The sequence below is a fragment of the Oncorhynchus nerka genome, linkage group LG9a (genome assembly GCF_034236695.1).
Source record: "Oncorhynchus nerka isolate Pitt River linkage group LG9a, Oner_Uvic_2.0, whole genome shotgun sequence".
Taxonomy (NCBI): Eukaryota; Metazoa; Chordata; class Actinopteri; order Salmoniformes; family Salmonidae; genus Oncorhynchus; species Oncorhynchus nerka.
In genome coordinates this window covers 56,346,941-56,408,680 of record NC_088404.1, presented here as the reverse complement: position 1 = coordinate 56,408,680, position 61,740 = coordinate 56,346,941, and the positions used below count along the sequence as shown (strand labels likewise).

Genomic DNA, 61,740 nt, shown 5'->3' with positions numbered 1-61,740 from the left:
CAGATAGCCAGGGGCACACTCCAACACTCAGACATAATTTACAAACTAAGCATTTGTGTTTTTTGAGTACACCAGATCAGAGGCAGTACGGATGACCAGGTGTTCTCCTGATAAGTGCGTGAATTTTCTGTCATGGCTAAGCATTCAAAATGTAATGAGTACTTTTCCTTGTCAGGGAAAATGTATGGAGTAAAAAGTACATTATTTTCGTAAAAGTAAATATTTTAAAGCAATGCTACCATTGCTTTTAAGTAAAAATAGTAAAAAATCTAAATACTAAAGTACACATACCCCCCAAAAATACTTAAGTCGTACTTTAAAGTATTTTTCCATAAGAAGTTTATACCACTGCTCCCAAGTGGGTAGGCCTGTGCCCTCCCAGGTCCACCTGCCCAGTCATGTGACATCCATAGATAAGGGCCTGAATTTATTTGACTGATTTCCTTATATGAACTGTAACTCAGTAAAAACGTTTGAAATTGTTGCATTTATATTTTTGTTCAGTATAAATATTACCTAGATATTAGGCCATTCATTAGCTAAATATTAGGGTCATAGGCTAAATATTTACCTGTCAAAGTGCAAGAAAAATAGGTAACCAGATTATGAAATGGCAGATCTGTAGTGTGTTTTTCCAGGCTTTGCTCAGTGGTGCACGGGCACACAAAGCTCCACTGTGAATGAAATCAAATCACATTTTTATTGTCACATGCTTTATAAACAACAGGTGTAGACTAACAGTGAAATGCTTACTTTAGAGCCCTTCTCAACAATGCTGCATACAGTAAGAAATAAAAAATTATAATAGAAAAAAATAAGTAACATGAAGAATAAATACACAATGAGCAATGATAGCTGGGCTATATACATGGGGTACCAGTACCGACTCCGTGGGCAGGGGTTCAAGGAAATTGAGGTAGATATGTACACATAGGTATTAGGTAGGGGTAAAGTGACGAGACTACCGGATAGGCTTAGGACTACGTTTTTAGACAATAAAAGTATTATACCTGGGCTACAACAACACAGTGTAATGAGGAATGTATTATTGATATCAAGTGAATACACATTTGTCTCTAGGGTGTAAACTGCAGTGATGTAGGCTAATTTGAATATCCACTCACATTTCCTGTTTTGTTTCATGCTGAATTCACTACATAGGCCAACAGCCTGATTATGCAACCATTTGGATCAGTTTGGGTCTATTCTCAACAGTTTAGAAGGTCCAGAAAGCTACGTTAGCAGGCCACTCATATGGTGTAGGCCTATTTTGTCAGGATGTAGCCCGGTGTTAAGATAGGCCTACTGTAGGAAAATATCAGCTTTTCCTTTCCATCTCCCAGCTTGTTACACCTCGATCACACGTACAGTTTCATTGTGCAAAGTGTTACGCAACATCATCTGGATGTGTGTGCAACAAAAGTTAAACATTCACCTTTTCTGTCAAGGCGTCTACGGATACAATTTCATGCATAAATTTGATAAATCCAACATATGTACCACCAGTGGAGACTGCTGAGGGGAGGACAGCTCATAATAATGGTCGTAATGGAGTAAATGGAATGGAATGTGTTTGAAGTATTTGATACAACTCCACCTATTCCGCTCCAGCCATTACTACGAGCCCCTCCTCCCCAATTAAGGTACCACCAACCTCCTGTGTACATCACACGGAACGCACCGCAAGGCAAACGCAGCATTCCATTGGAAATGAATGTACTTCTGATGTACCAAAACGCAAGAACACTGTCGGTGTGAAGGCTTAATGTTAGGCTTAATACTGCAGTGAATATATCCAGTCAATTTACACAGTGAAATATACAGTGAAATATATATATATTTAAATTAGATAATAAAATCATAGATAGCTTACACTATGAGCGCTCCCACCCAGTCCCCGGGTATGCAGCTCGAAAATCTACCATATTGTTTCAGTTTTTTAGGGTCAATAATTGTATTATACTGTAATGACCTGACTAGATCATAAATGAACAATTGCCCAGACAGAGGCTTGAGTTTGCGAATTGACGGTTTATTGAACCAACTTTACACAGGCTACTGTTTGGGCCGTAGCACACGCCAAATAGATGACAGATAACCCACAAGCCAATCGTGACCTTCTCTTGTGAAGCCCAGACGTAAGAGAGAGAGAACAAAGGCTGAACCTGGTCTTAACTTCCAATGCCCAACCCCCCTCCACGCCACTCCGCCAACCACCAGGATGCCCGGCATCAGAACATTCCAGGCATTCCCGTGATTGGCAGATAGCAGGTTGATTGACATGTCGGACCCCGCGAACACCGGGTACTGGTCAGTACAACACAACCACCTCCTAGCCTAGCACATAACACACAGCTGTCTGTGCGGGTCGCTACACAGCCCCCCACCACAAAGTCCCTCGTCCCGAGGGAACAAACAAAGTCTCTGAAGCGACCCGGAGGTCTCCTTTGCCTGCGTGGCCGTGATGGTCGCAGAGTGCCCCTCTGGGAACCAGGGGATGAAGGCAGGGATATGGGGGACAAGGAAGCGGGAACGGGTAATACAGTCCGTGGTTCTGGGGAACCACGCGGTGACACAGGGGGAGACAGGGGGAGTGGGCTGTCTGGAGCCTTGTCTGCGGCACCTGAGGGTGGGTGCCTGGAGAATGTCATTGCCAGAGAGGGGAATTGTGGGGGTTCCTGGGGTTTGGGGAGAAGAGGCCCCTCTGTATGGGGCTAACCTGTCCCGGTGCAGTGCCACCTTTCTCCCCCTGGGAGGAAGCTGCACCCGGTACACAACCTCCCCTACCCTCTCCAGGACACTGCAGGGTCCCACCCAGTGACTGTCCAACTTGGGGCATCTGCCTTTTTTCCTTAGGGGCTGTAGACCCAGACCAGCTCCCCAGCCACAAAGTGCCTTCCCGGGTGTGCACGTCATAGTTCCTTTTCTGCCTCACACCTGCATTCACCAGCTGCTCTCTGGCGAAGGTGTGGGCTGTCTCCAGGCGGTCCTGGAGTCTCCGGGCATACTCCGGCCCCGGAGGAACATGAGGGCTATCCAGGGGCCGACCAACGCCATCTCCGCAGGGGTGCGGATCTCTCCCCCAGCATGAGGAGGGCAGGCGTGCAGGAGGTGGAGTCTTGGACAGCGGAGCGGCATGCCATGAGGACCATAGGCAGGTGCTTGTCCCAGTCACGCTGGTGTTTGGAAGAGACGATGGCCAGCTGCTGTCCAAGCGTTTTGTTGAAGCGCTCCACAAGGCCATCACTTTGAGGATGGAGAGGAGTAGTGCGGGTCTTGTGCATACCCAGCCTCTCACACATGGTGGCGAACACACGGGACTCAAAGTTTCTGCCTTGGTCGCTGTGGATGGACTCTGCAGCTCCAAACCTGCTGAACATCCCCGCTGTCAGGGCGTCGACGATGGTCTCTGCCTCCTGGTCAGGCAGAGCATAGGCCTCGGGCCATTTTGTGAAATAGTCCATGGCCGTGAGCACCCAGCGGTTTCCACTGTCTGTGGTGGGGAACGGCCCAACTACATCCACTCCCACCCTCTCCATGGGAGCCCCACTGGGAACTGTTGGAGCTGAGCATGAGAGCGGCCTGGGGGCCCTTTCTCGCTGTGCAGTTGTCACAGCGGCGACAAAAGTCCTCCACATCCCTCTTGTGCTGCCCCCAGTAGAAGCCCTGACGGAGACGGCGCAGTGTTTTTGTGACCCCAAAGTGTCCAGTCCCCACCCCCATGAGTACTCTGGAGCACAGCCTCCCGCAATGCTTTTGGGACCACCACCTGCCACCTCTCCTCTCCCGTAGCTGACTCCTTCCATGCCCGCTGTAGCACGCCATCAGCCAGCCGCAGTCTCTCAAACTTTGACCACAACCCTTTGGTCGCGAGTGAGAGCGCTGTCACCTCTTCCCATGGTGGCCTCACCTGCGCCTCTACCCACTGTAGCACTGGCTGTAGGTCTGTGTCCCGTCCCTGCTGCTGCCGCCATTCAGCCACGTCGACAGTCTGCAGCTCACAGCAGACAGGCCCGCTCGCCCGACACACTGTGGCACAGACACCCTCCTCTGCCCGCAGCTCTCTCTCCCGTCCCTCTCTCCATTCACAGTGGCGGCAGCCGTCTGCAGTACAGGGCCGACGGGACATGGCGTCGGCGTTGGAGTGGCGTGCCCCTGCCCTGTGCACCACCGTGAAGTCATACGGCTGAAGCTCCTCCAACCAGCGTGCCACCTGCCCCTCTGGCTCTCTGAAAGACATGAGCCACTGGAGAGCAGAGTGGTCAGTCCTTACAGTAAAGGGCAGACCACCCAGGTAGTACTTGAAGTGTTTGACGGAAGCCACAACAGCCAAGAGCTCCCGCCGGGTGACACAGTAGCGGCGCTCATGTTTGTCAAATGTTTTGCTGAAGTACGCCACCACTCTCTCCCCCTCTGGCCCCACCTGGGCCAGCACCCCACCCATGCCCACATTGCTCGCGTCTGTGTCCAGGATAAAGGGCAAGGTGAGGTCAGGGGGGCGAGCACGGGGCCTCGATCAGTGCACGTTTGAGGGTGTTGAACGCCTCCTCACACTCCACTGTCCAAGTGAAAGCCTTGTCCTTCGGCAGCAGGCGGTTCAGTGGAGCAGCAACGCTTGAGAAGCCCCGTACAAACCTCCTGTAGTACGAGGCCAGGCCCAGGAAGCTCTTCAGCTGACGCTGGTCGGTGGGGGTGGGCCAGTCTCTGACAGCCCCTACCTTGTCCTCCATGGTGCTGATCCCCTCCTTCCCCACTCGGTGGCCCAAGAAGGACACCTCTCTCCTCATGAAGTGGCACTTCTCGGGGTGGAGCTTCAGACCTGCGGCAGCCACCCTCTCCAGCACACGCCGTAGCGCCCCAGGGCTGACTGGAAGGAGCTGCCATGGGCCAGGATGTCATCGAGGTATACCAGACACTGCTGTCGGGGGATGCCATCCAGCACCCTGTCCATCAAACGCTCAAAAGTAGCTGGAGCGTTGCACAGGCCAAAGCACAGGACCTTGAACTGCCAGTGTCCTCTGTTAGTGGAGAACGCAGTTTTGGCTCTGGCCTCTGGGGAGAGGGGCACCTGCCAGTAGCCACTGCGGAGGTCTAGTGAGGAGAACCAGGAGGACCCCTAACCAGGTCCAGCGACTCATCGATACGTGGTATGGGGTATGAGTCCTTCCTGGTTACCTCATTCAGCCGCCTGTAGTCCGCACAGAACCTCAGCTTGCCCCCTTCTTCGGAACCATGACGACTGGCGCCGCCCAGGGGCTGTCTGAGGGCTCAATGAAGTCTGCCCGCTGCATCGCCAACACAGCCTTGTCTGCCGCCTCCTGGCGTGCCAGCGGGATACGGCGGGGACGCATCTTGATGGGTCGAGCATCACCTGTGTCGATCTCATGCTGCACCAGAAGAGTCTGACCCACCTCTTCCTCACTCAACGCAAAGCTGTCTCTGAATTCAAACAGCAACTGCCACAACCGTTCCTGCTGCTCAGGGTCAAGACCAACACAGTTCCTCCCCATATCTCCCTCACTGCAGACAGTGTCCTCTCCTCTCCCATCTGGGGTAGCTGGGCTGGGGGTGCGGCCCGGGCTCACAGAGGGCTGTGTCATGGAGGTAGCTGGGGGAATGTAACACACCGCCGTAGGTGACAGGGGGACTGGGGAAAAGTCACACACAGCTGTGGGGGAGGGGGCGCAGCCATGAGTCTCTGCTGCTTTAACTGTTGGAGTAAAGGGTTTGTTGGGTTGAGTGAATGTGACATTAGGGGGGGCCATGGTGACTTCCGTCCCTCCCTGGAAGCTCAGTGTGCCCCTATTTAGGTCTAACTGGCAGCCTGTGCTCCTAAGAAAGTCCAACCCCAGGATACAAGGGTCCTGCACAGCCGCCACCCACACAGGATGACGCACAGTCCTGCCCCCTACTGTCAGAGTCATTATTCCCTATCCCACTTCTGACACCAATGTAATGACCTGACTAGATCATAAATGAACAATTGTCCAGACAGAGGCTTGAGTTTGCGAATTGACGGTTTATTGAACCAACTTTACACAGGCTACTGTTTGGGCCGTAGCACACGCCAAATAGATGACAGATAACCCACAAGCCAATCGTGACCTTCTCTTGTGAAGCCCAGACGTAAGAGAGAGAGAACAAAGGCTGAACCTGGTCTTAACTTCCAATGCCCAACCCCCCTCCACGCCACTCCGCCAACCACCAGGATGCCCGGCATCAGAACATTCCAGGCATTCCCGTGATTGGCAGATAGCAGGTTGATTGACATGTCGGACCCCGCGAACACCGGGTACTGGTCAGTACAACACAACCACCTCCTAGCCTAGCACATAACACACAGCTGTCTGTGCGGGTCGCTACAATACCTAGGCTACAACAACACAACGCAATGAAGAATTGTATTATTGTTTTCGAGTACAAAACTAGTATGGGCTGTAAACTGCAGTGAATAGCCTATGTAATTTGAATAACCGCTCAAAAGCCTGTCGTTTAGAATGCATATTCATAATTTCAAAATAACTGCATCTAGCCTGCCTGACTGGGCAACCATTTGGATCAGTTACGTTTTTTATTTTCTTAGCCTACAAGGGACAAACACATTAGCAGGGCAGTCATACGGTGTATTTTGTCATGATGTATGGGCTAACAGAAACATGCTTATGCAGGGATTTCTAGTGGCGCTCATATGAATTATAATAATGCGTGAACACAAAATAAGTTGTATCCATATTTTCCGCGTTTGGCTTCTGTGTTTTTAAAAACGTTCTAAAATGAAGGGGATACTGAGAAGGAACTGCCAGATGCATCATAATAGCCCGGAAGTAAAGCTGCACTAGGAGCCACATTTTAAATGGAATAGATTGAATACATGGAGCAGGGTATAAACACTCGCATAAAACACTATTTAAATGTATTTTCAGAAGGAAATGGTCATCATTCAATTATTACATCAAATATATACATCTCATGGTAGTGGGTAGTTATTATTATTTTTTTTTCACAGGTCCATTATTTTTTGCAAAAGTCTTAATAGCTACCTTATATTTTTGGCAGCCCTGGTGTGAAGGTTGAGGAATGGAAGAGCAGACTGTCATATCGCAGATAGAACAATGAGACGGATATTTCACTGGATGTAGGGCCCATACATGTGAAGCATCCAGTTGGAGTTTCCACTCACTACCAAATCTGGTGATGAGAGGAAGTCCCCATGGTTGGCAGTGGGAGAAGATGGAGGGAGATGGATTTTGGCCAACATTCTGCAGGTTTTCTCATAAATAAAACATTTGATCTCCATACAGTTTTCTGTTTCCATAACTAGAATCTGTTACAAACAGAGTGGACTGTGTTGTGTAGAGCAATGACAAATTGAGCACACATGCACTTCAAAGAGTAGGCGAATAAATGCTTGAACACACCAATAGGATCTCACTAGCTGGTGCTTGGCTCTGCACACCTTGCTTGTTCTGCCCACTAAGATGAATTTACTCCCATTGGAAATGACACAACAGGATCTGGTCTATCTTGGGTTAGTTATACAAATCTTTGGTCATATAACCATAAATATTATTGATGTGCAATTTGGAATTACAATTTAAGAGGACTAAGTAGCAAAACAAATCTCAGATCTGTCCTGTTTGGGTGCAATGTAAGCCTGCATATCATTCTTAACTCTTCAGAGCGCACTGATACACAAGTGATAGGCCTACATTGTATATCATGCTGACTACACTGTCTGCGTGTGTGAGCGTTGCAAAATAAATGTACACATGCATGTTATTCAATCATTTCATCCAAAGCTTGCATGTCAATGAGCGTCTGCGTAAGCAGGTGCTAAAATAGAATTTGGTTCTATTTTTGACGCTTGACATGCTGCAAGTCCAGCCTCTCTGATTTCTTCATTGGTTTTTAGGAGCATATACCCATGTGGGTGATTTGAAAGATGACTGAGGTCCACACTCCAGTCAAAAGGCCATAGAAGAAGACTAAAGGAGGAGAGATTACTAGAAACTAACTAGGTTTCACCTTTTATTTGTGGATTAATTCTTGGAGTAGCCAACACATTATTTTTTTGTGACTCAAAATTGGTAAAAATTCTACAAAGATCCAGAAAAAAAGGACCTTGTGCATTTCAGGTTAAATAACAACCCAATGTTTATGTCCCAGGACAAAGAAGCTAGCAATAGCCAGCTAGATAGGTAAATAAATCAAATCAAAATCAAATCAAATTTTATTTGTCACATACACATGGTTAGCAGATGTTAATGCGAGTGTAGCGAAATGCTTGTGCTTCTAGTTCCGACAATGCAGTGATAACCAACAAGTAATCTAACTAACAATTCCAAAACTACTGTCTTATACACAGTGTAAGGGGATAAGGAATATGTACATAAGGATATATGAATGAGTGATGGTACAGAGCAGCATACAGTAGATGGTATCGAGTACAGTATATACATATGAGATGAGTATGTAGACAAAGTAAACAAAGTGGCATAGTTAAAGTGGCTAGTGACATAAGAATGCAGTCGATGATCTAGAGTACAGTATATACATATGCATATGAGATGAATAATGTAGGGTAAGTAACATTATATAAGGTAGCATTGTTTAAAGTGGCTAGTGATATATTTACATCATTTCCCATCAATTCCCATTATTAAAGTGGCTGGAGTTGGGTCAGTGTCAATGACAGTGTGTTGGCAGCAGCCACTCAATGTTAGTGGTGGCTGTTTAACAGTCTGATGGCCTTGAGATAGAAGCTGTTTTTCAGTCTCTCGGTCCCAGCGTTGATGCACCTGTACTGACCTCGCCTTCTGGATGATAGCGGGGTGAACAGGCAGTGGTTCGGGTGGTTGATGTCCTTGATGATCTTTATGGCCTTCCTGTAACATCGGGTGGTGTAGGTGTCCTGGAGGGCAGGTAGTTTGCCCCGGTGATGCGTTGTGCAGACCTCACTACCCTCTGGAGAGCCTTACGGTTGAGGGCGGAGCAGTTGCCGTACCAGGCGGTGATACAGCCCGCCAGGATGCTCTCGATTGTGCATCTGTAGAAGTTTGTGAGTGCTTTTGGTGACAAGCCGAATTTCTTCAGCCTCCTGAGGTTGAAGAGGCGCTGCTGCGCCTTCTTCACGACGCTGTCAGTGTGAGTGGACCAATTCAGTTTGTCTGTGATGTGTATGCCGAGGAACTTAAAACTTGCTACCCTCTCCACTACTGATCCATCGATGTGGATAGGGGGGTGTTCCCTCTGCTGTTTCTTGAAGTCCACAATCATCTCCTTAGTTTTGTTGACGTTGAGTGTGAGGTTATTTTCCTGACACCACACTCCGAGGGCCCTCACCTCCTCCCTGTAGGCCGTCTCGTCGTTGTTGGTAATCAAGCCTACCACTGTTGTGTCGTCCGCAAACTTGATGATTGAGTTGGAGGCGTGCATGGCCACGCAGTCGTGGGTGAACAGGGAGTACAGGAGAGGGCTCAGAACGCACCCTTGTGGGGCCCCCGTGTTGAGGATCAGCGGGGAGGAGATGTTGTTGCCTACCCTCACCACCTGTGGGCGGCCCGTCAGGAAGTCCAGTACCCAGTTGCACAGGGCGGGGTCGAGACCCAGGGTCTCGAGCTTGATGACGAGCTTGGAGGGTACTATGGTATTGAATGCCGAGCTGTAGTCGATGAACAGCATTCTCACATAGGTATTCCTCTTGTCCAGGTGGGTTAGGGCAGTGTGCAGTGTGGTTGAGATTGCATCGTCTGTGGACCTATTTGGGCGGTAAGCAAATTGGAGTGGGTCTAGGGTGTCAGGTAGTTAACATTAATATCCATTAATGTTTCATGTGTTTTGACCTGTCCCCAAATTAATATAGTTGGTTCAGAGTTTGTTTGGATATTTCAACCTACGGGTCTTGATCGCATCTGGTGTGGATGGACAAAATCAAAATGCATGGTCTAGCCAGCACAACTCAGTGAAACATAAGATATTACCGATTTTAATGTCCTTGTTGGTAGGATATTCGTGATCATAGCTCGTCTATTTTGTTATCCAATGATTGTACGTTGGCTAATAGGACCAATGGTAAAGGCAGATTACACACTCGCCATCAGATCCTTACAAGGCACCCCGACCTACGTCCCTGAAAACTCTCTCTTTCTCCTGAGAATGACAGGGAAGTTGGCCTTGTCGGGTGTAGTAAATCCTTTGCGTCCGACTCGTTAAATTAAAACATATTTGTCCAGTTCGAGATTAGTAATCGCTGTCCTGAAATCTAGAAGCTATTTTCGATCATAAGAGACAGTGGCAGAAACATTATGTACAAAATAAGTTACAAATAATGTGAAAAAACACACACAATAGCACAATTGGTTAAGAGCCCGTAAAACGGCAGCCATCTCCTCCGGCACCTATTATGGCCATTGCACTACTGACGTCACAAACTGCAGTAAGAAATCCATCGCCATCTGCGCCCATTCAACATAGCCTATGTTTAAGTTTTTATTACTTCTAAATAAAATAACTTTTTGGGGTTCTCATACACTTTCAATTATGTTTTGATTCTTGCTTGAACACTCGCTAAGATTATATTTGGTTGTTATCTTTGCAAAATAACTATTTGGGATGCAGCAGTTGTTAGCTAGAATGCTAACTTGCATAACCTAGGACGTAGGTGCATTACTATCAGAGGTCATAGAGGGGGCGGAGGATACGAACTGTATCTCTCAAAGGACCAAAATAACAAGGGTTACATAAGCATAACTCAGGAAGTGTAGTGGAAATGTTGTTTCCTCAGATTGAGGCACCATAGCTGTAAGTGTATATTTTCTATTTGAAGGATTCTTTCTCGCTGATGAAAGATAAGGGCCATATGTTTCAAAGCCGTGTCGCATGTGATGATTATTGATGTTTCTTTACGTTAAAACACAGCATTGGGATTTTAGTTCACATGAGTCAAACGTGAACGTAGCCAGTGGTGTAAAGTACTTAAGTAAAAATACTTGAAGTACTACTTAAGTAGTGTTTTGGTGGTATCTGTAGTGTACTTTACTATTTATATTTTTGACAACTTTTACTTCACTACATTCCTAAAGAAAAGTATGTACTTTTTTACTCCATACATTTTCCCTGACAACCAAAAGTACTCCTACATTTGAATGCTTAGCAGGACAGGAAAATGATGCCTTAGTGTTGGAGCATGTCCCTGGCTATCTGTAAAAACAATAATAATTATGTAATCTAGTTTTCTCAATATAAAGAATTTTAAATGATTTATACTTTTGATACTTAAGAATATTTCAAATCAAATACATTTAGACTTACTCAAGTAGTATTTTATTGGATGACTTTTACTTGAGTACTCTTCTATGAAGGTATCTTTACTTTTACTCAAGTATGACAATTGGCTAATGGCTGAAAACTGTAGGTAGAAGGCAGAATGCCCCTGAGTTTGAGAGCTATGTTCAAAGCATTGATCTTGAAAATGTAATCTATTTCAATTTCTTTCTAAAGCTATCTATCCGGATATTGGATGGGATTAAATGCATAGAAATAGAACGAGAGTCCCCATTAAACTCAATTATTTGTATTTCTATGCATGTAATCCTATCCAATAGGTGAAATTAGAAATCCGGATAGATCATTTTTGAAAAACTGGGCACTGGAGTGCAAAACACTTGCCAAGTCCTCCACAACACTAGGTGGCATAGCCGAGGCAGTTGTTTTATTTTTTATTTTTTTATTTCACCTTTATTTAACCAGTTAGGCCAGTTGAGAACAAGTTCTCATTTACAACTCTGACCTGGACAAGATAAAGCAAAACATTGTGACACAAACAACACAGTTACACATGGAATAAACAAACGTACAGTCAATAACACAATAGAAAAGTCTATATACAGTGTGTGCAAATCAAGTAAGATAAGAGAGGTAAGGCAATAAATAGGCCATGGTGGCAAAGTAATTACAATAAAGCAATTAAACACTGGAATGGTAGGATGTGCACAAGATGAATGTGCAAGTAGAGATACTGGGGTGTAAAAGAAGCAATAAAATAAAACAATATGGGGATGTTGGGTGGGCTATTTACAGATGGGCTGTAATGATCAGTAAGCTGCTCTGACAGCTGATGCTTAAAGTTAGTGAGGGAGATATAAGTCTCCAGCTTCAGTGATTAAAAAATATATATATATATATTATTTTTATTTTTTGCAATTCGTTCCAATCATTGGCAGCAGAGAACTGGAAGGAAAGGCGGCCAAAGGAGGAGTTGGCTTTGGGGATGACCAGTGAAATATACCTGCTAGAGCACGTGATATGGGTGGGTGCTGCTATGGTGACCAGTGAGCTGAGATAAGGTGGGACTTTACCTAGCAAAGACTTATAGATGACCTGGAGCCACTGGGTTTGGCGACGAATATGAAGCGAGGGCCAGCCAACGAAAGCATACAGGTCGCAGTGGTGGGTGGTATATGGGACTTTGGTGACAAAACGGATGGCACTGTGATAGACTAGATCCAGTTTGCTGACTATTGTGTTGGAGGTCAAGGATCGGTAAGGATAGTCAGTTTTACGAGGGTATGTTTGGCAGCATGAGTGAAGGATGCTTTAATTTTGGATTGGAGATGCTTAATGTGAGTCTGGAAGGAGAGTTTACAGTCTAACCAGACACCTAGGTATTTGTAGTTGTCCACATATTCTAAGTCAGAACCATCCAGAGTAGTGATGCTAGACGGGCGGGCGGGATCTGTCTAAAGTCATAGTGGCCGGTCTTTAAGATTGTTGAGATAATGGGCGAAAGGCTTCATACTCCAGTACAGTAGGTGGCGGTGTATGCACCTTAAATTGGATGTGGTCCTCCAACCTAATCCCGAAGAAGAAGTCGAAGGGGAAAAAAAGTACAACAAGGAAATATCTTTGACAGAGTCTTTTTTCACGCCGGCTACGTTAGGTTACAACTCAAGAGAAGGTGTATGACAATTTGCGTTGTATATTTCAGCTTTTAGTTATCCCTTAAAAAAAATGAGAACACGCGTATTGCTTTGCACAGTAATGATATTGTAATTCATGTCATTTAGCTGGCTAGCCATTTCCTTTAACATCTGTAATGGTGGATGGAGTGGGGAACTAGTGAGCTAAAAGTTGCTGCTTCATGGTAGCTCGAGAGCTAGCACCTAGCTAGCAAGCATACTAATTGATAGAGCTTGCGCTATTACAAAAGTTGTAACTATGGCATAAACAGAAGTTAACGTTAACTTGCAATGAATCAATCCATATTGGTGTGTACATATGTTGTCCTTATAGCGAATTATTTCAAAATCCTCAGGTACTACTGCACTTTCAGTTTCACTCTGCTGGCCTCCGTACTAGCGCAGGAAAACTAGCTAACGTTAGCCATAGCTATGACAAGCAAGCGCTGAAAAACTAGAATACCGGCATGGATAAATATCAATCTGGCAGAATGAGTTGACTAAGCCTTTAGCAACTTGCATATCACATAGTGGAGTTGATTAATTTGTTATCTAAACATTATTTGTTTAACCTCCACAGCATTTTAAAGGAAACTACTAAGATGGTGAGTATCAAAGCAACCTGAGATCCTAAGTTTTTGTAATGGAAGCCAAAAACTGATTGAATCGCAACAGCAATTTATGACAGTTTGTAGTCTGCCCTATGTAGTGTGATATTGTTGACCTTTTACAGTCTCGTCGATATGATTCAAGAACAACCATCTTCTCGCCTGAAGGTAAGATTGAGCCTCTCAATTTATAGGCAGTAAAGTTATTGACAACTGATGGACATTCATGTTGGAATACTTTTGAATGCATCCTTCACTTGCTCCTTGAAATAAGATGGATCAAATACAATTGGAAATAGGTGAAAGCTTATATCCTACTGCGAAGTTTTACAAATCTAATCATGTCCGATCAGTTATTTCTTCATCTTGGGCCAGCCCTTAGGCAGGACTAGGCTGCCGCCAGTTGGCAGATTGACAAGGACGGTATTTTCTGAGCTGAACTGATCCAGACGAACCTCCAACAACACAAAATCTCACAATTCTACCCAAAAACAAAGACAATTTGTCAGCCTGTGTCATATGGGCTTTTTATGTGAGTGTTGATGCCACCCTGTGATAGGCAGTGCCAACTTTGTCAAAGGCAGGGACGCAAATTATTTATATTGTCCATTCAAAGCACTCCCCTCAAGGCTGCTGTTGGAGCGAGTCACCTCCACCAACATTCTGTCAACAAAAATTATCGAACATAAACCATGTAGCAAATATAGCATATGGTAGAGAGTATGTGGTCTTTTCTGTAGCCTACAGGCTGGAGATAAATGTATGACAATGTAATGAGACAGAAACCTTTTACATCATGCAGGTTTCTCTGATCAAATAGCCTAACCTAAATGGCGCCCAATCAAAAAATAAATAAAAAATGTGCTGACCTGTTGAACAACATATCCTAAAAACTGGACAGGCCAAAGTAAAATGTAGAATATGGAATGGACAATCAGGCTACTCCATGAGTTTCATGGATAGCAGTTGTCATGATCAGTGATTTCAAGTTTTTAACTCAAATCTTTTATGGGCTGATCATATCGGGGGAAAAAATACTTCTGCATTTCCTGCTGTGTTATTGCAAATCGGTTTATGGGAACTCCTGATAAAGTTGGGTATCTGATATTCAGAGCTTAAATAGCCACGTTGATTAGTGACAGGAAAGAGGACTAATAAAGCCAATGCAACGGCCTGTTTTAGAAACGATGGGCCTACCACATAGATAGCCGTTCCTAAAATGACATTTCAGGCGACACTGTAGGCTATACCTCAGTAAGCGCGGACCGCCGCTGACGCCTTTTGGACCTATTTTCTTGGTCCACCGTTTCCATATCCACGGACTTTGCATTTTGGTCTGGACCAAATCCGAACCAATCATAGATGTCTAATGTTTGGTTCAGATTTTGTCCGGTCTGTACAGGCCTTGATTTGGCCCAAACATAGATGTCTTTAAATTATGTATTTTCACCATATCATAACTTCAATGTCTGGTAAATAGTTATTTTCAACGTCATTTTGCTTACTGTTCTAGTCCTCTGGGGGAAGGCTGTCTAAAAGGAAGGGTGCATTTATAAACATTTACATTTAAGTCATTTAGCAGACGCTCTTATCCTCTTAACTCAGTAAAAACAAACATCCTCACAGTCAACTGCGCTTATTTTCAGCAAACTTAACATGTGTAAATATTTGTATGAACATAACAAGATTTAACAACTGAGACATAAACTGAACAAGTTCCACAGACAGACTAACAGAAATGGAATAATGTCTCCCTGAAAAAAGGGTGAGGTCAAAATAAAAAGTAAGTCCGTATCTGGTGTGGCCACCAGCTGCATTAAGTACTGCAGTGCATCTCCTCCTAATGGACTTTAGATTTAGATTATAGATTTGCCAGTTCTTGCTGTGAGATGTTACCCCATTCTTCCACCAAGGCACCTGCAAGTTCCAAGACAAATGGCCCTAGCACTCACCCTCCGATCCAACAGGTCCCAGACGTGCTCAATGGGATTGAGATCCGGGCTCTTTGCTGGCCATGGCAGAACACTGACATTCCTTGCAGGAAATACCGCACAGAACAAGCGGTATGGCTGGTGGTATTGTCATGCTGGAGGGTCATGTCAGGATGAGCCTGTAGGAAGGATACCACATGAGGGTGGAGGATGTCTTCCCTGTAACGCACAGCGTTGAGATTGCCTGCGATGACAACAAGCTCAGTCCGATGATGCTGTGACACACTGCCCCAGACCATGATGGACCCTCCACCTCCAAATCAACCCCGCTCCAGAGTACAGGCCTCAGTGTAGCGCTCATTCCTTCGACAATAAATGCGAATCCGACCATCACCCCTGGTGAGACTAAACCGCGACTCGTAATTGAAGAGCACTTTTTGCCAGTCCTGTCTGGTCCAGAAACGTTGGGTTTGTGCCCATAGGCGACGTTGTTGCCGGTGATGTTACAACCGGCCTACAAGCCCTCAGTCCAGTCTCTCTCAGCCTATTGCGGACAGTCTGAGCACTGATGGCGGGATTATGCATTCCTGGTATAACTCGGGCAGGTGTAACGATCAGCTGTCCGTCCTGTCTCCCTGTAGCGCTGTCTTAGTCGTCTCACAGTACAGACATTGCAATTTATTGCCCTGGCCACATCTGCAGTCCTCATGCCTCCTTGCAGCATGCCTAAGACACGTTCACGCAGATGAGCAGGGACAATGGGCATCTTTCTTTTGGTGTTTTTCAGAGTCAGTAGAAAGGACTCTTTAGTGTCCTAAGTTTTCATAACTGTGACCTTCATTTCCTACAGTCTGTAAGCTGTTAGTGTCTTAATGACTGTTCCACAGGTGCATGTTAATTTATTGTTTATGGTTAATTGAACAAGCATGGGAAACAGTGTTTAAACACTTCTCAATGAAGATCTGTGAAGTTTTGGGATTTTTACGAATTGTCTTTGAAAGACAGGGTCCTGAAAAGGGGACGTTTCTTTTGTTTCGTTGTGCTGAGACACACAGGCAATTCCATGGTAACGGAGTTGCGCAGCGACTAAGATTTTGTCACAGTAATGTATACCAAACAAAAACAATGATTTCGCAATTTAACAAACCATAGAGCTCTATGCACAAGGACTACTTTTAACATTTTCCACTGACAATTTTACAAAAACACATTTACAGGAACTGTGGAGATGCAGTATTTGGTCAAAATAAAACTGAAGGAGGTTTGTTTCCAAACTTTGCATCTGCACAGTTATTCCAGGAAAGTCTTTTTTAATTTGTATTATTTCTCACTGTGTAAATTGTAGTAGTCATTGTGCATGGAGTTATATGGTTTGTTAAAATTTGACATTCCGTTACCATGGAATTGCCCACACTTATCATTTGCCATCTGTCATTGGCAGGCCGCCTATACCAGGTAGAGTATGCCATGGAGGCCATTGGTCACGCTGGCACTTGTCTGGGGATTTTGGCCAATGACGGTGTGCTGCTGGCGGCTGAGAGGAGGAACATCCACAAGCTATTGGACGAGGTGTTTTTCTCAGAAAAGATCTACAAGCTGAATGAGTAAGTTGCTGTCAAGCAGAAGTGCCCTTCCATTGCCTCTACTGGCTTGTGTGACATTTCCTCTTGTCTTGTGTTGCAGGGATATGGCGTGTAGCGTGGCTGGAATCACATCCGATGCCAACGTACTGACCAATGAGCTGAGACTAATAGCACAGAGGTGAGCAGGGGACCACCTAAGAGATGAATAGAGCACTGATGTATATAGGATTGATGCGCTTCATAGCTATGATTAAGCATAATAATAAATTAGGAAAACATTTCGGAGAACCGAAAAGACAATTGTTTTCCTTACCAATGACCAATGACACTGTTCCATTTTACAGGAATGCACTATATATACAGTGCCTTGCGAAAGTATTCGGCCCCCTTGAACTTTGCGACCTTTTGCCACATTTCAGGCTTCAAACATAAAGATATAAAACTGTATTCTTTTGTGAAGAATCAACAACAAGTGGGACACAATCATGAAGTGGAACGACATTTATTGGATATTTCAAACTTTTTTAACAAATCAAAAACTAAAAAATTGGGCGTGCAAAATTATTCAGCCCCTTTACTTTCAGTGCAGCAAACTCTCTCCAGAAGTTCAGTGAGGATCTCTGAATGATCCAATGTTGACCTAAATGACTAATGATGATAAATACAATCCACCTGTGTGTAATCAAGTCTCCATATAAATGCACCTGCACTGTGATAGTCTCAGAGGTCCGTTAAAAGCGCAGAGAGCATCATGAAGAACAAGGAACACACCAGGCAGGTCCGAGATACTGTTGTGAAGAAGTTTAAAGCCGGATTTGGATACAAAAAGATTTCCCAAGCTTTAAACATCCCAAGGAGCACTGTGCAAGCGATAATATTGAAATGGAAGGAGTATCAGACCACTGCAAATCTACCAAGACCTGGCCGTCCCTCTAAACTTTCAGCTCATACAAGGAGAAGACTGATCAGAGATGCAGCCAAGAGGCCCATGATCGCTCTGGATGAACTGCAGAGATCTACAGCTGAGGTGGGAGGCTCTGTCCATAGGACAACAATCAGTCGTATATTGCACAAATCTGGCCTTTATGGAAGAGTGGCAAGAAGAAAGTCATTTCTTAAAGATATCCTTAAAAAGTGTTGTTTAAAGTTTGCCACAAGCCACCTGGGAGACACACCAAACATGTGGAAGAAGGTGCTCTGGTCAGATGAAACCAAAATTGTACTTTTTGGCAACAATGCAAAACGTTATGTTTGGCGTAAAAGCAACACAGCTCATCACCCTGAACACAACATCCCCACTGTCAAACATGGTGGTGGCAGCATCATGGTTTGGGCCTGCTTTTCTTCAGCAGGGACAGGGAAGATGGTTAAAATTGATGGGAAGATGGATGGAGCCAAATACAGGACCATTTTGGAAGAAAACCTGATGGAGTCTGCAAAAGACCTGAGACTGGGACGGAGATTTGTCTTCCAACAAGACAATGATCCAAAACATAAAGCAAAATCTACAATGGAATGGTTCAAAAATAAACATATCCAGGTGTTAGAATGGCCAAGTCAAAGTCCAGACCTGAATCCAATCGAGAATCTGTGGAAAGAACTGAAAAATGCTGTTCACAAATGCTCTCCATCCAACCTCACTGAGCTCGAGCTGTTTTGCAAGGAGGAATGGGGAAAAATTTCAGTCTCTCGATGTGCAAAACTGATAGAGACATACCCCAAGCGACTTACAGCTGTAATCGCAGCAAAAGGTGGCGCTACAAAGTATTAACTTAAGGGGGATGAATAATTTTGCGCGCCCAATTTTTCAGTTTTTGATTTGTTAAAAAAGTTTGAAATATCCAATAAATGTCGATCCACTTCATGAATATATCCCACTTGTTGTTGATTCTTCACAAAAAAATACAGTTTTATATCTTTATGTTTGAAGCCTGAAATGTGGCAAAAGGTCGCAAAGTTCAAGGGGGCCGAATACTTTCGCAAGGCACTGTACAAAAGTATGTGTACATCCATTCAAATGAGTCGATTCAGCTATTTCAGCCACACCTGTTGCTGACAAGTGTATAAAATTACGGCCACAGCCATGCAATCTCCATACGACACATTGGCAGTACAATGGATTTACTGAAGAGCTTGGTTACTTTCAACATGGCACCGTCCTAGGATGCCACCTTTCCAACAAGTCAGTTCATCCAATTTCTGCCCTGCTGAGCTGCCCCGGTCAACTGTAAGTGCTGTTCTTGTGAAGTGGGAACTTCTCGGAGCAACAACGGCTCAGCCGCGAAGTGGTAGGTCACACAAGCTCACTGAACGGCACCGCCGAGTGCTGAAGTGCGAAAGAAATGTGTCTGTCCTCGTTTGCAACACTCACTACAGAGTTCCAAACGGACTCTGGAAGCAAAGTCAGCACAATAACTGTTCGTCAGGAGCTTCATGAAATGGGTTTCTGTGGCCGAGCAGCCGCACACAAGCGTAAGAATACCATGCACAATGCCAAGCATCAGCTGAAGTTGGTGTAAAGCTTGCCACCATTGGACTCTGGAGCAGTGGAAACGCGTTCTCTTGCGTGATAAATCACGCTTCACCATCCAACTTACAAATCTGGGTTTGGCAGATGCCAGGAAAACGATACCTGCCCGACTGCATAATGCCAAATGTAAAGTTTGGTGGAGGAGGAATAATGGTCTGGGGCTGTTTTTCATGGCTTTGGCTAGGCCCCTTAGTTCCAGTGAAGGGATATCTTAACGCTACAGCATACAATGACATTCTAGACGATTCTGTGCTTCCTACTTTTGGGGAAGGCCCCTTCCTGTTTTCAGATGTTTGCGCAGGTGTCCACATACTTTTGCTCAGGTAGTGTATCTAATTTACATAAGTATTCACACCCCTGAGGCAATACATGTTAGAATCACATTTTTGTAGGGCCTCCCGATTGGCTCAGCGGTCTAAGACACTGCATCGCAGTGCTTGATGCGTCCCTACAGACCCGGGTTTGATCCCGGCCTGTCACAACCAGCCGTGACCGGAAGACCCATGAGGCGGCGCACAATTGACCCAGCGTCGTCTGGGTTTCGCGAGGTTCTGGCCGGCTGGGATGTCCTTGCCCCATCACGCTCTAGCGACTCCTTGTGGCGGGCCAAGTGCATGCACGCTGACACGGTCGCCAGTTGTATGGTGTTTCCTCCGACACATTTGTGCGACTGGCAACTGGGTTAAGCGCGCAGTGTGTCAAGAAGCAGTGCGGCTTGGCAGGGTCGTGTTTCCGAGTACGCATGGCTCTTGACCTTTGCCTCTCCTGAGTCCGTACGGGAGTTGCAGCGATGGGACAAGACTGTAACTACCAATTGGCTATCATGAGAATTTGGGAGAAAAAAGGGTTTAAAAAGTACAAAATAAGAATAACCTTTAGCAGTGACTACAGCAGTGAGTCTCTCTAGACAAGTCTCTAACACCTGGATTGTACAATTATTTGCACATTTTATTATTTTCAAAATTCTTCAAATTGGTTGTTGACCATTGCTAGTCTTGCCCTAGATTTAAAAGCAGATTTAAGTCAAAAATGTAAGTCGGCCACTCTGGAACTTTCACTTTCTTCTTGGTAAGCAACTCAGTGTAGATTTGGCCTTTTTTTATTTTAGGTTATTGTCTGGTGGAAAGCAGACTGAACCAGGTTTTCCTTTTAGGATTTTGCCTGTCCATTTATTTTGAATCCTGTCCAACTCCCCAGTCCTTAATGATTTAAAAGCATACCCATAACATGAATCAGCCACCACTATGGTTGAAAATATGGATAGTGGTATTTGGTAATGTATTGGATCTGACCCAAACACAGCCCTTTGTATTCAGGAAAAAATGTGAATTGCTTTTCCATTTTTTGCAGTATTACTTAAGTGCGTTTTGTTTTGCAATATTTTTATTCTGTACAGTCTTCCTTTTCGCTCTGTCAATTAGGTTAGTATTGTGCAGTAACTATACTGAACAAAAATATAAATGCAACAGGCAACAATTTCAATGATTTTATTGAGTTACATTTCATGGAAGGAAATCAGTCAATTGGAGAAAAAAAATATTAGGCCTTATCTATGGATTTCACATGATTGGGGTGCAGCCATCTGTGGCCCTGGGAGTGCATGGGCCCATCCACTTGGGAGCCAGGCCCTGTCAATCAGAATGAGTTTTTCAGAAATACTCAGTTTCACCAACTGTCTGGGTGGCTGGTCACATATAATCCACAGGTGGAGGTCCTGGGCTGGTGAGGTTACATGTTGTGAGGCCGGTTGGACGTAGTACCAAATTCTCTAAAATGACGGAGGCGGCTTATGGTAGAAAAATGTACATTAAATTCTCTGGCAACAGCTCTGGTGGACATTCCTGCAATCAGCATGTCAATTGCATACTCCCTCAATTTGAGACATGTGTGGCATTATGTTGTATGACACAACTGCAGATTTTAGTAGCCTTTTGTTGTCGCCACCACAAGGGGCACCTGTGGAATGATCATGTTTAATCAGCTACTTGATATGCCACACCGGTGGATGGATTACCTTGACAAAGGCTAAAATGCTCACAAATAGGGATGTGCTCAAAATTGGAGAAATAAGCTTTTTAATGCGATTGAAACATTTCTGGGATATTTTATTTCAGCTCATGAAACATGGACCCAACAGTTAACATGTTGCACTTTATAATTTTGTTCAGCGTGTTTGCCTGTTCTAAGTAAGATAGCTAGCTAGCTAACGTCATGTAGAATGTGTGTCTTGGTAATCGCATTCTGAAAAGTTTTCTGTAGAACTCTCACACGTTCCGGCAATCCAAACCAGGGTAGCGTGTTTCATATGTGAAAATGCCCTAAAGGTAGCCAAAATTTCGGTCTTTGTGCCTTTTTGTTGCTCCTAAATAGTTTATTGAAGCTAGTGATGAAGCAACATTGTGTAAACGTATGGAATTCCTCTTCTCCCTTCCCACAGATACCTACTGCAGTACCAGGAGCCTATCCCCTGTGAGCAGCTGGTTACAGCTCTGTGTGACATCAAACAGGCCTACACACAGTTTGGAGGTAAGTTGCGGTCTACACCAGATGAGGCTTTATTCAGTAGCACTCTCCAATGAAACGAGAGTCCACCTGCAGGTCACCGTAAGCAACTAGAGCGCTGTGTCAATTGGAAGGCCATTGTGTTTAGCTCACTGCTCCTCAATACTGTAATTTCAAGTGTGAAGTTAAGTGGCTGGTCCGGCCACCTTCAGTGTAAAAAGCAGTGTCTTCTGAATTCACGATTGCCTTTCGATCTCTGAGGTTGTTCAAAAAGCAAAGTTGACATTATAGATACCATTCTTTACATTTCTGTTTGTGCGGTTTGACCACAGGGAAAAGGCCCTTTGGCGTGTCTCTGCTGTACATGGGTTGGGACAAACACTATGGTTTCCAGCTCTACCAGAGTGACCCCAGCGGCAACTACGGAGGCTGGAAGGCCACCTGTATCGGCAACAATAGTGCCGTAAGTCCCTCTTAACATTGGATGTGTTTACGTGCTGCGTTCTTCATCTGTTGTGGCAAATTGCAATCACCAGAGATGGACCACGGGTCGACTATGGACAAATTACCCATTTTTGTTTTTTTGTCAGCCCTAAATCCCCTTTATATAAAGCAGCCTGTTTCTGTGGTAGATTCTCAGATGACCTGTAGTACACTTTGAGATTTGGGTTGGTTATGGAGAACCAGTACATGAACAGTACCATAATACTGGTTCCTACATTACTACCACACCCGATTTCACTTAGTCCACCAAAAGACCACTCATCAAAGACCACTCACTCATGGCTGCACCTGATTTCCCCCTCTTTGTCCGTAAGCTGTGACGTCTCTCCTGCAATAAATTTAATGATGAAACTATGCAAAGCTTGGGCACCAGAGGGCGGCAGCTGTGCTTCTGAAGGTCTCTGCATGTTGGAAAGGTGCTCATCATTGAACAGATTAAAAGAGTAAACTCAAATGTTTCACCACACAGGATTGTTGTATATGATGGCTCAGTCTTTGCCTAACCTGAATATCAAGGACATGTTTGCTTAGCCAGATTGTGTGTGCATTTTTGCCAAATGGAATGGCATCAAGCACATAGAACCATGTGTTTGATACCATTCCACTCATTTTGCTCCAGCCATTACGACGAGCCCGTCCTCCCCAGTAAAGGTGCTACTAACCTCCTGTGCTATACAGTGCCTTCAGAAAGTATTCATACCCCTTGACTTTCTAAATCAAATCAAAAGTTTATTTGTCACGTGTGCTGAATACAACAACACCTTACAGTGAAATGTTTACTTACAGGCTCTAACCAATAGAGCAGAAAAGTATTAGGTGAACAATGGGTAGGTAAAGGAATAAAACCACAGTAAAAAGACAGGCTATATACAGTAGCGAGACTATAGAAGTAGCGAGGCTACATACAGACACCGGTTAGTCAGGCTGATTGAGGTAGTATGTACATGTAGATATGGTTAAAGTGACTATACATATAAGATGAAAAGAGAGTAGCAGTAGCGTTAAAGAGGGGTTGGCGGTTGGTGGGTGGGACACAATTCAGATAACCCGGTTAGCCAATGTGCGGGAGCACTGGTTGGTCGGCCCAATTTTGTTACAGCCTTATTCTAAAATGGATTTTCCTCAGCAATCTACACACAATACCCCATATTGAAAAAGTGAAAACAGGTGTTTAGAATGTTTTTTGCAAATGTATTAAAATAAAAAAACATTTACCTTATTTAATTAACTATTTAGACCCTTTGCTATGTTACTCGAAATTTAGATCAGGTGCATCCTGTTTCCATTGATCATCCTTGATGATTCTTCAACTTGATTGAAGTCCACCTGTGGTAAATTCAATTGATTGGACAGGATTTGGAAAGGCACACACCTGTCTATATAAGGTCCCACAGTCGACCAGTGCATTTCAGAACAAAAACCAAGCCATGAGGTCGAAGGAATTGTCCGTGGAGCGCCGAGACAGGATTGTATCGAGGCACAGATCTTGGGAAGTGTACCAAAAAATGTCTTCAGCATTAAAGGTCCCCAAGAACACAGTGGCCTCCATCTTTCTTCAATGGAAGAAGTTTAGAACCACCAAGACTACCTAGAGCTGACTTGCCCGGCCAAACTGAGCAATTGGGGGTAAGGAAGGTGACCAAGAACCTGATAGTCACCGACAGGTTCTAGAGTTCCTCTGTGGAGATGGGAGAACCTTCCAGAAGGACAACCATCACTGCAGCACTCCAACAATCAGGCCTTTATGGTACAGTGACCAGACAGAACCCACTCTTCAGTAAAAGACACATGACAACTGGCTAGGAGTTTGCCTAAAGGCACCTAAAGACCATGAGAAAAGACATTCTTTGAAGAAACCAAGATTTAACTATTTGTCCTGAATGCAAAGTGTCATGTCTGGAGGAAATCTGGCACCATCCCTACATTGTAGCATGGTGGTGGCAGAATCATGCTGTCAGGATGTTTTTCCGTGGCAGGGACTGGGAGACTAGTCAGGATCAAGGGTAAGATTAACTGAGTAAAGTACAGAGATACTTGATCCTTGTGCTCAGGACCTCAGACTGGGGCGACGGTTCACCTTCCAACAGGACAATGACCATAAGCACACAGCCAAGACGACGCATGGGTGGCTTCGGGACAAGTCTCTGAATATTCTTGAGTAACATTTTAATTGAGAAGGTTTTGGGGGAAAGTATTTGTCAACCCACAAGGCGCTTATCACATCAATTGCTAGTGATGGGCATTCCCAGTCTTTTCTGTGAGCCCAATTTATTTGGCTCCATTCACCTAAAAGAGCTGTTCATTTGGCTCATCTCTCCTTGCTATTGTTCCTGCACTGAGGAATTACCGTCTTCAGAGAATGTTTTTATAATTCATCTGCAGATCAGCAGTAGTAACTGTTTGCAATTCTGGGAGCCAAATGAAAGTCTCTTCACATATGCGATTCGCTCCCGACGTTCACCAAAAAGAGCTGTTCATTCGCGAACGACCCATCACTACTTGCTACACACAGAGTGATTGATAAAGGCCTGCACCACACAGTAAAGGGCAATATTGCTCTGTCACAGACATTAATCCTGTTACAATTTCCCCTCGTGCCTTTGAATTATCTTCTGTCCTAGAGCCTAGGCTAGTTTCCAATCCCACTGAAACCCCAAAACCTGACTTCTGTCTCGCATGGAAATTCCTAACTTTATTCTGTCATCCATAGGTTGCATTATCAAAAAGCACATCTTTCAACCTATGAATGCCAAAATACCGCCATAACATTTCACCCGCATCTTTGCGCTGTCTCGTAAATTATGCCCGTACGAGAGCTTTCGGCAGAGAATGTGAGATCAATCTTGGTATTTTAACTACTCTTAACAAAAAAATATAAAAGCAACATGTAAAGTGTTGGTCCCATGTTTCATGAGTTGAAATAAAAGATCCCGGGGAACTTGTGCAAAAAAATGTTATTTCTTTTAAGATTTTGTTTACATCCCTGTTAGTGAGCATTTCTCCTTTGACAAGATAATCCATCCACCTGACAGGTGTGGCATATCAAGAAGCTGATTAAACAGCATGATCTTTCCACAGTTGGACCTTGTGCTGGGGACAATAAAAGGCCACTAAAATCTGTAGTTTTGTCACACAACACCACAAACGTCTCAAGTGTGAGGGAGCATGCAATTAGCATGCTGACTGCAGGAATGTCCACCAGTGCTGTTGCCAGAGAATTTAATTTTTATTTATATTCCTTAAGCCGCCTCATTGTCGTTTTCGAGAATTTGGCAGTACGTCCAACCGGCCTCACAACCATGTATGGCAAGCGATTTGCTGACGTCAGCGTTGTGAACAGAGTGCCCCGTGGTGGCGGTGGGGTTAAGGTATGGGCAGGCATAAGCTATGGACATTTTATTGATGGCAATTTGAATGCACAGAGAGATCCTGAGGCCCATTGTCATGCCATTCATCCTCTGCCATCACCTCATGTTTCATCATGATAATGCATGACCCTGTGTTTCAAGGATCTGTACACAATTTCTGGAAGCTGAAAATGTCCCAGTTCTTCCATGGTCTGCGTACTCACAAGACATGTCACCCATTGAGCATGTTTGGGATGCTCTGGATCGACGTGCACAACAGCGTGTTCCAGTTCCCGACAATATCCACCAACTTCGCACAGCCATTGAAGGAGTTTGACAACATTCCACTGGCCACAATCAAAAGCCTGATCAACTCAATGCGAAGTAGATGTGGAGGAATGGGCCAAAATACCAGCAACAGTGTGAAAACCTTGTGAAGACTTACAGAAAACGTTTGACCTCTGTCATTGCCAATAAAGGGTAAATAACAAAGTATTGAGAAACTTTTGTTATTGACCAAATACTTATTTTCCACCATAATTTGCAAATAAATTTATTTAAAAAATCCTACAATGTGATTTTCTGGATTTTTTTTTTTTCTCATTTTGTCTGTCATAGTTGAAGTGTACCTATGAAGAAAATTACAGGCCTCTCATCTTTTTCAGTGGGAGAACTTGCACAATTGGTGGTTGACTAAATACTTTTTTTGCCCCACTAATTATTTTGTAATATTGTATTTTTCTCACAGGTGTGTGGGATCGTCTGGACAATAATTTATGGCCATTTAGGGGACCCTTTTGGCTCACCAGCACCCCCAGTGTCTTCTTAATTTAACTTTAAAGTGTGTTTTTTTTCTTCTCAGTGTTGTGTTAAAGATGTTAAGTGTCTTGTTTGTGTCCTCTCCTAGGCGGCCGTGTCCATGCTGAAGCAGGACTTCAAAGAAGGAGAGATGTCTCTGTCCTCTGCCCTGGCTCTGGCCGTCAAAGTGCTCAACAAGACTATGGACGTCAGCAAGCTGTCTGCTGAGAAAGGTGTGTGTTAGTGAAAGATTGTCTGTGTGTATGAGAGAGCTCTTGAGACTCAATCAGAATGGAATATTACTCAAATTGAGTGCTAATGGACCTTTTTAACTTAAGCCATGTTGACATTGGCAGTTTGAAGTGACTCAGATATTTCAGGCCACATTTCAAACCACCTTTGTAGGTTGTTTAAAGTCAGATGCAAATCTGATTCCTGCCCTAAGGCTGGGTAGGATACCCTATTTTACTATATACTGGTGTTGATGGACGGACCAGGCTGGGTTTTTACTTAACCTTCTGTAACGGCATTTGAATGTTGGTTTGTTAAATGTGATCCCCCGTATGTAACATCCATTTTTATAGTTGACTTTGTTACTTGGGTCATCTCTCTCTATGCCACTTTCTACACAGACCTAGCCCCGGCCCCTGTCACTCAAGGAGCGCAATTTGTTGTTCCTCGAACATGAGAGAGACACTTGCGTTCAGTCTGCATGGTCAATGCAGCACATGCAACAATGCTTCTTACTATAAATCCACTAGTGTTCTATACTGAACAAAAATATTAACACAACATGCAACAATTTCAAAGATTTTACTGCTTTAGTTCATAGAAGGAAATCACTCAATTGAAATAAATTCACTAGGCCTTAATTTATGGATTTAACATGACTCAGAAATATCAGAAATATTCATTCTCTACAAAACTAAATTCTCTTCAGCATCCCACCTCCTCAGACGATCCCGCAGGTAAAGAAGCTGAATGTGGAGATCCTGGGCTGGCGTGGTTACACGTGGTCTGCGGTTGTGAGGCCAGTTGGACGTACTGCCAAATTCTTTAAAATGACGTTGGAGGCGGCTTATTGTAGAGAAATGAACATTAAATTCTCTATTGACATTACTGCAGTCAGCATGCCAATTGCATGCTCCATCAAGACTTGAGACATCTGTGGCCTTGTGTTGTGTTAACTGCACATTTGAGTGGCCTTTTGTCCCCAGCACAAGGTGCACTTGTGTAATTATCATGCTGTTTAATCAGCTTCTTGATATGCTACAACTGTCAGGTGGATGGATTATCTTGGCAAAGGAGAAACGCTCACTAACAAGGATGTAACAAATGTGTTAACACAATTTGAGAGAGAAAAGCTTTTTGTGTGTATGGAACATTTATGGGATCTTTTATTTCAGCTCATGAAACATGGAACCAACACTACATGTTGCTTTATATTTTTGTTCAGTATATAATTACACTATTAGTTTGTTTCATACATCTGCAAACAGCTAGTTTGTTTTTTCTTAGCAAGTTGGGCCTAAATCTTGTTAGTCACTAATGCTAGTTAGCTGGCTAGCTAGCTAATAAATGTACTGAGTCAGAGTAAAAGTAATTAGCTATACAGCCTGATAATACCAGTAATGGTGTAGACTTAAATGCGCATGTTTGTGCAACAGGATCTTCTAAATCAGTGGTTCCCAAACTTGTTATAGTCTTTTCAAACATTCAACCTCCAGCTGCGTGCCCCTTCTAGCACCAGGGTCAGCGCACTCTCAAATGTTGTTTTTTTGCCATCATTGTAAGCCTGCCACACACTATACAATACATTTTTTAAACATAAGAATTCAATTTTTTTTTCACAACCCAGCTCGTGGGAAGTGACAAAGAGCTCTTATAGGAGGACCAGGGCACAAATGATAATAATTATGCTCTTTATTTAGCCATCTTACATATAAAACATTATTTGTTAATTGAATATTGTGAATAACTCACCATAGGTTACTGAGAAGGGTGTGCTTGAAAGGATGCACTTAACTCTGCAGTGTTGGGTTGTATTGGAGTCGGTCTTAAATAATTCCCATTCACAGTCTGTGCCTGTATTTAGTTTTCATGCTTGTGAGGGCTCAGAATCCACTCTCACATATGTACGTGGTTGCAAAGGACATCAATGTCTTAACAGCGCGATTTGCCAAGGCAGGATACTCTGAGCGCAGCCCTATTCAGAAATCTGGCAGTGGCTTCTGATTTTAAATTCAATTTTCACAGAACCGCTTGTTGCAATTTTGATGAGGCTTATATCAGTAAGTGGACTGGAGGCAGGGCATGAAAGGGATAACAAATCCAGTTTGTGTCATCTGTTTCGGGAAAGTACCTGTGTAATTGCGCACCCAGCTCACTCGTGCTTCGCTGTATCACATTTGACATTGTCCGTATCTTGAGTTCATTTAAACACACATCATACAATGATGGAAAGACCTGTGTTGTCCTTGTTAATGCAGACAAAATATATCTCCAACTTCTTAGCCTCAATTTTGTCCCGCCCATTGAATATAGAGGCCCTGTAATTCAGATCATTCAGGCGAGGGGAAAAAACATCACCCAGATAGGCCAGTCGTGTTAGAAACTCGTCATCGTGCAAGCAGTCAGACAAGTGAAAATTATGGTCAGTAAGAACTTTAAGCTCGTCACTCAATAAAACTTTTTTTTTAAAGTGTCAACGCTTTGCCCTTTGATAACCAGCGCACTTCTATATGTTGTAAAAGCATTAGATGGTCGCTGCTCATATCGCATAATGCAGAAAATACACGAGAGTTCAGGGGCCTTGCTTTAACAAAGTTAAAGTCCAAAACGTCTTTCAAGCTGTCAGGCATTCCCTTGGCAGCAAGAGCCTCTCGGTGGATGCTGCAGTGTACCCAAGTGGCGTCGGGAGCAACTGCTTGCACACGTGTTACCAATCCACTAGGTCCCCTTGTCATGGCTTTTGCGCCATCAGTACAGATACCAACACATCTTGACCACAAGTCCATTTGATGTCGTCCCCGTCCCCCCCATGTCTGACATCCAGCTGTAACACACACAATTCACTGGCTTGTATGCGAAGCAGTAATTGTTTCAAAATAGTGTTGTTTGATGAAGGCATTGTCTATAGTTTTTTTGGGCCTTTTTCCCCCAGCATTGTCCCAGCCATATCTGCGGCAGCTGGAAGAATTAAGTCGGTAGCTCACCATATAAGACTCTTCTAGGCTCTTCTTATTAATAGTATCTGTTGCATTTATTCATGTCTTACTACTCAAAAGGTAGTCTTTATTCTCGGTCAATAAACTCATGTGGCTTATTTTTCAAATTGTCATATTTCATTTCAAAATGTCTGCGCAAGAGTGAAGGTTTCCCACAAGAAAGTAACGGTTAATGTGATTGGATGTTAATTATTTTACTAGGCTACCTGTATTTGACTTATTGTGGTTATTTCGCTGAACACTAGATGGTTTAATTGTATTTTTGGCAGTGAAACGAGGTTCCTCAGGCAAGGGCAAAAAACCTCACCCAAATGTATAGCCCCATTTTGGAAAATATAAATGTACTGTTTGAAAATGTGAAGGAAAAAAATATTAATCACATTTTTATTTGGCGTAACCCGACGGCATTGCGCGTACCCCTGAGGAATATGCAAGGCATGAATGGTAGCTACCAGAAGTAGCTAAGAGTAAGGATTCCATGTAGCCAAAGATTATAGAGTCACCTATGAAACACTTTATCAACACTTTGGTTCCTACCCTGTCACAACTTTTATTATTCGACAACATAAATACCGTCATATTGTCAATTTCTTTTTCAATGCTGTGATATATTTTGGCCATATTGCCCAGCCCTATCGTGGACATGTGACTTGTCTGAACGGTCAAATCTGATTTATTTGCCCTCAAGTGGTTTTTATAGAGTTTATTGCTAGCTACTCTGTTTGACAATAACATTGTAGCTAACTAGCTTGTTAATTGTTTACAAACAAATTGGTGATTGTGCTAGAAAGCCAAAAAGGTCTAGTTATGAAAGTTATCATTTTGAGGCTTTAATAGTGTTCTTATCCTATGATTTAGAACATTCAAAATAGAAATAGAAAATGTCCATGGCAGGCATTGTCACCTTAGCTTGCTACTTAACTTTTGAGGAATGGGAAACAAGCACCACCATCAATCAGCTTACACACTGCACACACACACTGTTGTTACTATGACAACTAGCATAGACTTGTCAGCAAATGACTGCTGTCTGAAAACACACACACACCCATTTTGGTCACTTGTAACTTGCTGTTTGGACAGTCCAGTAGTCCAAAATGGATTTGAAATACTGATTTGAGCATTAAGGCCTGCTGTGTGAACAAGGCTTTATTTGCATATACTGTATATGCATGTCTGTTGTATTGCATTCCTCATTTTCCCCCTTCCAATCTCCTTAAGTGCTAAATCTTCCCCCCAAAAGTTATGTTATTGGTTTACATGCTGGGTGGTAGCTTCCTTTTTGTAACCCTATGTATCTCCGCTTTGGTGTTATCTAGTGGAGATCGCCACTCTGACCAGAGAGAACGGAAAGACTTGCATCAAGGTGCTGAAACAGAAGGAAGTGGATGAGCTGATCAAGAGACATGAGGTGGAGGAGGCCAAAGCGGAGAAAGAGAAGAAGGAAAAAGAGCAGAAGGAGAAAGACAAATGAGTGGCCCACAGTGTTACTTTTCTGTAAAAAAAAATTAAAATAGTTCAGGTTTTCTAAATTGTTCTTTGACTATCTGTTGTATTTCTTTAAAAAAGGCTAAATACTATACATGTCTGGCATCTGCTGAATGATGTTTATTCAGAAAGCTAGGGCTGACTGCATGTTTTCTGTGTAACAACTCTGTACAAAACTCAAAGCCTCTGCACAGTCTAATATTTGTCACACTACGTGTGTAGTTTGTCATATATTAATCATATGAGCCATCTTTTGAGAACACAGTATGTTTGAGAGGGAATATGTGACTTATGCTGTAAGCTATATGCTGAGCCATCAGTGCTGAGGAAATGTTCATATCATGTAATGTGGAGAATATTGAAGTTCCCTAAATGCAACATCCATACTCCATGCGCTTTTCTGGTGGAGTTGGCGGATATCAGATGCGATGTAAAAGATGAGTCGGTCATTTTTAGAAGGGATTAGTCATTGATTCTACCTTGCTTTAATTCTGCTGACCTGATCCTCGAACCCTGATCGCTGTACATGCAGAAAAGGGACTTCTGCAAAAGGTCGTGACTGACATCCATGCGGTAAGAGCATCAATCTGAAGGCTTGTTGTGTAAAGTAAAGTGAAGATTAAGGTCAGAAGAGACTGACTGTCCTTTTTTGCACCGCCAGGGATTAGTGATGGGAGCCAGAATGGCAGCTGGGTTTCTGTTGTGTCAAAGTCATGTTGCATAAAACATTTTGTGTGGAAAAAACTCATCGAAAATGTGTTGTACTGTACATCAGCCTTACAACCTGAGTGTGTACAGGGCCTAAAATACACCTTGTAACCCAGCAACAAAATAGGCCCAGACTAAATAGCATGTCTGAATGTCTGAGACCATAGTGATTGTGTGACTACATAGATGAATAGGAGTTTTAAAGTCAGTTTCAAACCATGCTGCTGCTATGAAACCGAACAGATGCCTTGGGGGCAACCTAGGCTAAACAAGTTACTTTCCACTTAGCAGTAAACAGGCCTAACTCTGTCATCTGCACACAATGCCTGTAATGAGGTCAGAGGTCAAGCTCTGTCCTTTGCGCTGCCTTGACACTGGACTGTGGAAAATGCCTAGGTGAAGTGGACCATAAGGCATGTAGCACAGCACCTTTACTGGCCTGACACCGGAAATAGACGGAAAGATCAACCAATTTGGGACAAAGTGGGCTTGGCAGAACATCAGGAGTGTCGGGACAGTTTCCCGGAAACAGTCTGAAGATTATTGGTTGAATCAGCAAGAGAGCTGAGAGCCCAGCAGGAGAAGAGCGTTTTATAGCCTTTGGCCTACTCATTCTGATAAACAACTCTGCATTTGACTCACCTATTCCATTAATACCGACATCTTTGTCTCTCACATGCACTAGGTTACTTTTGTTGTATACCTTTTTTGAGGTTTTATAAAGCCTTGTCTAAATAAGGTTGAGGTGGTAGTTCACAATCACACACACAAGTGTAGGCCGTCGGACAGCAGACCCACAATGTCTTTGTGCTACATCTGAGATAAAGGGAAGGCCCACACATGGTGTATTGCTGTTCCCCATTGTATCATATCATACTGCAGCAATAAAGCAAAGGTTTGACTTCACAGAAGTCTTCGTCGGGGCCAGACCACTGAAGTCTAAATGGTGCAGGGAATGGAATAAAGCCCTGGGGATGACATTGACTTCTATGAAGTCAACACGTATAACATCAGTGCAGGAATAACAGTGCACTTTTTTCTAATTCTACAATTTACTTTTTGTCTTATGTTTTGTAGGCGGGATATGACCGACCCTATTTAGCGTCACCACTACATCATCCTAATTACTGCCAATTACAGAAGATTAAATGCTAAATTAAACAACCGGTTTGTTGGACCGTTGTCAGTACAGGTTCTGTCTGGCTGTCAAATAATGGTGCTCATGAGTCGGTTATTACCGTTTATTATATTCCTTTTTTTGGTGCCAAAGCCCAGGATCAAACCCAGAGACATAAATTCTTACTCGAACACATTCTCTCTCAATTGTCAGAAACTATGCACACACATCCCAATGGTTAAACAAACACAAGCAAGATAGATTTTTATTTTATTTTTTTCCGGACAGAAAAAGTTAAAAGGTATACAAGTATGGATTGCCATTGAATGATTCCCTGTATGCCACTGTAAACAAAACAACTAAACTAGGCTATAAGAAACTATCAAACAAGAAAGATACATAAAAATATAACTCTGAAGATGAATAGACTTGTTTTCGTCAGCTAGACGGGTTGGTTGTTTAGCAACACAACTGACGCGTGCGCAACTATGGGGCAAAACCGACTGGGTTGACTTGTAAACTATATTTCTTCAATGTTTATTGAAATCATAAATGCATTTGCATAATGAACACTTCTCTCTCAAATACATCTTTACAGTTGTTGGTTTGTTAGCTAGCTAGCAACACTTTCCCATAAGCATTGACATGAAATCAGTCAAAACAGTCAAAACATGGTATCAAGAACATGATGAAACTAGCTAAAATGAGTCATTTACAATTCCCCACATGGCAGATTCTTGTCATTGTTGGTAGATATCTGGCCAATCAGAATCACAACTCCTCATGGACTTCTGCCCCCATTTGAAGTGTGTATAGTTTTCGTGACGTCATCTAACCCATCTATGAAGACTCAACCTCTACACACATGCAAAAATGAAAGCCCCCTGCACATAGGATCCCAAGCACACATCACTCTTGACCATGTTCCTCTGAGACAAAATGCTATTGGTAGGGGAATATATTTGTATACTGCTTTCCTGAACAAACCAGGTCACCCTAGCATTGTTTTAGGGATCTTGTTAGTGTGAGAAAGAAACTTAAGCCAGTATCCTATAGGATTACTGTTGACCGGGACTTTTTAACTGTTACTGCTGAACGTAGAACTATTTCTTTGGCAATTATGTCTGGTTTGCACGGCAAAACAAAATAGAAGGCGCTGGCCACATCTCCGTAATGGACCCTAATGCACTTCCACTCGATTTTACATGGCTACCTAAAGTGCTTGTGTTGTGACTTTTCCCTTCATGGGTTGGTTTCCGTTTTGCCACATTGCTTTGGGTAGCTAGGGATGAATGTGGGAAATAAGACTGAAGTGTAAAAGAGAACATTGCACTCTTTTCTTAGGCGGAAAAGGCCCCACCACAACCCTCTCAAAATAGTTTCAACTGAGCAGAGGTGTTGTTGGGGGTGGTACTACTAGTATAAAAGGGCTCTGGTTGATAGAACTGTATACAAAGATATGAATTTGAACTGGGATTGAAACCAGGAAGAGCTGTCTCAGCCCATGCTAAATGATGAGGGCTAAGTCTAGCCATATTTATGTGGTGACTTATGTGCCGAGTGAGAATGGATCACAACATTTATGTTTAATGCTCTTCCACTCTTCTCGATGTACCTCTACTGGATCAATAATTCAGGTGTTAGTTTCACAGGTTCATTGCGTAGCTGAGCGACCTCAAGGGAGGGGAACGCACGTCATTGCTGCAGAGAGCTGTGAACTAGATTGCCCTGACCCAACATTCAAAACAACGACCTTCACTCAGCTTTCAAATATCAAACGAGACTAACAATATCACGCTAACTATAATCTGGTACGAAAATAAGAAAACCGTAAGCTGAAAGATCATAGCTAGTGACGCAAAAGTAGGAATGAAGACTTAATATACCCAACAGTTTGAGAAAAAAAATATATGTTATAGAATGAATGCAATTGTAACGGAAAGATCAGTGTTATACTTGTCCCTATCATAGAAAAAAATACAAGCAGAACAATTCATTCATTCATGTTGACCCAACCATACCCAGGCAAATATCCCCTTAAGATAATTCCCTTATGCTACCCATTACATTACTGTCCCTACTAAACAAGCCCTGCTTTGTATAGAAACTACTGTACATTAAAAGACCCAAGTCAGGCTCTTTGATATTCCGTGCAAGCTGTCAGAGTATAGATATGCTTTTTCTTCCAGCCAAAAAGTCACCCTGTTGGATTGTTGTGGGCAGGCATGTAAAGCCTGGCATGGAGTGGGGCGATTAGTCAAATCTGAACCAATCGGGTGATGACTCGGTCCAAGCTCCGCCCTTCCATGCTCCACCGCTGTGCTGATCAGGGGAAGATGTATCACCACAGAGATCTTAGCATCCCCAAGCAGCACATCCCTCTTATAATAGTCTACAAAATTGTGACAACCCAATCAATGAGAAGGGTAGAGGTTTGGGTGGAAGAGTATCTTTGGGGTTAGGGAGGGGGCACACAGTTTGAGGATGGGGGACAGGGATGAAGGCAGCTGGCGGGAGGGGTTCTGTGGGGGTCATGGTGGGTGGGCTAGGGAGCGGCAGGGTGGTCCGGTGTTTCATTCACTCCTCATCGGAGCTGCTGTTTTCCAGAGAGTAGACCATGAAGATGAGGTCTGTCCGAGCCGGCACCAGAGGGTTGCCGGGTTTCACCACCTCAAAGCCCATGTAGTGGAAAGTCTTTATGATGGATACTGTTCAGAGAAAAAGAGAGACCATGCAGAGAAGTTAGTGAACCTAGCAGGACCAGGACAGGATTAACCAGTGTTGTGGCCGTTCTGTCTTGGGTACCAGATTAGAAGCACTCTCTCAGCTTAACTTTGCTAGAACATCACTGCCACTTCTATAATCAAGATACACTATATGACCAAAAGTATGTGGACACCTACTCATTGAACATCTTATTCCAAATTCATAGGCATTAATATGGTGTTGGTCTCCACTTTGCTGCTATAAGAGCCTCCACTTTCTTGGAAAGCTTTCTACTAGATGGCGGGGTGGCAGGTAGCCTAGTGGTTAGAGCATTGAACTAGTAACTGAAAGGTTGCAAGATCGAATCCCCGAGCTGACAAGGTAAAAATCTGTTGTTCTGCCCCTGAACAAGGCAGTTAACCCACTGTTCCTAGGCCGTCATTGAAAATAAGAATTTGTTCTTAACTGACTTGCCTGGTTAAATAAAGGTAAAAAAAAAATATATATTTTTTAAATGGTGGAACATTGTTGCGAGGACTTGCTTCCATTCAGTCACAAGAGCATTAGTGAGGTTGTGAATTGATGTTGGTTAGGCCTGGATCACAGTCGGTGTTCCATTCTACCTCAAAGGTGTTTGAGGTCAGGGCCAGTCATGTTCTTCCACACCGATCTCGACAAACCATTTCTGTATGGACAAGAGCATTACCGGTAGTCAGGTCGGGCACTGATTTTGGGGGATTAGGTCTGGCTCACAGTCGGCGTTCCAATACATCCCAAAGGTGTTCGATGGGGTTGAGGTCAGGGCTCTGTGCAGGCCAGTCAAGTTCTTCCACACCGATCTTGACAAACCATTTCTGACAGACCTCACTTTGTGTACGGGGGCATTGTCATGCTGAAACAGGAAAAGGCCTTCCACAAACTGTTGCCATAAAAATGGAAGCACAGAATCGTCTAGAATGTCATTGTATGCTGTAGCGTTAAGATATCCCTTCACTGGAACTACGGGGCTTAGCCCGAACCATGAAAAACAGTCCCAGACCATTGTTCCTCCTCTACCAAACTTTAAAGTTGGGACTAGGCATTTGGGCGGGTAGCGTTCCCCTGGCATCCGCCAAACCCAGAATCGTTTGTCGGACTGCCAGATGGTGAATCGTGATTCATCACTCTAGAGAACACGTTTCCACTGCTCCAATGGCGGTGAGCTTTGCACCACTCCAGCAGACCCTTGGCATTGCGCATGGTGATCTTATTAGGCTTGTGTGCGGTTGCTCGGACATGGAACCCCATTTCATGAAGCTCCCGACTAACAGTTCTTGTGCTGACGTTGCTTCCAGAGACTGTTTGGAACTCAGTAGTGAGTGTTGCAACCGAGGACTGACAATTTTTAGGCATTCTGTGAGCTTGTGCGGCCTACCACTTCGCAGCTGAGCAGTTGTTGCTCCTAGACGTTTCAACTTCACAATAACAGAACTTACAGTTAACCGTAACTCTAGCAGGGCAGAAATTAGACGAACTGACTTGTTGTCAAGGTGGCATCCTATGTCGGTGCCAAGTGGAAAATCACTGAGCTGTTCAGTAAGGCCATTCTACAGCCAATGTTTATCTATGGAGATTGCATGGCTGTGTGCTCGATTTTATACACCGGTCAGCAACGGCTGTGGTTCATTTGAAGGGGTGTCCACATACTTTTTTATGTATAGTGTACTTATAAGCTATGGTCGTTTGATTTCATGGACGTTATTAATATACAAAAGGATAGCTCAATCAAATGTCATTATCCATTCAATGTTTTTTTTTCTCCAAGGAAATGTTCTACAGTTGGAAAGGAACTGAAACCCTTGCTTTCCAATGTTTATCATAGTCTAAACATCTAATTGGGACAGTCCAAGTACATTATATGGAAATGAATTAGCATGCCAATGCTAACCACCAATTATGTGCCCATTATTGGCAGTTGCTTCATCCATTTGTGACTTATACATAAATGATATATAGCCATGGATTCTTTAAGAATATAACATATAAATGCCCCATGAGCCTAGTTCAAATGTCATACCTCATCAGAACTCAAAATATAAGATTGTTTTACTCTAATCTTGTAAACAATGTAAATGTAAACAAACAGTGTATAGCCTCAACATGTTTAAAACTATAATTTTGATATCATGGATGGTCAGTCCTTGCATCCATCCAGAGCTTTTCCCCAAAACAGAGGCGGGGAGGCATTTTTTTGGTTTCAAATAAGAATTCTAGCTGCACTCCTCTTTTGAAACCAGCACTAAATAGTGGAGTGCTTACATCGATCCTCTCTGGCTCTATCGAACCACAAGAACACGTAGTTGACTTTCAGCTTCTCCTCAGCAAACTCCAGCAGGCTGGTGAGCCTGGGGAGAAAGAGAAGGGGGAGAGAATGAGATGATGCACTGTTTTTACATAAGAGAGTGACTTACATAATAATGCAGTGGCAGCTGCAGTGCCCCTTAGAATTAGCTCTGCAGTGTTGGAGAAGACGCTGAGACTGTGCTGGCACCGCGCCAATGCCGTGCCAAGAGGATATTGACATGACACTGATGACATATTACATGACAACGCCGCGTAAATGGCTCATTTCTATTCATAAAAGGAAAGGACTATAGAGCAGTGTTCCCCAACCCCAGTCCTCGAGTACCCCGAACAGTACATATTTTTGTAGTGGCCCTGTTGACCAGAAGAAACATACCTGATTCTACTTTTAAAATATTGATCAAGCCCTTGACAAGTTGAATGAGTCAGGTGTTTTTTTGTTCGGGACTACAGCAAAAATGTGTGCCGTTAGGGGTACTCGAGGACCAGAGTTGGGAAACAACACTGGACTAGAGAGAGAGAATAGCCTCCCTGAAAGGCATTTTTTCAAGTTTTATTAGTCATATGTAAGGGACATGCATGCAGGGCCGGATTACCGAACAAGCACACAGGGCATGTGCCCCTCGTAACAGAATGTGTAGAATAGTGTTATAAACTGCACATTTTACTCTCCGCACCATGGCAAAATGCTGTAAGTTAGATTTCTTCCACCGAATATCTTCAGGAGCATTAGGAAGTAGAGGCGCTGTTGCACCCTATTGACTACTGGTGATGTTGTTGGTCCATGTCAAGTCCTCGGTGATGTGGACGCCGAGGAACTTAAAACAATTGACTCTATCAGAAGTCCCATTCATGTGGATCGGAGCAAGTCAACAATCAAATATTTTGTTTTGCTGGCGTTGAGGGACTGGCACCGCAATACCAGTTCACTTACCTCCTCCCTTTTAGGTTCACTCGTCGTTGTAGGTTCAGTCCTACAACCGTTGAGTTTGTGCAAAGCCACGCAGTTGTGGGTGAACAGGGAGTACAGCAGAGGGCTGAGGACACACCCCTGGGGGGCCCCTTTGTTAAGAGTCAGTGTGGTAGAAGTGTTGTTGCCAATCCTCACAGCCTATGGTCTGCTCGTCAGGAAGTCCAGGATACAGTTGCAGACGGTGGTGTCCAGACCCAGGGCTCTGAGCTTGGTGCCGAGCTTGGAGGGAACAATAGTGTTGAATGCTGAACTGTAGTCAATTAACAGAATTCTCACAAAGGTGTTCCTCTGGTCCAGATCAGAGTATGCGAGTGGAGTTGAGTGGTCGGGAAATCCCACTTATTGCTCATGGAGCGGTGGCTTGCACACCACTCCGGCGCTCCACGTCCTTTCCAACTGCTCCGCTAAAAGCCGCTCCTAGCTCAAAGGTAAATTAAACTGCTGCTCCAAATTCACTCCATTCATTCAAATCACAATTTAACCAACACACATCTATTTTTTATGACTACCTGGACCTACCATTTGGTTTTGGAGTATTGAAATCTCCCGAGTGGCGCAGCAGTCTAAGGCACTGCATCTCAGTGCAAGAGGAGTCACTACAGTCTATAGAGGCTGTATCACATCTGGCCGTGATTGGGAATCCAGTCGGGCGGCGCACAATTGGCCCAGCGTCGTTCGGGTTTGGCCGGGGTAGGCCATCATTGTAAATAAGAATTTGTTCTTAACTGACTTGCCGAGTTAAATAAAATATGATTTGAATGAAAAGTATTTCAATAAATAACAGGATAAAGTGACTGTAAAAGGTGCTTATAATTTCAAGTAGGCTACATGACATACAGTATTAAACAGCATATAAACACTCTAAATAGGTCAGGAGCCAGACAGGTAGCCTAAGAAGGAACGATTCATTTATTATTTAGGCTATATTATTTACATTATTTCAGGGCTATAGCCTTCAAATAAATAAATAGTGAATCATTTGAATGTGTGACACTGGGTTGGCAGGGACATTAAGCGCTCAGAATTTAAACATGAAGTTGTATTAAATAATTATAGATTATAAATTGCACATAAACTGTGACTTACTTAGAATTCAATTCAAATTGAAAAAAGCCTTATTAGGCTCAGTCTTATGTGCCTTTTGAATTCATTTTTAGAAACATGAGTTTGGCCAGAGTCTGGTCCCTGGAGAGCAGGCCAGCAGAGGAGAATACCCCGTCAGCGCTTGCAGAGCCACTGGAGACGCTTAACACCCTTTGTGCCACTCTTACCAGGCTGTGCAGGGATGTGTAGTTTTCTTTCTGTAGGTAGGCCTAAAGGATTTTTAGATCAAATAATCCTATCAAAACTGAAAGCTCATTGAAAGAGGTAATGTGCCAGGCCTATTGGGCCAAAATCAATCATGGTAATAGATAATAGAACGAAAATTAGATCCGATTTTTTGTTGATAAATACTTTGCTACAATGACACACTTAGCTAGCTACCCACCTCGTCCTTTCTGTTAGCATGTGCACACTCCATTGTCCTTATACTATAAATGTTGTCAGAGTATAACTTGCATGTGAAATTAGTAACCCAACAGGCCATCCAACATTTCTGTAATGGGTGTCTGCAGGCAAGCTGGTAGGTCTTAACAAGGGGTATGTGTCTCAGAGCTGTGTGTAACACCCTGCCTGTCTGTCCGTCTGCGTGTGCCTATGCTTACCCCTCTTTGCTGCCCTCCGCCAGTGCCCCAGCGGGGATCTCCAGAAAGAGGCTGCCCGAGGAGAGGGCTGTTTCCCAGCAGGCCGTGCGGCACTCGCTCAGTTGGTAGTGGAAGTGCAGGATGGCTGGTGTCCCATTGACAGGAGCTGCCCGCGTCACCGTAAGCCTCTCGTCCTTTAGTGGAGAGGAAGGGAGGACAGACGAAAAGGTACATTTCCTGAAGATAATTTGTGTGCTTGCGTCATACAAACTGTCCACACAGCACTCTGACTCCTAGCTCATTTAAGAGAACAGTGGCCTTGGTGTTTTTCAAAAGAGTGGGAATGGGGATTAGAGTATTATTTGAGGTCTAAATTCTCTAAACCTTAAAAAGAATGCAGATTTTTTTTCTATTGACTGTATTCAATCCCATGAGTTTCCCATGGAATATTTGAGATAAAACCAATGAAGTACAGTATATAAACCCTGGATTGCTGATGCTATGTATTGGCCAATGAGAGGCTTAAAAGCCACCAGTCAGGAATAGGAATAGGAATGAATGGAATTCTACAGTATTTCAATTAAATGTTTCAAGAACAAAATTGCATCTATTTAAAGACTGACACAAAAAAATAAAAAATCCCTTTGAAAACGGCCCATGTGGCATCGATAGGAGTCAGAAACATTGATTTTTGTGTCAAAATTTACTACAAAGTGTAAATAGGATCATGTTGGTTATAAAGTCAGTCTGGTCTATAACTGAGTTTGGAACCTCAGTGCATCACAACGAGGTTGGGTTTGGATTACAATTATGTCTATCGTGGGTGAAGAGAGACAATAATGAGATGAATGCGTACTGTCGCCTATCATTGAACGTCTGACTGACATGTCGTGACAGCTGCGTCTTAGAAAATAGCATTGAAATATATTGTTAATCTGCAGGCTATTATAATACCCTTAAACCTCAACTGTGAGAGGGTCTACTCATACAATTTTGATTAGATTGTCTTTTAGGTTCAAAAGAATCGTATCTTCTTACATGGTAAGCCTACTGCTGGTAACTGTAGACTATATTGTGCTGTGGGGGGGGGGGGGGGGGGGGCACCGTTGCATTGGATGTTGGCATAAACACCATGGCAATTATGCACTCCAACGGTAATTATATGCAACATGCTTCAATCCACTGTAGGCCTATCTAACAATGTAATTATTACCCCAGCATCACTGCCGTAGTGCAGTTTCTCTGGACCACCGCAAGGTCGGAGTCCAGACAGGCTAGGCCTATTTTAGGAAACTTTCTGAATGGACAGAGAGAATTAGCAAACTGATACACACACACACACTTTAAAAGGACCCATCAACCAAAGCCTGCCTTAGCTTTAAATCCTTTCTGTAGGATATCAAAACTAGTCTACATTATTAGACCATGCTAAACCAATGTAGCCTATCATGTAAATTGAGGGGGAAAGTTAAAATCAAATCGTATTTGTCACATGCGTCAAATACCAACAGGCTTTACCGTGAAAAGCTTACAACAATGCAGTTTTAAGGTGAAGATAGAGACAGCTGTGATATACAATGCCTTCTGAATGTATTCACACCCATTGACTGTTTCCACATTTTGTTGTGTTACAAATTGGGATTATAATCGATTTAATTGTATTTTTTATTGACGATCTACACAAAATACTCTAAAAGAAATTCTAACACTTTTAAAGATGAATGAAAAATAAAACACTAATATATCTTGATTAGATATATTGTAGTCAATACATGTTAGAGTCACCTTTGGCAGCGATTTACAGCTGCAAGTATTTTGGGGGTAAGTCTAAGAGCTTTGCACACCTGGACTGTACAATATTTGCCCATTTATTATTTTTTTTAACTCTTCAAGCTCTGTCAAGTCAGTTGTTGATCATTACTCGAAATCCATGAAAGTTCTGCCATAGATTTAAGTCGGTTTAAAATCAAAACTTTAATTAGGTCACTCAATGTTCAATGTTGTCTTGGTAAGGAACTCCTGTGTATATTTGGCCTTGAGTTTTAGCATATTGTCCTGCTGAAAGGTGATTTGTCTCCCAGGGTCTGTTGGAAAGCAGACCGAACCAGGTTTTCCTCTAGGATTTTGCCTGTGCTAAGCTCTATTTGGTTTCTTTTTATAAAAAATAATAATTAAAAACTCCATAATCCTTGTAGTTGACAAGCATACCCATGCGATGCAGCCACCACTGGCTAAATTGATACATTGTCGCAATGATGCATGGCAAAAAAAAAAAAAACAGGCAGACTGTCAGTGGCAGGCTATATAGCCTTCCCTGTATTTTTTGTTGTCTTAAAAAGATTCTGATAATGTCTCCAGTCATATAAAATGTACATTTTTTCCAGGCAGAGAAATTAGAAGAAATGTCTCTCTATTTGCCATTTCTAACATAGGCATTGGAATTATTCCATGCAGCTCTCACACAGTAGCGTAGGCTACGTATACCTACAATAAAGCAATGGTTTTGTAAAGTTTTATATAGGACTATATGCGTTTATGCAAACAAATGATAAAAACAGGATCATCGAATAGTTTCATTAATTCAGTGCCTGTGTTTGTAGCCATGCGTTCAATGTTAGGCTAGGCTAAATGTTGTTAGAGATCAAATTGTTTTGTACTGTTTAAAACAAAGTTTTACAATATCATGGAAAGAAAAATATATACTGAACAAAAATATAAACCCAGCATGTAAAGCGCTGGTCCCATGTTTCATGAGCTGAAATAAAACATCCCTGAAATTTTCCATATGCACAAAAAGCTTATTTCTCTCAAATTGTGAGCATTTCTCCTTTGCCAAGATAATTCAAGTTGCGGGACCGTGCTTGAGGAACCATGCTTACTGCAGGAATGTCTACCAGAGCTGTTGTCAGAGGATTGAATGTTAATTTCTCCACCATAAGTCGCCAATTTCATTTTAGAGAATTTGGCTGTATGTCCAACCGGCCTCACAACCGTAGACCACGTGTAACCACGCCAGCCCAGGACCTCCACATCGTGCTTCTTCACCTGCGAGGTCGTCTGAGACAAGCCACCCGGACAGCTGATGAAACTGAGAAGTATTTCTGTCTGTAATAAAGCCTTTTCATGGAGAAAAACGTATTATGATTGGCTGGGCCTGGCTCCCAAGTGAGTGGGCCTATGCCACACCCATGGCTGCACCCCTGCCCAATCATGTGAAATCCATAGATTAGGGCCTAATACATTTATTTCAATAACATTAGCATAGTTCGCTAGCTAGATAACTAGCTAGCTAGCTACCTCATTACAACTTAGGTCGTAGCGCATACAAGTTTTATGTATTGTCATTTTGGTTGTGAAGTGCAATTTCAAAAAATGTCCTTTCTTTATAACAAAATGCGATTGACCACTTGGCTGTCTATTGTATCAACTTGTCACAGGCCCTCCCAGTCAACACCACCTCATAAGATGAGGAAGTACATTGTTTATGAAGATTGCCTGCTGCAGTTGTTCGAAAGATGACCAGTTTGCAGCCGAACATGCAACATCGAGAGGACCAACAAGGGGACCCTCAGCATTACACAGACATGGCCTCGCTGTGAGCCTTCCTATAAATGAAACAGGGAGGACACTTGAATCAGGTTAGTGACATCTGTCCCAATTCACCTTCATAACCTAGGCTGTGGAATCAGCCTGATTGCTGTGTTTTACCATTCTAGTTCACATATCATGATATCTGAAGTGAAATAGAAAGGAAGGTGAATGCAGCGATCAGGTTGGTTCCACCATACTAATCATAACCACCATTTTGATAATGTAATCAGTGCTTTGTGTGTGTGTTCCTGTGACTGACCAGTTTCTTTGATGAGGGGCCAGGAGCCGATCTATGCTGCCATGCCCATCAATGGGGCCCTGGCAAAGACCTTACCTCCTGCTTCACCTCTTGCCTGCTCACCAACGGTCGTCGATGGGGAGATCAGAATTAGGTAGGTCTAGTCTGACCTGTTCAACATGTTTGTCAGATATCACCTATCCTAACTGCCATTGGTAATTGAACAGTGACTGTGAATGTGTTCATAGATGCATCTCTGGAGCCGGCACTTGGAGACTTACAAGATGTGATGGAGTACTGACCGGCAGATAGGCTTGATTCTAACGTCTCTGAATGGAGAGAGACCTGGCACTTAACACATCCACAATGTGGGACTGAAGGTGATTACTAATAATACAGTACAGCAGAAATGTCTAGTATTTGCAACACCCTTTTCATTATTTTAATTCCATTGGAGACACCAGTTAGTCATCTCACTCAAACCCTTGTCATGTTTTTGTCTTATGTTTCACCTACCACACATTTTCCAGGAATATTCTTATAATGTTCCTGAATGTATCCAGAGTATTTTCAGATTTAGTTGCTGCGAAAAGTACAGTAAATGTCAAATTCACATAAAATCAAGCAGAATGTTTGGATTCATTCGTGTCAGGTGAGCTGTTGTGTCCTCCTCGCCTTTGATCTAATCATTTTCCCATAATCTCAAAACTATACTAGTGTATATATATATATATATATATATATATATATATATATATATATATATATATATATATATATATAAATAAATCACTGAGTAAAACTAATTTCAACATCAGTCAATTCAGAAATTGAACTGGACACAGTATCCAATACGACCCCACCTCTGTTTTTGTTATTAAATGTGTTTAATGTTGACCCTCCACCTCTCTTCTCATTGGTGGTACCTAAAACAACAGAGGGTAACAGTAGAGCTGCGAGCCTTCTGCTGTCAATGAAAGGGCTCTTTCTGTCATACGTGAGGCAAGGATGTTGATATCACAGGTGTGACTGATCTGTTTAAGCCTAACCCTCTTAGCCCACTCTGAGACAGTCACATGTCTGGGGCAAGGACACACCTGTGTGTGTGCAAGTGTTTGCAAAGAGAAGGAGGGTAGAGCAGATTCAGGTGCGAATACAGTTGCAAAGAGACTCAAATGTGTGTGCTTGGGGCCTCCCGAGTGGCGCAGTGCCACTAGAGATCCTGGTTCGAGTCCAGGCTCTGTCGCAGCCGGCCCTCGACCGGGAGACCCATGGGGTGGGGCACAATTGGCCCAGCGTCATCCGGGTTAGGGGAGAGTTTGGCCGGCAGGGATGTTCTTGTCCCATCGCGCTCTAGCGACTCCTGTGGTGGGCCGGGCGCAATGTACGCTGACACTTCAGGTGTACGGTGTTTCCTCCGACACATTGGTGTGGCTGGCTTCGGGGATAAGCGGGCAGTGTCAAGAAGCAGTGCGGCTTGGCTGGGTTGTGTTTCGGAGGACACACGGCTCTCGACCGTCGCCTCTCCCGAATCCGTACGGGAGTTACAGCGATGAGACATGACTAACTACCAATTGGATACCACGAAATTGGGTAAAAGTACAAAATAATAAATAAATAAATGTGTGTGTTCAACATCCACGGTAGCACAGATGGTTATTAGGAACGCAAAGGATATTGTGGTAGAGAGCTTCAAGTTCCTCAGTGTCCAAATCACTAAGGACGTATCATGGTCCAAACAAACCAACACAGTCGTGAAGAGGGCACTACAACACCTCTTCCCCCTCAGGAGACTGAAAAGATTTGTCATGAGCCCGCAGATCCTCAAAACGTTCTAAAGCTGCACCATTGAGAGCACCTTTACTGGCTGCATCACAACTTGGTATGGCAACTGCTTGGCATCTGACCGTAAGGCTCTACAGAGGGTAGTGCGTATGGTCCAGTACATCATTGGGGCCGAGCTCCCTACCATCTAGGACCTCTATACCAGGCTATCAGAGGAAGGCCCCAAAAAATTGTCACAGCCACCAAAGTCAGACTGTTCTTTCTGCTACCGCACGGCAATCGGTACCGGCTCGCCATGTCTGGGACCAAAAGGCTCCTGAACAGCTTCTACCCCCAAGCCATAAGACTGCTGAACAGTTAATCAAATCACAGATAGTGTGTCCTATCACTCTTCACATACGCTGCTGCTACTCTGTTTATTATCTAGTCACTTTTACCCTTACTTACATGTACATACAGTGCATTCGGAAAAGTATTGAGACCCCTTGACTTTTTCCACATTTTGTTACCTTACAGCCTTATTCTAAAATGGATACAATAAAACATTTCTCGTCAATCTATACACAATACCCAATAATGACAAAGTGAAAACCTTTATTTACATTTTTTTTTTAGCACATTTATTAAAAAACAAACAGAAATACCTTATTTACATAAGTATTCAGAGCCTTTGTTATGAAACTCAAAATTGAGCTCAGGTGCATCCTGTTTCCATTTATCACCTTTGAGATGTTTCTACAACTTGATTGGAGTCCATCTGTGGTCAATTTAATTGATTGGACATGATTTGTAAAAGCACACACCTGTCTATATAAGGTCCCATAATTGACAGTGCGTGTCCATAGAGCTCCGATACAGGATTGTGTAGAGGCACAGATCTGGTGAAGGCTACCAAAACATTTATGCAGCATTGAAGGTCCCCAAGAACACAGTTGCCTCCATCATTCTTAAATGGAAGATGTTTGGAACCACCAAGACTCTTCTTAGAGCTGGCCGCCCAGACAAACTGAGCAATCGGGGGAGAAGGGCCTTGGTCAGGGAAGTGGCCAAGAACCCGATGGACACACTGACAAAGCTCCAGAGTTCCTCTGTGGAGATGGGATAACCTTACAGAAGGACAACCATCTTTGCAGCACTCTACCAATCAGGCCTTTAAGGTAGAATGGCCAGACAGAAGCCATTCTTCAGTAAAAGTCACATGACAGCCTGCTTAGACTCCCAGACCATGAGAAACAAGATTCTCTGGTCTGATGAAACCAAGATGGAACACTTTGGCCTGAATGCCAAGCGTCACATCTGGAGGAAACCTGGCACCATCGCTATGGTGAAGCATGGTGGTGGCAGCATCATCATGCTGTCATGATGTTTTTCTGCGGCAGGGACTGGGAGACTAGTCTGGATCAAGGGAAATATGAATGGAGCAAAGTACAGAGATATCCTTGATGAAAACCTGGCCCAGAGCACTCAAGACCTCAGACTGGGGTGAAGGTTCACCTACTATCAGGATAACGACCCTAAGCACACAGACAAGACAACACAGGAGTAGCTTCGGGACAATTATCAGAGCCCAGACTTGAACCCAATCCAACATCTCTGAAGAGACCTGAAAATAACTGTGCAGCGACGCTCCCATCCAACATGACTGAGCTTGAGGGGATCTGCAGAGAAGAATGGTAGAAACTCCCCAAATACAGGTCTGCCAAGCTTGTAGCATCATAGCTAAGAAGACTTGAGGCCGTAATCGCTGCCAAAGGCGCTTCAACAAATTACTGAGTAAAGGGTCTGAATACTTATGTAAATGTGATATTTACATTTTTCAGAAGAACAGTTTTTGCTTTGTCATTATGGAGTATTGTGTGTAGATTGATTTTAGAAGAAGGCTATAACCTAACAAAATGTGGAAAAAGTCAAGGGGTCTGAATACTTTCCGAATGCACTGTATTACCTCAATTACCTACACATTGACTCTGTACCAGTAGTCCTTGTATAGTCTCATTATTGTTATTTTATTGTGTTACTATTTTTTTTATTGTACTTTTTACTCTGCATTGTTGGGAAAGGGCTCGTTTAGTGAAATGCTTATTTACGTCTACACCTTTTGTATTTGGCGTATGTGACAAATAACATTTTATTTGACTTGATATTAACTCTTGGACAACGCACACTTTCTAGATCACCATGTACAGAGTCTATGGTTGATAACCTATCTCAGTTATTTTGACTGCCTCTGTTCAAACCATATATGGTTTCAATATTGTCTGCGGGGCTATAGATCAGCAGCATTTTCATGTACCATAATTGTACATAAGACACCTTTTTATCAGGTTATTACTTTGACAGTACACTGTGTATACAGTTCACTGTGTACATTATACATGCTGATATGGGGTAATCAGGGCAAAATAGGAAGTGCATGTAGGATTCCTCTGTTGTCTCAGCATAAAGAGCATAAATCATTCAATGATATTCAGCTTTTCAGGGGATCCATTTGAGCAAGGCGAGGCTCAGACTCGTTTATCATACTTAAGGAGTATTTACGGGTTGATGTGATTTGTTGATCAGTGGCTGTAATGAAGTTGCCTCTGGTGTTCTCACCTTGTGTAGTAACAGGCCGAGAGAGTGATCCCTGCCAGTCCCTCGCCCACCCGGGATCTTCAAGTGTGGGTGAGGGGCATCAGGAGCACCACAGAGGCCCCGGAGCCTGGTGCCTGGAGCAGTGGAACCTGGAGCCCACTAACAAAGAACTGCAGAGAGGGGATAGAAGGAAAAAGAAAGAGAGATGAATGACTATGCCACAGGATTCATGAAAGAGACATGAAAAGCAGGAGCACTTGACTGATTGAGCATTCAGGTTCAGGTTTAGATTTGCCGGTTTTTTAGAGGTTTGGGGCAAGGTTTGGGATATTTACGATTTGCCTAGTCTCATTCACTAGCCTTGTGTCTGTTGGCAGCTATTAACTTGATAAAATGTTGGCGGAGATACTATTTCCGTAAAACCATTGATTCAGTGTTTCAACATAGGACCAGGATCAATAAGTAGTTAAAAGGGCCCAGGGTATTTCATCTAGAGGTACCAGTTCTGTCCCAAATGCCACCCTATTCCCTACATAGTGCACTACTTTTGACCAGGGCCCTATGGATCCTGGTCAAAAGTAGCACACTATACAGGGAATAAGGTGCCATTTGGGATGCAGCCACCGTTACAATAACACTAAGTGGTGCACTGCCATGTCATAAAGTCAACCCACATACCTCCCGTTGCTACTCTACTTGGACATTTATGATTTTAATACACTTAATGAAAGTGGATGGCTAATGGGAACCAAGCGCCCAAGTAATAAAAGTGCCCAGTTTGCATTAGATTGATGTCTTTCTTTGGTTGTGTTCAATTTGCCAGCTTGTTGCGTCACTGGCACTAGGACAGTCCTACCTTAGTGTTAATCTAAGTGCTGTTCCACAAATAGCACCAAATAACAGCACCTCGGTAACAACACCTCTTTGCTCCTGCCTATGCCAAAGGCAAAGTAATACAGTTATGTGTTTGAGAAGTAGCAGTGTGCCATCTGCACTGCATCTAATCTCAGCAACCTCAACCTTCATTGAGGCAGGCGATGTCATAGAGAACAAAGGGACTTTTACAATAACAACCTGCTGAAGTTAAGTGTTAGCTCTGCCTCTGTCAATGCCCGCCCCCTCTGTTTTATTCATGGTTCACCTCACTGCAGTCCTTGGCTGGAACAGCTTGCCCTATTTTCCCAAGTCATGTCTAATCAGGGCCTGAAGAATAGTACATTATAACATGACATGCTGTGGCTGTACTTGTCATTGTCTGCTCTCATAAGACATCTCGTAAACATCCCATAAGACTAAAGCAGCCGCCAAGCCTCTTATCAGACGCAGGTAGTACTGAATGTACAAAATCAGTGGCCTTCACCTTGAGCTTTAAGGCAGGCTGGACAGGCATGGCTGGTTTTAACTTTCTCTGAGGCAGACAAGTAAACAAGTCTGTGTAATCAACTCTTTGGCCTCAGGGCCTTTCGACTAGTAATAAATAATACTAACCCAGCCTAAACCATAAACAAAGTAAATAATCAAAATGTCAGGGGTAGCCAACTCTGGTCTCCAGGCCTGCAAATATTGTTATGGAACAAATGTGCGCATACACTGTAGCTACTCAGGAAGGGGGTTGTCTATGCTACCCATTGTTGCAATATGGGAAAAAAATACAAACAGATTTGATTTTCAAAGCTATGAAGTTATCAGCACTTAAATCGAAAAGTCACACTACACTGTGGTTTGACTTGAGAGGCTGCTAAGTCTTGTACCAGCAGCAGAGGAACTACTGTGATGTGAAGAGAAAGGCTCTGGCTTGTGGTGGAAAGGCATGCATCACAAACAAGCGCATGATCTGTAAACACCTCTGCAAATAGCCTCGTCGGGGCCCAGGAACACACATCTCGGTCGTTTGGAGTTACGGGGCCTAGTTTCAGGCCAGTAGTAAGAATAGCCCGATGCTCCCGAGGAGGCTTACAAAAACATTGCATGGGTCAGTATTTCCATTAAGAAAATGTGCCGCCGCACATTTGACCGGTAACATTTTGATTTACCAGAAATTAACCGGACCCATACGCATTGGGTGCATAACCCGATTTAGGGCATCCAACCACAGCGCTCAGAATGACAAATCACATTTAGAATATGGTAGTTCATTTTAACAGACCATGCAAGTCGAGGACGCAACAACATGGGTCCTTCTTACCGAATTCCGATGTGTACTTTGAAGATTTTATAATGCCCCATTCATATTAACCATAAGTAGTCCATTACGTTGCCACGGAGGTAATTCATTTGAATGGGGACCGTCCACAACCGAGTCCGTCCACAACGCCCCCTTACGGTCGAAGAACAGGAAGTTGCCAAACCACTGAAGAAGATGCAAACATGTGGTTTTGGACGATGGATTTATGGGATAGCTAGCAACTTGTAAACAATTACACATTCCTATAAGTGACCACTATTTTAATAGTATGTTAAACAATACACATTTACTGTTATGCCAATTATACTTCATGACTGTTGCCTCCCGTTTTAGTTTGTGATGGTAATGACGTTTGTTTGTTTATGATAATTATTAGGTGGAGGTCGCTAGCTACAGTATAGCCTAGATTTTAGCTAGCTAGCTGCTCTGTAAGCTATCTTGACTTGCTATAAAGCTATAGAAACAAGTTCAGGAAAACTGTTTTATTATCAACTGAATCAATATGGTTCCACCTGTCTTGAATAAAAAGGTAATATTTGACAATCTCACAAAATAAATGCGATCCCTGACAAGGCACTAGGCTCTCCACAATCGTATCTTGCATTGTGAAAACCTTCTTAAACTCTCCGTCCAGGAACTGAACAAGATTGCATGAAGATGACGTATGGCATAATGAAACACGTTACGATGTAAATGAGGCATAACTGTCCACATTTACTTTCCCTCAGGCAACAAGACAAGTAACAAATAGCAAAATCACTAGCCTATGTCAATCTACTACACCCCAAAGTAGAAAAATGTACCTATTCTATTGGTCACCTTGTAGATAAAGAAACCGCCTATTCCTAACAGACTGTGAGACGACAGATTCCAAATTCATACCACCAGTAGGCCTGGGCTACATAAAACAACTTTAAAAGGCAATGAGGCTGATGCAACAGATTATAATGTTTAGCTTTAAATGTTGGTAAAATATTATTTATTCACATTGTAAGCGCAGCAATGCGCACAAGGTAGTACGTAGGCTACGAGAAAATGTTCATTCCACGATGCAATTAACACAAACACTTGTCAAAAGAGCGTCTGCTAAATGACTTAAATGTAATGTAAATGTAAAAGCGCACCGCACATGCGAGCGGTTCCATGTGACCAAGATGAAAATATCCATTCGAAATTTAGAAAGAGGGAAGATCTAAAGATGCGATGCAATTTAGAATTGTTGCGCAATCATTGGGTTTATAAAAGCATGTTTCACTCCATCAGCAACGAAAGAGCTGTTTGAGGAGCCGAAGCAGCAGATTTGTGATGAATAAGATACATAAAGAACATACACCTGCGTGCCAATTTAATTTAACAGCCAATTCAATTTAACAGCGTAATGTATTTCCATCGACTGGTATTTCCATCAATGTCTAAAAAAAAACATTATTTCGCAAAGGGATTTTTTGTCCTTTTCCCGGATAATTGGCGGTTGTCAATTTTATTCATCAGCTTAAAAAGAGAAGAAAAAAAAGATATCGGCCAAAAGCTGAGCCGACAATTACTGTCTGACGGAAACCCTGGTATGGGGTCACATTCACTCTGGGGAGTGTCTGTATGTCTCGCCTGCAGCTAGTGTGGACTGGTGGTTAGCCATGTAAGTTCAGAGGCTTTTTTCAAATCAATTATTATTTGTCACATGAGCCGAATACAATGGGTGTAGACTTTACAGTGAAATGCTTGCTTACGAGCCCTTCCCAATGATGCAGAGTTAAACACCCTCTGTAGTGCTTTATGGTCGCGGGCGGTGCATTTACCATACCAAGTGGTGATGCAGCCAATCAAGATGCTATCGATGGTGCAGCTGTAGAACTTTGAGGATTCAAGGGCCCATGACATATCTTTTCAGCCTCCTGAGAGCATCTTCTCGTGTCATCTTCACGACTGTTTTGGTGTGTGTGGACCATGTTAAGCCCTTAGTGATATGGACACCAAGGAACTTGAAGCTCTTGACCCGCTACACTACAGCCCTGTTGATGTGGATGGTGGAGTGCTCTCCCCTCTTTCTCCTGTAATCCACAATCAGCTCCTTGGTCTTACTGATGTTGAGGAAGAGGCTGTTGTCCTGGCACCACACTGCCAAGTCTCTGACCTCGTCCCTGTAGGCTGTCTCATTGCTGTCGGTGATCGGGCCTACCACCTCTGTGACGACAGCAAAATTGATGATGGTGTTGGAGTTGTGCGTGGCCACGTGATTGTGGGTGAACAAGTACAGGACGGGACTAAGCACAGACACCTGTGGGGCCTCTCTGTTGAGGGTCAGCGTGGCAGTAGTGTTGTTGCCTCACCACCTGCGGCCGGCCCTTCTGGAAGTCCAGGATCCAATTGTAGAGGGAGGTGTTCAGTCCCAGGGTCCCGAGCTTGGCGATGAGCTTGGAGGGGACTATGGTGTTGAAGGCTGAACTGTAGTCTATGAACAGCATTCTCACAGTTATTTTGCCTCTTGTCCAGGTGGGAGAGGGCAGTGTGAAATGCAATTGAGATTGTGACATCTGTGGCTTTGTTGGGGCAGTAAGAGACTTGGAGTGGGTCCAGGGTGTCTGGGATGATGGTGTCATGACCAGCCTTTCAAAACACTTCATAATTACAGATGAGAGTGCTACAGGGCGGTAGTCATTGAGGCAGGTTACCTTTGAGTTCTTGGGAACAGGGACAATGGTGGTCAGCCTGAAACATGTTTGGATTATAGGCTGGGACAAGGAGGGTTGAAAACGTCTGTGAGGACACTTGCCAACTGGTCTGTGCATGCTCTGAGAACGCGCCCTGGTATTCCGTCTGGCCCGGCTGCCTGTTAAAAAATTTGACCTACATCGGCTACAGAGCGAAATCACACAGTCATCTGGAACAACAGGGGCTTTCATACAAGACTGTGTGTTGTTTTCCTCTAAGTGAGTATAAAAGGCATTTAGCTCATTTGGAAGTTCTTCGTCACTCACGGGTGGGTTTCCCATTTTAGTCTGTTTATCGTCTGCAAGCCCTGCCACATACAACAAGCATTGGAGCCGGTGTAAATGGGATTCCACTTCCTATGTCCTTTTTTATTTTTTATGTCTCGGAGTTCATAGTTGGCTTTTATGTGTCCATGTCTGTGCCCCGTTCCTTGTAAACGTTAGCTCTAGCCTTTAGCCTAGTGCTTAAATGTATTGATGAAGTCCGTGACTGATGTGTAAACTCCTCAATGATATCAGATGAATCCCAGAACATATTCCAGGCTTGTACTAGCAAAACAGTCTTGTAGCCTCGCGTCTGCTTCATCAGACCACGTCCGTATGTCCATATGTCACTGGTACTTCCTGTTTGAGCTTTTGTTTGTAAGCAGGAACCAGGAGGATAGAGTCGTGGTCTGATTTACCGAAGGGAGATCGAGGGAGGGCCTTCTGTGTTTCTGCAGGTAGAATAAAAATAGTCTAGCGTTTTAGCGCCCCTATTGGCGCAGGATACGTGTTGGTAAAAGTGAGGTAGAACGGTTTTAAGTCTCACCTCATCATTACCTCGGTTTTAAGTCTCACCTCAAGTCTCCGCCCACCAGTAATGCTGCCTCTGGGTGTGCGGTTTCTTGTTTGTTTATAGCCCCATACAGTTCGTAATTCAATCAAAAGTGGTTTCTTGGAGTTACCTTGGAAAGGCTTTGAGAGAGCATTATTTACCAGTTGCTGTTCTTATAGTTGATTTAGTTCATCTATTGATTATATTGTTCCAAATGTGCAGCGCAAAATCTAGCAGTGCAAAAAATTATGCTCTTTGGGCGAATCATGGAAACTCCTAGTGGGTGACTTGCATTGATTTATTTGTTGTCACTAGCCACATGATTAATGTGTCACGAGATGACGACAGCATTCCAAAAGTTTCAGGAGGGTCACAGCTCCTAAAGAGTTTTGAACCCGCTCAGCATTCTTAGTTGTGCTAACACTTTCTCGGGCACATTCCATTTTTACATTTACATTTTATACATTTACCAGACACTCTTATCCAGAGTGACTTACAGTAGTGAGTGCAGGTTTTGTTTTTAATTTTTTGTACTGGTCCCCCATGGGAATCGAACCCACAACCCTGCCGTTGCAAGCGCAATGTTCTGCCAACTTCCTAAGGAGGTTACGGTTAGGGTTAAATAATGGTGGCACTGCTAATAAAATGCTGAGAACCAGCACCCTTTTCCATTCCCCTATATAGGAAAGCTCCTGTCCTTGCACGAAATGCCAGCTTGTTTTGAAAGGCAACACTCTCGCCCTCTGACATTCAGACCCCCCCTAGTGCCAAAGGGCGCTAAGGCTAAATAACCACAGTCACAAGTTGAAAAACGAACAAAAACCACTGCACCCTAGTATAAACATTATTCAAGTCATGCAGCAGTGACCTAGCTTGCACTGTACTGTATTAACATACGGGTGAGGTATTAATCATATCTGTGTTGCAGGCACAGCACTGGGACACAAGGATATAAGTGCGTCATGCACCATGTATTCTCCCGGGACTTGTGTTAGGAGAGTGTGAGAGAGTGGTTGTATAATCACTGGAACCCAGGCAAGCATACCAAACTCTGCTTTAGGGTTTAATATAGAGTACACTGCAGTGCAATGAGAGAGTACTGTATGGAAGGTCGATAAATAATATGGTCTGAAGGTGATAGGTAAATCCAAAACCCATAGTGCTTTTTGTCTGGTCAGGATTTTTAGATTATTTCAAATATCATGAGTTCTGCAATTATTAATACAACTGTTTTTTTTTCAGTCCATTTCTCTTGGTGCTGCATTTGTTTGAGTTTCAACCTTTGGCAGCCTGATTTGAGTTAATTATTCCGTAGATAATGGCTTTGGATTCTATGTTTGTCCTGGTGACTGGTTAAGAGTTTGTGAGTGTGGCACACATCCAAGGAACAGAAGGCTCCAAAACAGGATACTATTCCTCGCAAGTCTTCTAGGAAAACGCTAACAGACTAGCTCAGAGAGAATGGCCAAACCACCTCTTATTAGCCAGTTAATCTATGTGTCAAACCTGAGCTGCTCCAAATATTTTATAACTAGTTTTATACAATTTAAGTGAGTCAACAATATACTATTAACCATACTATTAACCATTGGCCTACTGGATAAACAAATCCTTGTGCCTACATAGCAAACCAAAAGTTCCCATGAACTTGATGGGTAGGATTTAGAGCTGTACCGTCCGTATAAGTGTGAATGTAGGTTCTCGTTTCTAAAAAAAAAACAGGATACCAAACTGAGAAGTTCTGGTAATTTGAGCTGCATGTGCTCATTGGAGACCACCATGTGTACCCCGTCCCGATCCCCTTTCCACTCTTGACTTGGCTTAGGTCAAGAGTATCACGACCACAGTAAATGTCACCTGACAGCCAGAACCTACTACTTACAAAAATGTTTATATGACGTTTGTCTTAACCTACAGTACTGTATCAAGTTGCATTCAGGATGCCATTTTAGGACAGAACAGCACATCACAAGGTGATCCCTTGAGGAGATCAGTGTACTGTACATAGCCTCATATGATCTATTCAAAGTGTTCCCCTATCATCCATAGAAATTAATCGTATTAGACTAGTAAGAAAATCGTACTGTTAAACAGATAGCGTCCATAGCATCCCACACAGGTTTCCACTGGTGCTTTAGCCACAAGTTAATATAATCTAGTCCAAGCCCATTGGGGGCTCGGCTGGTTGTGTAATAGTGTGTGTCTGTGTGATGTAGGGCAGCTGATGCCTTCTGCTGACAGGGACATAAGCTAGCACGCTAGTGAATGGACCCTGCACTTGCCACCACACATGTAAAACATGAATGCACATGCGTGCATAGTACACACACATACTATGTTGTCAATGTAATATGCAATGTAGGCTATTTTTATATTCTTAGCTTCTGCATATCATGTAATGCATACTTTTATGAGACATGCTGGTGGTATATGATGATGGAATACTGCTGTGGACATTGACACTCATTCTTGAAAAGGCAGTACCATGTTTACCAAGATTGAGTGATAGACTATAAATGACTCTCCTGATGGAACATGGAAGAACATTCTGAAGATGATAGCATTGTGGATGCATCACGTCATTATATAGGCTAGTCTAGGAGGCTACTGTTGCTCTGATGCTTCGACTACAGCTAAGCAACCCTGTCCTGAGGAGCAATTTCCACTTTGACACAAAGCCGATTTATAGATGAAAGGAAAAAAATTCTAAGTAGGTCTAGGCATGGGGGTGATATCAGGTCATAGGTAGGCATAGCACCTGGACAGATTATGGCAACAATAGCCTAATAATAAGAGGTGCATCTATATTTTTATATTTTATATTAAAGGGATACTAACCCTATTGATTTGACTTTCTAAGAAAATATGCGGTATTAGTGCGACATTTGAGCATCAAGAAAATAGGTTACGTTTACTGACACTGCACAAAATGAAATGTCCCGTGCGCAGAAAGTACAAGGCGGAAATGTTTTTGGTAATTCGATCCATCTTCAACGCTGTATGAAAACAACTTCGTTGGACAACTGTTGTAGACGTAGGGGTAAGCATTATAAAAAAATATTAAGTATATGACAATTTAATTATTGTTGGAGCAATTAAATGCAAATGCATAGTGCGCAATAGGGTCATTGTTGAATACATTGATACAAAATTTCCTATAACCAATAACAAACCATATGTGGTCTATGTTATGCATGTAGGCGTACAAATGCTATTAGGACATGTTACATTATATGGGCCTTGTATGTGACATCGATACTATTCTATTGGTGTTCATAAATAGTATAGAAAATTCACATGCATAACGCTACTGTAAATTAATCTAATCAAAAACCTAAAGCAAATCATGAATACACCAGCTATTATTGACAACCTACAGACAGGAATTATTCAGTTATTATGACAACATGAAATATCTGGTTATTATTGTGTTATTCTGAAAAGTTAAAGGGTGGAAAACTGATGCATTTAAATATTCATAAGCATTTAAATATTCATAATCAATGGTCAGTTTAGCAAATCAATGGAAAAAAATATTAGGAAAATAAATATCTATAATTGTAGAAATGTATTCGCAAAATCGTGTAAGACATTGCCTACCTTTCCTCGGTATTCAGCATGATACCCTCGAGGAAATCGAAAACTTTATGTCCTTTTTGACAACCAAAGCAATGACTATTTAACAGAAGCTCCACGGAGAAGTGCACCATCCGTAAAAAAACGGAATTAGAGTTAACTCCGGCGCGGTTCTAGCTATATAATATGAGGCTTCAATTCGCAAAAGGACCAGCCGTAGACGCCTCTGCATCGACTATAGTGTTGATGCTGGAAAGGGGCTATTTATATGCCCGTCATACACGACCATTGGAATCATGGGTAAGTCAAAGCAGGAAGCAATGTACTAGTTATTGACCGATTGGGTAAAGACAGTACAGTATGAAGATACGCAGAAACAGCTTCTCCAATAGAAATCCCCGATCACGTATGTAGACGATGTCAATGGCAACGTTGGCTAGCTAAACTCATGCGCAGAAACACGTAATCGTCTAACGGTCGTCTTGTGCCAAACTGCGCATGTGCAGACCGTCAAACCAACGGCACTCTTTCCATATAAAGTTGTTTTTGACGAAAATTCAAATGTGTAGGTTTGTAAATTCCACGAGCTTGGATTAATAACATGTTCAACTACTTAAGACATTGGCTCGAATTTAGGTTGTGTCTTTTAGATTTTGAGAAAATTAACAACTAAGAAATAATTGTTCACTTATTTTATTAACGTCTCACACCCTACCCTAAATCTAACCGTAACCCTTGTCTGCGTGGTCTTCTTCGCAAGCGTTCCTGGAAGTCTCATTATGCTGAGCTTCTGCGTTTAGAAACTCTGTGATTTGTGTGCGTTTCAAATAAGAAGATTAGTGCTAACTGGAATCCTTGGGAAATCCCTACCCCAAACCTAACCTTAGCAATAAACCTTACCTAAGCATACCCTTAACTCATACCTTAAATATTTTACAATGGGTTTGGGACCTCTTAAGGACCTCAGATAGCAAGGACTGTTCCGGATACACAAAGGGTCACAGACCTGAGCTGGTTATCAAATCTTTACAATGCCTGCTCAGCCTGGTCTCATAGACTAGACATAACATAGTTAACGTAAATTCAGGGCACTGAAATTAGTATGACACAGCATGTTACATTTGGTGTGATTACATAATCGACGGTTACTTGAGGCAAAAACTAAAGGAGGGTGGTTGGTTTGCCACTTAGCTAACGTTAGTGTTAGCCACCTATTTAAGAAAAGTTTTTCAAAAGAATCGGTAGAATGAATACACATGAATAAACACAGTTAATTTTCATAGCAGCCACGTTGTATTCCTTCTCGCATCTATGCACTCTCCTCTCACATTTTCCCTTTGCTTGTGGACTTCAATGCACAACTCATCATCTGTATGTGACCAGGCAAAAAACCTTTCCAAGCCAAGCGTCTGCTAAATGACTTAAATGTAAATGTAAATGTAAACCATATCTGCTACACACAGCCTACATCATTGTCACCATATTGGCTAAAGTAAGGTCATAGTAAACATAGCTAATAGAACTAACACGTTAGTAAACACAATACAATCATGGGGCGGCAGGTAGCCTAGTGGTTAGAGCATTGGACTAGTAACTGAAAGGTTGCAAGATTGAATCCCCGAGCCGACAAGGTAAAAATCTGTCGTTCTGCCCCTGAAAAAGACAGTTAACCCACTTTTCCTAGGCTCTCATTGAAAATAAGAATTTGTTCTTAACCGATTTGCCTGGTCAAATAAAGGTAAAATACCATTTTAAAAATGCAGTAATGTTACAGTGTACTGTCAGTAAGCAGTTTAGCACTTACACTAAATTTCCTCAGCCGGTAATTGTCAAACAAATAACTGTCGGTCTCACGATAATTGACCATTAATTAACATAAACACATTTAGCATCTCCTGGCTTCCACACATGGCCTACCAGCCATTTTAAAAAGTCAAATCTATCTAATATAGCCTACACCTTCACAATGAGTCCATTGTTTATTTTAGACACATCTAAAGAAGCATGATATGAAGAAAATGTAGTCTATTTCCGAAGAAAAGAATAGCATACTCTGAGTTGTGCTTATGGTAGGTCCTGATGTGGCTATGCCAAATGGCTGTGGGCTGCACTAGTTCATTTAGCAGACAAGATTTGCTTATAATTCTGTGGCATTATTTTATATTATTTTATAGTATGAAGAATACAATTGAACAAAGCTGAATAAAATATATATATTTTCTCCAAACAATGAGTCAACCTATTCTGTGCGAGAAATAAATATTCGGTCACCGCAGCAGCCTTAATATGGTCACTGCAGCAGCCTTAACCTTGACTTGGAAGAGTTCCGGTGTTGTGTTGGGTAGTCCAAGCCAGCTAGCTAACATAGCATCCCTCTGTTTTAGCAGGGTGTTTGAGTACGCTAAACTAGCTAGCTGCGTTTAGTAGGTAAGTAAGTGAAACTGAAAGTAGAAGAAAATGCTAAATCTCTCCATCTCTCTCTTGCTTCGACTTCATTTTGGAAGTAATGAATTTGTTCACAACTGTTAAACTATTGTCTTTCTCTCTCTTTGGGTGAACTAATCACTACAGTGCTAGCTAGCTGTAGCTTATGCTTTCAGTACTAGATTCATACTCTGATCCTTTGATTTGGTGGACAACAATTCATGCTGCAAGAGCTCTGATAGGTTGGAAGACGTCCTCCGGAAGTTGTCATAATTATTGTGTAAGTCTATGGAAGGGGGTGAGAACCATGAGCCTCCTAGGTTTTCTATTGAAGTCACTGTATCCAGAGGAGGATGGAAGCTAGCTGTCTTCCGGCTACACCATGGTGCAACCCTACAGAGTGCTGTTGACGCTACTGTAGAGCTTCATTGCAAAACAGTGTGGTTTAATAAATGATTTGGTGACGTGAATATATTTAGTATAGTTCTATCTAATAAGGATAACATTTAAATGTTTTAACGTTTTCATTTTTATTAAATTCTGAGGAGGGTGGTCCTTCCTCCTCTGAGGAGCCTCCACTGGTTTGAAACAACATTAGCTAGTTACAACATATATTTATAACTGTTTTGGTTGTTTACACCACCAAGTGTATCCCAACACTTATGTAAAGCCAAGGATGGAAAAGAGCCACTCTGCCAAAACAGATTAAGAGATTAGTAACAAGATACCAACTTCGGTACTTGAACCTGGCACCAAGGTGACTTTAATAATGGTGTCAGTCCGACTGGCCTTGATAAAGCTTGCTGTGTGAAGGCTAACAGAACCACAGCCACCTT

The 61,740-nt window shown here is 43.0% G+C and overlaps 2 protein-coding genes across 3 annotated transcripts; one reads left to right on the top strand and one right to left on the bottom strand.

Moving 5' to 3' along the window:
• The first annotated feature begins 12,865 nt into the window (after positions 1–12,865).
• Positions 12,866–31,523, top strand: psma4 (proteasome 20S subunit alpha 4). Of its 2 annotated transcripts, XM_029668719.2 has the most exons (9): positions 12,939–12,957; positions 13,537–13,561; positions 13,690–13,732; positions 16,937–17,099; positions 17,179–17,256; positions 22,046–22,134; positions 22,443–22,573; positions 26,869–26,992; positions 31,306–31,523. In XM_029668719.2, exons 2-9 carry the CDS (start codon positions 13,559–13,561, stop codon positions 31,458–31,460), a joined length of 786 nt encoding a protein of 261 aa, XP_029524579.1. In that variant the 5' UTR covers positions 12,939–12,957; positions 13,537–13,558; the 3' UTR covers positions 31,461–31,523. The 2 variants fall into 2 exon arrangements, with proteins under 2 accessions (XP_029524580.1, XP_029524579.1); XM_029668720.2 differs by lacking the exon at positions 13,690–13,732 and having other exon boundaries at positions 12,866–12,955.
• A 2,014-nt stretch (positions 31,524–33,537) lies between these two features.
• Positions 33,538–58,804, bottom strand: oaz2a (ornithine decarboxylase antizyme 2a). Its single transcript, XM_029668721.2, is given in 6 exon segments — positions 33,538–36,007; positions 38,304–38,389; positions 41,028–41,200; positions 49,216–49,296; positions 49,298–49,364; positions 58,505–58,804. Coding segments are annotated over 6 exon segments (648 nt in total). The 5' UTR covers positions 58,615–58,804; the 3' UTR covers positions 33,538–35,876.
• Positions 58,805–61,740: the final 2,936 nt, after the last annotated feature.

Coding starts and splice junctions, on each gene's coding strand:
- psma4 (XM_029668719.2), top strand. Junction 17,257..22,045: donor CTGAGACTAATAGCACAGAG/GTGAGCAGGGGA, acceptor CCCTTCCCACAG/ATACCTACTGCAGTACCAGG. Junction 22,574..26,868: donor GTATCGGCAACAATAGTGCC/GTAAGTCCCTCT, acceptor GTCCTCTCCTAG/GCGGCCGTGTCCATGCTGAA.